Source organism: Epinephelus fuscoguttatus, linkage group LG17 (genome assembly GCF_011397635.1).
Source record: "Epinephelus fuscoguttatus linkage group LG17, E.fuscoguttatus.final_Chr_v1".
In the NCBI taxonomy this organism is placed as follows: domain Eukaryota; kingdom Metazoa; phylum Chordata; class Actinopteri; order Perciformes; family Serranidae; genus Epinephelus; species Epinephelus fuscoguttatus.
The window spans coordinates 39566253-39618364 of record NC_064768.1 but is presented as its reverse complement, the minus strand read 5'-3'; the positions used below and the strand labels follow the sequence as shown (position 1 = coordinate 39618364).

Here is a 52112-nt window from a genome sequence, read left to right as displayed (position 1 = left end):
GGCATGGTGGTGTGGTGGCTAGCATCGTCGCCTCACAGCAAGAGGGTTCCTGGTTCAAACCCAGAGTTGGGGGTTCAAACCTTGAGGTGGAGGAGCCCCTCTGTGCGGAGTTTGCATGTTCTCCCTGTGTCAGCGTGGGTTTCCTCCAGGTGCTCCAGCTTCCTCCCACAGTCCAAAGACATGCAGGTTAATTGGTGACTCTAAATTGTCCGTAGGTGTGAATGTGAGTGTGAATGGTTGTCTGTCTCTATAGCCCTTTTTAAACAGGAGTTGTGCAAATTTGCAGGAAAGCCCAATCAGTCTTTTTTCAGCATTGGCAGTATAAAAACAAAATCAAGGAGTGCAGCAAAATGCCGCCTACCTACTTTTGTTTATACAGAATGTGCCTTTTTCGGGGCAATGGGGGGCGTGAGCAAGTAACAAAACGTGTAGCTCAGCGTGTGACGTAAACAGTGACGTGGGAGGGAAGCCGCGGCTGGTCAGTCCTTCGGCGATTCTCTCATAAGTCGGCCCGTTCTTCACCGTCCCCGTCATCTGACGGTTAATGGCCTCTTCGTTTGCGAGGACAAGGAGGGCGCACAATTCCTTGTTACTTGTTCCTTGCTACTAGCTGCTCGCTAATTCCTGCTGTTTCCTGTTTATCCACCGCCAGTGGATCGCACGTGTGGTGTCATCAACAGCCCCTCCCATGACGTCGTTCTTTTTACACCAGAAAGGTTCCACCAATATGTCTACCCTACACGGCAGAAAACTGGGCGCCTCGGATCAACTTGCCAATCCGGCTCTGTGTGTCTAAATGCTCGCAGCTTGCCGGCAAAACGGCCCAACGTTCACCGAAAATCTGGCAGTGTAAAAGGGGCTAATGTGTCAGGCCTGTGATAGTCTGGTGATCTGTCCAGGGTGAACCCTGCTTCTCAAACAGTGTCAGCTGGGATAGGCTCCAGCAAACTGTGACCCCCCAACAACGACAGTACAGTAACTTGCAGTGTGCGCAGAAGCAGCGCAGGGAGGAGGGGCCAAGTTTTAATGTTGTGTTTACAAACAGTAAGTGTAAATTCCTGCGTGGTTTACCTTTGATAAAACGCTGAAATGCATCTGTTGACCTTGTTTTGCATGTCACAGTGATGGAGTGATGTGTAATCAGGGATTTATGGTGATGTGGGTGTTGTTCAGCTGGTGATTACAACAAGTGTGAAGAGGACTCAAGTGTTGCTCTTGGCTTTAATTCAGCCTAATGCAGCAGTGGGTGTTTGCTCACCTGGGAGAGACGAGCCTTAGAACACATTAGAGGTCAGTTCAGGCTTTAAACCCTGACATGCAGTCCTGGAACACTTTCAGTCACTAATGGCGCCGTAAGAGGGGCGTGCACGGACACAAACACACATGGATATGCATACGTTTATCACGAGTCAGGGACAGAGAGGGAAAAAGGATTAAGGCCTGTGAAAGCTGCAGCATCATACGCGAGGGAACAGAGTGTGTATCAGAGACAGAAATAAAATCACACAGGACGACGAGCTCCGTCTCCGAGTGGAGTGGGAAGACAGCTGCCTGAGAACTGTTATATTCGGAGGGTGCATGTGCACACATGGACAGAAACACACACAGGCTTTGCACAATAACACTATCACACAGAGCCAACATCCATAACCAGAGATTTACCAGCGGATTTTAAAAGGGCGAGCAGTTGTGTGTGTGTGTGTGTGTGTGTGTGTGTGTGTGTGTGTGTGCAGAGCTGAGTGGGCTTTGGTTTAATCCAAACATGAAACACAAGATTCCCCCCAACACACACACACACACACACACACACACACACACACACACCACCCCTCCCCTCTGTCACTGTCTCTGCCTCTAAGTGTGTGTGTGTGTGTGTGTGTGTGAATTTGCCTCCCTCAGTCTCTTTTAGCGTTGCGTAACAGCCTGATTATATAATCCCAAACATATATGCATGTTCACGAGGCTGAGCGCTGGAGTGCATGAAGCATGCAGAGCATCCAACTGAAGCAGGGGATGAGGAGGAGGAGGAGGAGGAGGAAGAAGGAAAAGAAAAGACAGAGGTGAGGAAGGGACAACATCACAGCGCTGCGATGCTGTGGCGACATTTCTTGCCCGGATTAGAGCTCCAGTGACATCACACATTTCCTCCTGTGAATCCATTCATGTCGATGTAAGCTCATCTACAGGTGAGCAGAGCAGGCAGCATGATTCATATTATGCCTTTCTGTAAATAGTGCAAAGTGGCATAAAGGATGATGTAATAAATGTCAGATGATGTAATAAATTAGACGGCCAGTGTCCCTTACACTGGGTTGAAAACACAACTCAGGCTTTGAATGGATAAAATGCTAAATAATAAGTTATAAACTGATATAAACAAAGTCACACTGTTTACACTATGGGGTGCCGTTTGTAAAGTGTCTCACGCTGAAAATAACATCAACATTTTGCCACATTTAGCTTCAAACAATGTTTAAAAAAGTATTGTGATTTTTTTAACGTCACCTTTTACCACATTTACAGCAATATTTGTTAACTTAGAAATATATTAAATAGTTAAATCTAAATATTAAATGTGGCACCTAAATGTTAAATGTTAAATCTAAATATTAAATCTTAATCTAAATGCTAAATCTAAATCTAAATCTAAATGTTAAATCTAAATATTAAATCTAAATCTAAATGCTAAATCTAAATCTAAATATTAAATCTAAATCTAAATCTAAATGTTAAATCTAAATGCTAAATATAAATATAAATATAAATGTTAAATCTAAATATTAAATCTAAATCTAAATCTAAATGTTAAATCTAAATGTTTTGGGTGAAACTAAATATTTAGCTAATATGCAAATTCACACTGCCGGTCACCGGAAGTACCAAAATAAAAGCTCGAGATGGTCAGACTGTTTATAGAATCAAATAACGAATTAAAACCAACTTATCGGGGGAAATGGACACTTGAACATACATTAGCGTGATAATAACTACCTAAAATAACAAGAAACGTGTTTGGAGAAATTTTATTGGACGTGTACTTTGAGTTGTTAGTGTCCCTTCGAGGGATTAACAACCTAAGCTAAGCTAACAACCGTCAGTTCTTAGCCCGTTAGCAGTGTCTGTAATGACTCATTAACTCTTAAACGGTCCGTGAAAAAAATATTTTTTCCAGCGGATGTCTTAGTTACAACATGATTGAGCTAGCAAAGCAGTTTTGTGTTGCGATGTGTGGTATTTATTCAGTTTTGGGAAATCACGATGTCTAGAAAGCACCAGTGGCCGCAGCAGCAGCAAAGCTATCAGGACGTCATCTGTTAAATGTCTCCCGTTGTCGGATACGACATTAAACTACTCCAGTTAGCTCAATCATGTTGTAACTAAGACATCCGCTGGAAAAAATATTTTCTTCACGGACCGTTTAGAGTTAGTGAGTCATTACAGACACCGCTAACGGGGCTAACAGCTAACAGTTAGCCCGCTAATCTACGAAACCATGTTATTAATTTCTGACGGTGTTAGTAATGTTTGTTCAGTAATAGTTTTTATATGATTTACAAACATCGGATTAGTCTACACGGTGATACAGTGATGTGAAAAACGTGATATGTGCATATATATATTTAGCTAAAAGCTCTGCTGGTTTTCTACCTGGAAGTATTTGTAAACAACAAGGTGATTCCCTCAGAAGGGACACTAACAACTCAAAGTACACGTCAAATAAAATTTCTCCAAACACGTTTCTTGTTATTTTAGGTAGTTATTATCACGCTAATGTATGTTCAAGTGTCCATTTCCCCCGATAAGTTGGTTTTAATTCGTTATTTGATTCTATAAACAGTCTGACCATCTCGAGCTTTTATTTTGGTACTTCCGGTGACCGGCAGTGTGAATTTGCATATTAGCTAAATATTTAGTTTCACCCAAAACATTTAGATTTAACATTTATATTTATATTTATATTTAGCATTTAGATTTAACATTTAGATTTAGATTTAGATTTAATATTTAGATTTAGATTTAATATTTAGATTTAGATTTAGCATTTAGATTTAGATTTAATATTTAGATTTAACATTTAACATTTAGGTGCCACATTTAATATTTAGATTTAACTATTTAATATATTTCTAAGTTAACAAATATTGCTGTAAATGTGGTAAAAGGTGACGTTAAAAAAATCACAATACTTTTTTAAACATTGTTTGAAGCTAAATGTGGCAAAATGTTGATGTTATTTTCAGCGTGAGACACTTTACAAACGGCACCCCATATTTACACAACATCACATTTTATCAGCCAATTAAATGACCAATATTTAAAGGGACACTGTGTAACATTTTCAGTTGTTTATTGGCAAAAATTGATGTCTGCATTCATAAATATGTCATCACTGGTGTACTATTACCTCCACCAATAATCTGACTTATTCTTGTAAAGTCGTCTGTGGGGTTCCATTACGTTTCGCCATCTTGAGAATACACCCGCCAGCAAGGGACATACAGCACTGCCTTCGGCGTTTTCGTTGAGAGCCAGGCAGCACTGCGTGACTGAGGAGCCGAAGGAGAGGAGCAAGAGGCGCTTCGCTACTACCCTGGCAAATCTGAAACAAACTCCCACTCTTTGAGCATAATGCAGGATCATGCATATGCAGCATCACGGGAGACGGAATCCTTGTCGCCAAGAAAGCGCAAAAGGGAATAGAAAAGGCAGCGTGACCGGCGAATTAAAAAAAACGAAGGCCCACATTGGGGTAGCCTTTCCCAGGTAGAGAGAGCTGCTGAGGGAGAATGGTAATGCAATCACAGGCCAGCGCCGCTGTTGGCTGTTAGCCGCTGTTAGCGGCCAGTCGCTAACAGCCTCATCCCTCTCCTCGCATCACTGCGCCACTGTTAGCTGTTAGCCGCTGTTAGCGGCCAGTCGCGGTGCAGTAATGCGAGGAGAGGGATGAGGTGTGTGAGGTTGAGCCACTCGTCAGTTGTCAAAGGACAAGACGTGATTGGTTTGTTTCGATTTACACCCGCCCCAACAGTCCTACGTTGTAAACACAGCCAGCATGGTGAGGAGGGGGTTTGTCAACTCGCGTCGCGTGTGTCTGTGTAGCAGCCTGAATGAATACTCCATGTAGTATCGGATGACATGGTTTCATCAATATTATCATAGCTTTTTGGTCCACAGCGGCTACAGTTGTTGCAATACGTGTTTGAAACAGTGAGGCGCTAGAGTGCACCATCTGTTTGAACTCAATATATGATTTCAGCGTTAGATGGGAGAAATTCCTACACACTGTGGCTTTAAAGAACATTTAAAGATGGCGCCGCCCTAGTGGCAGCTTGTTACAGCAGCTCCACTCAAACTGCCTATTTATTATATCTTGTTTTAATTATTTTCTGCCTACAATCATCACTCAGGTGCAAAATCAGTATATGATAAACTCTGCAATATCTGTACTCCCATCAGTCAATAATGTGAAATCAGCCATTCAGCCTGTATATTTATCATAATTTGCTTTTTGCTGCTTATTCATTATATTGTTTTGTGTGTTTTTACACTGTTTTCTTATTATATTGATCTTTGTTTTGTACAGTTGACTACTGTGACCGATACGTACTTATATATTGCTTTGTGTTTTTGTTTTTTTTACTGATGCTTCCTGTTTGCATTTTCCCTCTGCTACTGTTTCCCCACTGTTGGATTAATAAAAGATTATCGTATCTTAACACTGGTTGTGTAGTTTGTATATATAACATTAGCTTTTCACATCTGGTGATTGCATTTACGATTCAAAACTCGTGAAAGTGGCGTTCAGTTGTGAAGATTATCTTGACGATCACAACCTGTAAGTATCATAAACTTTTGTTAGTTTAGTAGTCGATGGGTTGGCCTACATCCCTGCTGCACTCTGTTGAGGATGTACTATACGTAGTGCTCATCATGTGCCACCAGAGGTCAATCTCTACTGGCTGAACAGGCAGCTGTGCTGAGAAAGATGACTCACAGCTGCAAGCGGTAGGGATAACGTTATAGGACTGTATACTGTTGGCCAGCAACAGCAGAAAGAGACTGAGGGAGGAGACAGCATATTTTCACATCTAACTCAGAGAATTATGGTTGTTGTTTATGACCAAAGCAGAGGTGGGGACTGTTGGAACAGTGGCTACACTGATTACCTAAATGACAAACAAGACTAACCAAGATGTTTTTTGGTGAGTTTTATTTTCTTCAGGTTTGAATAAGTGTGTATTATGATGACTTAGGGTGCTGTCACACCTTCCCTGTTTGATTTGGTTCAATCAAACTCAAGTTGGTTTGCCCCCTCAGTGCGGTTCGTTTGTGCAGGTGTGAACACAGCAATCACACTCAGGTGTGCACCAAAACAACCGGACCGAGACCTTCTTGAAGAGGTGGTCTCAGTCCGGTTCCAAAGGAACTCTGGTGCGGCTGGTTTGTGGTGAGAAGGTGTTCTGACCTGGATGTGAAGCAACTGCAGTCACATGACACATTGTTTGGGTTAAACATGAGCATGTTACAGTCCTGGAGGATTATTAATGTGCACCTCCTCCTGTACTGCCTTAATATGCACATTCAGCACATCCAATGCATCAAAACATTGTTTTCTAGTTGGAGTCGCGTTTGCCTCGTTTTCAAACTGTATGCTTTGACTAAAATGAACAATGACAGCAATATAGTCCACGATGAGCAGCGCTAAAATCAACCTGCGTAGTTGTCCCTCCATTGTGACATTAGAAAGTGTCACATTTATCTTGCAAGTGTACTCTTCTTCAACGTTTGCTTTACTTCCTGGATTTTTCCCACATGGAAATTCTGACCAATCAAGAGCAGCTTTCTCACACAAGGCATTTGATCTGGTCCTCTTGTAAATGCTGCCGTGAGAACACCAACCAACTCTAGGCAATTACACAACTTTGGAACAACATGAGTCCCTGATTCAGACCAGAGGAGACCACTCTAGGGCTGACAGCAGCCTAAATACGGCAGTTAAGGTAGTCAGAAGGTGTGCGGTTGTATTTCTTTGTTTTATGGGGAAAACAGGTGTAAGAATGACATTTCTTGAGATTTTATGAGTTTGTTGTCAATTTATTAGATCACAGAGGCTATGAGAGCTTGTGGAACGTAGCGAACTCTGTGGTTAGCTTACCTGGTAATTTACCAGGAACTAATACTTTTAGGTTTCAATAATACTTCATACTCTGATACAGTTTCTTTGAAGTCTTGAAAAACAACTCAATCTACCAAATATTCATGAAAAGATGAAAAGAACAATGGTGCTCCAATGAAAAATGGTGAATTGCGGGAGAACTAAAAGCAGAGACTTAAACTGAGATGACAGTTTGAGAACACTTTGGAGTCTGAGCTTTGGGAGGCCGTGAGTGCTCTGAGAGAGCTCTTCCAGGGAGAAAGATAATCAAAATGAAAAGAGGAAGTGAGTGGTGTAAAATAGAGCTGAAGACAAGGACTGGATGGAAATTTAAATAGAAAGTAAAGGACAGGATGAGACGACAGTGTGAGAGAGGATGAAGGAGAAAGAAGACATAAAGTTAATGTATGTGTCCCTGTGCGGAGCTGATGTCATTACTGGAGTTAGCAGGCTGGCTGAGACGCAGGAGGCATCACTCACACTGACAAACCGGCACACACACTTTAACCACACAAAGACGGGCTTAGCTGAAGTATACACACATATTCACGCGCAGGCTTAACTCAAACACACACTCCTACGCACACAGACAGGCCGATGACTCAGTAACAACTTTTGCCTCGTCTCCGAACCTTTCTCTATCCGTCCAATTCAATTTATCCCCCCGCCTCTGTTACCCTCCATTCACTCATCTCTCCAAGGCTTTTATCATTTTCAGCTCCTTCCATTTTCATGTGCCATCCTCGACTCAGCTCCAAAAAACACTGAGCATTTTTCTCTCTTTGTTCATCCTTGACTGACTCCACAAGCAGCTCCCCTCTCTGCTATGGCACAACCTTCACTCTGAAATATCTCCTCAAACATTTTTTAAAAATCCCAAACTCTTTTTTTCCTCCGTCTCGCTGTTGTTGTTCAGTCTATCCATCCCCTCCCTCAGTCACTTTGCTCACTAATCAACTGTTTAGCCTTTCATTTCCATCTGTCTCTGTCATATTAGTGATTAGTCATGAAGGGTGGAAATCGGCCACGTTTGGTCAAAATGTCTATTAACTTCTTTTGGAAACAGCATATGAAGCAGGGGAAAAAAGAAACAGGGCTTCCTCTTCCTCTCGCCCCAGACGTGTCCCCTTCTCCCCCTGCAAACAGCGCTGGCACCGGCACATCCACAGGCTGAGGGAACTGACATGACAGCAGCTCTCCTGCACGGTAACACCCACTGCCGTGCACTTCAGAGGCCGCAGATCAGATTTAAATAAAAAACGAAGGGATCAGGGGACAACAGAGGACAAAGATGAAGAGGAGGAGTGAGGAGGGAGTTGGGAGAAGAACATGAAGAGGAGAGCGGAGGAGTGCAGGATGCTCTCTGTGGTCCCTCTGTTCCCTCCCGTCACCAGAGAGAGGTGAGGGGGCTGGTGGTTGTCATGGCGGCTGTTGTCATGGCAGCTGGACTGGGTAATAAACAGGAGGAGAGATGTCTGTCCATCCGTCCATCCAGAGCGCTGAGGCTGCCGTGGCAACCGCTGACAAGATGCAGCAAATATGCTGCTGACATGGGAAGTTAAACTTTGTGCTTCGTATGTTGACCATCACTCAGGGAGTCTGCAGGTGGCAGATTTCAGGATTTTAAGACCTCCTCATAATGATTTTAATCAAGACTGATTTTTGGATAAATCAATAATTCTTACTCAAGCATAGAAGCTTAGTATAAAGGTCAGTAGTGTATATGTGGTCCTGTGCAGAGGCTGGTTTTATGTAGAAATATCGTTATCAAAGTGAGTTTGATTAATCGACATTTTACCAACCGCCAAGTGCAACCAGGAAGATAAAGTATTACATTCAGAGACAAGTTAAAAGATTTGCAGCATCAGAAATGTCGACTTAAAAGCAGAAGAGCTTGACTTGAAAGCATTTGGAAAAAAATTAAAGATGGATAAATGAAATTAGTAAAACATTTGTGACAATTAAGGCGGAATTCATACTTCCATGCTGAATCGACGCCATGGCTACCTTGTTTGGAAAACGTGTTTAGTATAAGACAGTTGTTGTGTCAGTGAACCTTGTGAGCTGTAATGGAGCCAAATTTTGTGCTGTTACTTTTGTTAAATGTTGCTGTTGTCCCTGGCTTCATATCAGCAGAGGAAAAGTCTGCTAGCTGCTAGGCTCATTTATACAATGTAAAATGCCATAGGCTTGTGCTAATAACGTTAGCATGTTGTATTTGTGGGGAAATGTGTCCAGATAAAGACAAGTGTTTGTCTGTGAATGCTGCGAGTTATAGTGAAGCTGATTTGTGTTTGAAACTGTCTCTATTAAGCCATGTTTACTGTGTGTTTAATGTGTGTTTTGAATCAACTAAACTTTACAGCACTTCACAGAAACCTCTGCCGCCAACTAGTGTTTTGGAGGTGTAACTGCAGAGTGACACAGACACACCACCGCACAAGTATAAATGCTCACAACAGCGTAGGCTACAAGTATAAATGCCGCTTAAGACCTCACAAATTCAGACCTTAAGGTCCAGTGTGTAGGATTTAGGGGGACACACTGGCAGAAATACAATATAATATTCATAACTTTGTTTTCATTAGTGGTGCAGGACGCTGTAGGAAGTCCTTCCTGCCAGCTGCTATTAGACTGTTTAATGTACAAAGATAAACTGTGTTGATATTAGGGTGGAAATCACCAGAGGATCCATGACACTTAAGTCATGATACAAAATTATTGTGATTTTAAAGATGTAAATATGTTACCGGTTTTCAACTGTAAATTTTGTCCCTAAAGGAAAACTAAAGAGAAAAGCAGGGACTTGACCTGACTTGATTCTCACCACTGTCACTTGCAACTTGCTCGAAACTTTAAGGTTGAGACTTGAGACTTGCACAGGTGAGACTTACTTCCACCTCCGGGTGAAACTTTATTAAAAATGTCTGTTAAACAAAACCTTGCAGCACCTTCACCCCGTCCCAGGAAGCTGCAGTACCAACCTTATTCACTGTTTCAGGGGTTCATCCTCTATTTCACTCCTCACAGCCTTTTAACTATGTCTGAAATCTGCAGAAGCAATAAACCCCCTTTTCAAGTGTACTTTTAAGGATGAGCATAAAGTCAAATCATGTGAACAGATACAGTTAACCTTTAACGCTTTAATCAGCTCCATATTTCTGCTAAATTACAGGTGTAGAAAATGAGATGGCAGTTAATATAAACCTCTGAACACGAGCAACGGAAAGAAAATTGATGCCACTTGGTCAGTGGGGTAAGTTTGGTAAAATATATATATTTAAAAAAAAACAACAGTTCAATAAAATAAGACGCCATTTAACTACAAAGCCGACTCCTGGAGGGGCTCCAACAATTAAAAATCCCAGTGGAGTCCATCTGTGGGAGGGAACCCTGCTGCAGTGGCAGTGTGGTGACCAGAGACACCCGTAGAGGCACATCACCTTCCTGACCACATGACGCGGTCTTTGACCTGGTCAGCAGCTCAGAGTTTTACCAAGCCTTCAGTCAGTCCTCCTGTCTCTCTCCGTCCCCTCTACACTCACAGCTACTCGTCCTCTGGCTGCTTCTTTGGCTCTGATGATCTGCTTTCATCACCGTTCTCAAAGTCCAGCTCTGCCTCGTTTTCCGCTGCTCCCTCCTCCCTTACCGCTTCATCCTCTACCTCTTCCTTTTCTCCATCTCTCCCTTTCTGCCCGAGGCCCTGCTTGTCTCTGAAGACCTCCACGCCTAACATTCGGAGGTAATGGAACCTCTCGTTGCGGGGGACGAAGGCTCGGATGGACGTCTTTCCCCTCCAGCCACACAGCTGGATGGGACACTGAGGCTCCGCTGGGTTACTGAGGAACAGAGGGTTATGGTGAGAGTCAGAGATGACCAAAAACTAGGACATCACTGCAAAAAGATAATGAGAAAATATATTTTAAAAAAATCAGCTTACTCTGGGTTGGGAATATACTTCAGCACAATGCTCCCCATGACTGTGGAGAGAAAATAGATTCAGAACTGGAATCATGCTCGCCATGTACGCTTTCTTACACTAATATCTGAGCGTAACTACAGTTTTCTTTTGCTGGAACTACTCAGCTCCTCTTATGAGTGTGTTTTTGGGTCAGTGCCTTGCTCAAGGGCAGCTCAAAAGCAGTTGCTGAGGAGGACCGAGCATTACTCATTCACTTTTCATTTTATGCCAGCCAAGCCAAAAACCTTGGGGTCATTAATCCACTACTCTGACCTCCAGGCTGCTGCGGCTGCTTCCCAAATCCTTGTTGATATGTTGTTCAGTATCAGAAACAAACCTGTGGTTGTGAAATCTGTTGTGATATTAACTATAGCGCTTTACTGCTCTATTTAAGTCGGAGCATGTCTTATATATTTAGGACTGAGACTCTCTTGCCGTGCGTACCCATTTTCTTGGCCTGAGCGTGAGCATCATCCTCCAGCTTGCTGAGGAAAGGGTTCTCCTGGGTCAGCAGCACTTTGATGTCCTCCACACTCACTCTGATTATCCTGGAGCGAATATACGGCTGCAGAGTGTAGATGCCCTTGTAGGACAGAGAGGAGACGTGGATGACCCTTTAGAGTTACACAGTGCATATAAAGTGAATTCATTATAAGTTTATTTAGAGTGGTGTGAACTCAGGCGTCTGACTCCGTTGTTATTCAGCTGTGTTGTGGAGGATACACTGATGACAGATAAAGTAACTAACATGAACATAAAGACGCTGCTTTTACTATGAAATAAAGCATAAAATTAAAGAATATGTAGTGTTGAAGTCCTAGAAATATAAACATCACCATGTATCACCGTGATTATAACTTCAAATGATGAGGTTGGTGTGCATACAAAAAGAGGATTATGGGAATTGTGTGAAAATGTGTCGCTAAGGTGTGAAGAGTGTGAGTGGATGTTTTCATAATGACATAACTTTCAATTAATAAAACGCTGCTCAACAAAAAAGCAAATTAGTTTACAGGTAATTACTTAACTCTCTGTGTGTGTGTGTGTGTGTGTGTGTGTGTGTGTGTGTGTGTGTGTGTGTGTTACCTCCTGAGCCAGTCTGAAGGCACAGCCAAACTCTTCCCCGTCACTGTTGCGAGACCACACCTTCACTCCCGTGTTAATGACCTGAGAGAAAAAGAGAATTAGCACCTCGTGGTCGTTTGCCTCCGCCAACCAGTCAAGTAACAGCCTACATCCAAGTCTCTCAAGACTCATACTACAAAGTGTGTAGCGGAGACTTTAAAGGAATTTAACAGAAGGTATTGTGTGTATATTTTGGCAAAATAAGGATGCTTCACACACATTTTTAGCCCCGCTGCACGAAGCAGCAACTTCTGGGGTTGGAAAATGAAGCCAAAACTTAAGTGCCAAAAACTGCAGTTCCTCTAATGACCACTTGAGGCTGACTCCAAGAGTAAATCAGTCCGCATAGACCGCCGTGTTAAAAGTTCAGCATTTGGTTGTTCTAAAGGAGCATCTACGAAACTGGATGTTCAGATTTCCAGTCAGTGCATTATGTTTTAATGGTTTCTAGCCTGTTTTTCGCTAGTGGAAATTAGCATTAGCAATATCACAGTTATCCGTAGCTGCAATTACACCAAGCTAACTGTCTAAGCTAGCAGCTAGCATTAGGGTTATCTCCACCCTCTCTTCCACATATGGTCTCTTCTGGCTCCAAAATGGTGACAGCCAAAGTGCCAAACTAAAGCCTTCAAAACAGAAGTCCATAAAGCAATGGGTGATGTCACGATGGCTATGTCCATAATTTTAAACAGTCTACGGTCAGCACATTAGATCCATACAGTCACCACAGACTCAAGATGGACAGCAAAGATTACTGTCACCAATTCAGCACCCGACCAAATGTGTCCCCTTCTGTTACTGAGCTATGGGATTCAATAATGGACAGTAGACTTTGTTACAGTGCTGCTGACCTCTGACCAGACAAAATTCTAATCAGTTGAATCTCCACTCGAAGTGAACGTTGGTACATAATTTGAAGAAATTCCCTGAAGCTGTTCTCAAGATACTGCACTCACGAGAATGAGATGGATGCAAGGTCACAGCGACCTTGACCTTTGACCACCAAAATCTAATCAGTTCATCTTCTACTCCAAGTGAGTGGACATTTGTGCCAAATTTAAAGAAACTCCCTCGAGGCGTTCTCGAGATATCGTGCTCACTAAGATGGGACGGACAGATAGACGGACAGTCTGAAAATGCTGCCATGGCTATTGCCAGCGTAAAGGCATAAAAATAGGATAAGGTCACGGTGAAGACCTGAGCAAAAGTTATATTTACAGAACCTTCACTCTCTGAACAACAGCCTCGTCCTGAATTAGAAAAGTATGCAGTCAAAATAAAGAGCCGACAGAACAACAGCCGAGCATCAGGAAGAAGAGAACACTGAATTTGTCTTAAAGAAGCAAACTAAAATACATAATACAGAAAAACATATGAAAAGGAAAACTTCTCTCTGATGCAATATTCACAGGAAATAATCTGCTCAAAATTTATCCAAATGGCTCGTTTTGTGCAGACCTCAAGTTACTGCTTTCATAGTTTGGGTTAATTGCACCATTCATCAGCTGTTCTGTACTGTTACTTAGTGCTGTCAAGAGATTAAAAAAATGGAGAGATTAATTAATTATGATCTGTCATTAATTGATCTAATTAATCTATTTTTTAATCTCATCTCAAAATTGCAGAGAAAAGCCCTCAACTTGAGGTATTTTCATTTAAATTCTTTACATTATTGTGGCAGACGATCAAAAGATTGATATATATTACAAAAAGTGGTTTTATAAAGTCATAATTATTGTTTTCAACAATAACACACTTGAACACAGATGCAGTACAATTCAGGACTGTCCCGAATTTTTCGTCACGGTCCCAAAATCCAAGCAGTTGTCCTGAATCCTGAATCCTGCCCTGATTGTCCCGAAAATTACACGGAGGTTGCCGGGGAGGTCAGATACTTGCGTGCTAGGGCAGACAGCTTTTCATAGGCTCCTGAGTGAGCAGACCACCACTGCAGGGGACAGTCATCAGTGCTGATGCTGGGCTCTGCTCTGTAGCGCTGCAGCTCTCCCAAAACCCAAGCACAAAGAAGTCCAATTATACGCCTACAGACGGGTTTTATAAAAGGCAACTCAGTGGCATACAGAAACAGTAAAGTTAGAGATTAAAAATGAGATTAACGCATTCAAAAAACATAGCGCATTACATATGGCTGTAATTAATTATTCGCAATTAATGCGATAATTTGACACCCCTACTGTTACTGTTATTGTTATGCATTGAATTTGAAATATCGATAAAATATGTCACTCAATTATTGAAAATGGGTCCCTATAGGAAAAAGATTGGGAACCACTGCTTTATTCCATGTGGATGTTTGTGCTAAATGGGAGTGGGACGGACGGACAACCTGACATCATAACACCTTCGGCCAGCGCGGAGGCACAAACAGCACGTTGACATATTGCTCCGTCTTTGTTGTACAACTTTTGCTGAGTTAAACGGCACTAATTATCTCGTCTGAAACATGACTGAGAGTAATAATTCAAATTAAAATAAAGAATTTATGTTGCGTGTGCTCTTGTATTATTACTGATAATGTGTTTTGTTCTGATGTTCACCAAACTACCTCGCTCAAGGCGTCTACTGCACGAGAGATTACAGAAGTTTGGGTAAACACAGCACGAATGGGAGGAAACTGTCAGTGAGTAAAACTCAACAACACATAAATATGCACACTGAATTCTTCACCAACCTGAGGGAAGATAAGCAAGAGCAATAAACTTCCCATTATAATTTTAATGAGAATAATAACTCTGAAGAAACTGGGATTAAATTCTCTTAACTATTAGCGTTTTAAAAACGCCTGATTTCATCTATACTCTCTGTGAAACTCAGCTATTATAAAGAGGACGTGTGAACACACACACACAACTCACTGTGGTTTAGAAAGTGACTAAAGAGTGAAAAGCATCAAACACAGGGAGGAGAACAAAGAGACTGACTGACTGACACACACACACACACACACACACACACACACACACACACACACACACACACACAGCCACCTGTGCAGGTGCTACAGGGTGGAGGACCAGAGGGAGTTGGGATAGGATAGGGTCCCATCTGTTAGGCTGCTTCATGTTCTCTCTCTCTCTCTCACACACACACACACACACACACACACACACACACACACACACACACACACACACACACAATGCCTGACTCCAAACACTGATATAATAAACATGATGCAGTTTGTATAGTGTGATCAATACCAGCTGTACTGCCTCCAGGAAAGAATTGATTATTGATTTTTCATATATACAATGTTTCCCCTGAGGTGGGGGCGGGGCTAATCCCCATGGGAACTCTGTTTTTTTGTGTGCCTGTGTCCCTGAACCATTCTGTGTCATCTTTATAAATTCTAACGTTTTTGCGGGTCAGTGAACACAGCACAGGCTGAACTCTTCTTTCCTTCAGCAGCTGTTTGTGGAGGTGTGAGTCATAGGTGTGTGACTGATCAGTTGATCCGATCAGAGCTGATCAGACCAGCTCAATGGATAAGGGGAGCAGCTGTTTGTGAGTGACAGCAAACTTTAGACCCAGCTCACTGAGGGTCAAGTTTCACTTTGACTGCACCTGCTGCTCTGTCTGTAGAGCACATAATAACTGAAGAGTATATATAAACACTCACCTACAACCGCTCCAAAAATAGAAAACCAAAATGTGGATGTGAAAGTGTGGGAAACCCTCATCTATTGTTACTGTATTTCGATAAAGGAAGTGCGTCATCATCATCTAACGTGACTGATATTCCACTATTACTCCTGTTTACATGCAGCTGTGCGTTCTCAAACTAACGTGCCCTAACATGTCGTTTATGGTGTCAAAATAATAATATTGTGTATAAATCTGAAAATGCAAAATAGGGAAAAAACCCTGCTGGTTAAAGGACCAACATCAAATTAAGAATATTGTCATGTTCAGACTAATTATTACTGTGCATGTAAATGTAGTCATTGTGAGTGATGATCTAAACGCTGTTCCAGAACAAACACACACACCTTCATGCGCTCGCTGTTATTCAGCAGCACGTTGCGCAGCTCCTTGGACACCATGTACAGGTGTCTCTTCTTGCCCTCGTGGGTCCTGGTCAGAACGTTGAGTTTGGGGAAGTCTGGAGACAGGTCGTAGAAAGATCTGGAGAAAACAGGAAGAGAAATGTTTAGCTACAACAAAGTGCTGAAGACGATAATTTCCATGTCTAACACACACAGAGACACACACTTACTGTATGGTGTTAAACACAGGGTCGTCTTCAGTGAGGAACACAAAGGGATCTTCTTTATAACTAAACAGCCTCATCTTCTTAGAGGCCGGAGGGCTGAGGGACACAGAAGAGACACACATTCATTTATCACTCTAATTTACTCATGCTTACTACACAGTACAGTAGATACAGTTGTGATTCGGGATGTCAGCTTCAGTTAATGTTGCTTGCGATAGCCTGACGCCTATTTACCGCTAACTGGTTATTTTTTATTAAAAACACACTAAATGACCTAAAATACGAGATGCCTTTGCTCTTAGTCCGGCGCTCCACTGACTCAGTGAGCTTTAGCGCCACATTTCAAAGTGCTGTCCATGTAGAGGTGGTGAAATTTTCATGTTTGTGATGTCAGTGTTTTTATTTTATTGTAGTTTCTGTTGGTTTTGCTGACAGACAGCTAGCCGTGTTAAACATGCAGAAACATGGCGCCCACTGCCCACCCTCTGTTCTCCACTAGTTAGCTAACATTAGCCTTAGCTGCTCTGCACCGCCCACCACCTGGATCAAGTGGAAGCTAACTTGTGGTGTCACTCATTCAGTGATTACTACAGGTAACGCCGTCCCAGAGGCGGGACATCTTTTCTGTTGGCAGCTCTGATGAGTAAGTGGCTTTAAGATTTTTTTTAGGGCATTTTGCCTTTAATGGACAGCCAAGTGTGAAAGAGGGAGAGAGAGAGGGAGAGGGAGTGACATGCAGCAAAGGGCCACAGGCTGGACTCGAACACAGGCCACTGTGGCAACAGCCTTGTACATGGGGCGCCTGCTCTATCCACTAAGCCACCGACGCCCCAGGAGTGGCTTTAGTATGAGTGGCAAAACCTCTTTAGTTGTTAAGTATGTCAGCACCACTAGATGTGTTGACACTGCTAGCGGTGACAACATAGTCAACAATGCCAAAGGGCGGTTTGCGGTTCAAAACTGAGCCGCTTACTCACCGGGTGACCTTAGGGGAGACCAGAGGGTGGGCACAACGTGTCCACAGCAACCCTGTTGGGTCGGGGTGGCGTTACTAGCGGTAATTGCGAGTGGCGCCGCTAGCTAGCTCCCACCAGACTCAGGTGGCTAGCAGGGCAGTAACCAGAAGAGCAGCAAATTAATTAGATAGACCAGCAATCCTTAAATGGTGACCTGTGGGCCACATCCGGCCCACCAAAGCTTTCTCTCTTGCTCACAGATTAAATGAATTCAAAACATGTGAGGAGGAGGTAAAACAAACGCATTAAGGTGTTTCAGTAATCTCCTCATTTTTTCCTTCTGTATTGAAGCATTTAACAATTCCAAATATGTGCATTTGACCCGCAGGTACTAAAGACGTTATAAATCCATCTGTCAGCTCATTATCAGCAGCAGGGATGCGACAGGTTCGGTAAGTTAACTAGAGAAATATCAAATGTCAAGAAGTGTCAAAGCAGCATCCTGACTGAGTTATTAATAATGTACAGACACACTGTAAGCAGTGATTCACCTTCTCCTCCTCTCTCTGTGTCACTCTCGCTCTCACACACACACACACACACACACGTTCAGTCTGTGTCTCTGTCTTCAGTCGTGACAACTGTGCTACTATAATGCAGAAAGTTTGCAGTTTGCAGGTCGGGTTGAGTTTGGCTGGCTGACTGAAACACATCTTACTGTCTGGGCGGTGCAGACTGAGTGAAGCTGAAATGAATTCTTGTCTTTTATAAACAGGAAGCTGCTTGGGTCCTATGTTCATGCCAGAGTGAGGACAAACTCACAGCTTTGATTTAATATTCTGTTTTTTTTGTTTTATCCTAAATGCTCGTATTTAACATATCCTTTTTTCCACATTATATAATGTCTGTATTTTTTCAGGACTAGTGATGGTTGTTAATCTGAGGAGTAATTTCTCAGTCACAGCAGCGTCATCTTTTTATTATAACGGCAGTTTTCCTTTGTTCGCTCACCACACCATCATGACTCACCCACACACTCCATCTTGTTTAGCAGAGGTCTCCTGAGCCAGGGGAGCTCCTTTGGGTGCCTCCTCGTCCACTTTGCCCTCCAGGCCTCCCCCCTCCGCCTCCTCCACAGCACTATCTGGGAGGCGGGGAGTGTCTGCGGGGGTCGAGGGTGCCGGGGAGGCTTCAGTCTCGACTGCTGAGCTGGACGAGACGTCCTTCCTCAGCTGGAGACGACGGGGAGGGAGACGAGCAGACAAAGGAGGAAGAAAGGAGACGTCCCAGCTGTGGTTAGTAACAGGTGAGTGATGCAGAGGTGGGGGGTGGGTGGAGGGGGGTGGGGGGGTGCTGCTTCAACAGACATACCCTGTACCCCACATGGGGGAATTCTGCTCCATTTGCCTCCTCAAGTGAGACTGACAATGTAATCATCCGTTAAGTGTGTGTGTTTGTGACAAAGTACCTTGGGATATCTTTTGTTCCACGGCATCGGGGCTTTCTTCACCAGCACAGCCACAAAGAAGCCTCCAGTGTTCTGGTGATGTGGCAGAATCCTCATACTGACATTAAAACACACACACGCACACAAATATAAATCAAGGCTTTGGGTTTTATGGTGCCACCTACTGTGAAGACAGACAAGGGTTTTTTTGCAGCATACATAAGAGTGCTTGGTTATCGTGTGACAGCAGCTCCCTCTGCTGGGCTGCATCGAGCTGGCCTGAGCATTAAACTAAGAGCTGCAGAGGAGAAATGACATCATCCCCCATTAAGTGAGAGTGCAGGTGTGGACATGTATGTGCATCCATGTAGAGGGTGTGTATGAGTGTGTGTGCAGCGCTGTGCCAAGAAAATAAATCAAACACATTACTCAGCTAATGAATTTGGCATCAACGAAAACAGAGAAGACGGCGTGTTTGTGTTCGTCTGCTTTCATCAGGACAAAATTCTCTCAGGAGGATAAAGATGAGAAAAATGAGTTAAATTAGGAGAAGGGTTTGGGAGCTCTTCCTTTTCGATACACTAAAAATTCCACCTAAGGGGGAAATTTATTAGAGGGGTATTTTTTATAATCACCTCCTTGTTCCTGAACTTAGCAAAAGAAAACGCTCTGATTATTTTGGCACTCAGAGGGGTGTCAAACAAGACTTCCTGCTCCTATTTGCTTTGGCTGTGGAGCCTTTAGCCGAGGCTATTAGAGCTGAGCCATACATGGACTGAAAGGTTTGTGGGTCAGAGTTATGGGAAAGGACTCAGGAACTGAGGAGTCATAAACAGAGTCCTTCACGTTGTATCATAGCACAGATCTTTGATGGCTGAGTGTGTACATACCATCTCTCCAGATGCATGCTGGCGAGTTTCTCTGGGTCTTTAGGTGGGAACATGGTGGGGCGGATCTGCGTGTGACGACTGCTCGGCACCTCGGACCAGTCCGAGAACCACTGGCCCTCTTTGGTCATCAGCTGCAGAGACGACAACTGCTTTTAGTGTGCGAGCCAATCAAAGTAATCCAGAGTCAGAATCCTGTCTGACTCTGAAGCACTTCCACGACCTAAACACTGTTTTCCTTTATGGTTTGTTGTTACGGTTGGTTTGTTGTAATGGCCACCAAGGCTTAAATGTTCCAGTACCTTCCAGGAAGTGACCCCAGGCATCCACTTCAGCCCTGGCAGATCAGCCGAGCTGTCGGCCAGCTCCAACGCTCCTGGCAGCGGGGAAGGGAAAGACATTACTTGGCAGAAAAAGACTGGTTAAATTTAGATATATTTTTCATACAGTATATGAGGATCCATTTAGCAGCTCAAAACCGAATTAAATTGTGCTGTTGGCTCTGCAGCCACTGGCCTCATGTGCTCCGGCTCCTCTGTTTTGGATTATCTGACCAGTTTTACAACATAAAATACAGTTAAAGAGCGGCACAGCAGTACGTCCTCACCAGTATGATATCAACATGACAGAAATGCTCTGTGTGGGCATTCAAACATGAGCTAACACAATGTGTTGCAGATGAACAAATACAGTCGCAGAGGAGACTAATTTGGTTTTAGTTGCATTATCACACAGCACAGGAGAACAGATCTGATGTGGACGCACCTGACAGAATGAGGTGATCAGACCAAACGTCTCTCACACTAGTTTTAGTAAAAAGCTTCCGCTCTCAATCAGATGCTCCCACAACGACATTTTTAAAGACAAATCTTAAAGACATCTGGCAGTCATTTATTTCCTTTGTAGGAGGTACAGCAGCTACCAACAGCTCTATGAAACCCAAATGTTTGTGTACTTGTCATATTATCATTAGTTATTTTATCTTATTCTCTGAATTTATTGCTATCTGCGTTTCACATTTCTCTATCTGCCATTTATGTTGTCAAGAAGCTGTCTGTTCCTCCTCACTCTACAGCAGGAAACTGAACATCAAAATAAAAGCTCTGTGCCAGAAATTCACTGTGCTTAAAAATAAAGTGTGTTTTTTTACAAACATTCAGAACGGACCTACGACCCACTTTCGGACCACGATCGACCAGTTGGAAACCACTGAGCTCGGCACCCATGCTCTTAAGGTTTTCACCACCAAAACATCAAGTTACTGCTACAACACAAAGCTTGTTCACAAAGCTAAGCTGCGGTGGATGTGGTGAAGTCAGTCACATAAACTCCTCATTAATGTGGACGTGGGTTCCCACCTCTGAGAAATTTACAACCCTAATTCCAAAATAGAGTAAGGACACTGAATAATGTGAACAGATTGCGAATCCTTTTGACCCATATTCAGTTGAATACAGCACAAAGAAAATATACTTAATGTTCAAACTGATACACTTTATTGTTTTTTGTAAATATATACACTGACTCTAAATTTGATGCAACACGTTCCAAAAAGTTGGGACAGGGGCAGCAAAAGACTGGAAAAGTTGTGGGATGCTCAAAAAAACACCACTGGTAACAGATGATGGTGTCATAACTGGGTATGAAAGGGGCGTCCTCGAAAGGCTCACAAGTGACGACGGCCCAAGGTTCACCACTCTGTGAAAAACTGTGTGGGCAATAGGGCTGCCACGATTAGCCGACTAATCGATGACTAATCGACTATTAAAATAATCGGTGACTATTTTAGTAGTCGACTAATCGGTTTGAGTTATTTTTCATAGAAAAGTACTATAAAAGTATCCCAAAATACTCTTACTGCAGCTTCTTACGTTCAGATATTGGCAGCTTTACACACTCTCCCGTGACAGTGAACTAAAACCCTTTGGCGTGAGCACAAAACAAGACATTAGATGACGTAATTTTGGGGTTTGGGCGAGACAGGCCGACATTTTTCAACATTTTAACACATTTTTCGATGAAATGATTAGTCGACTAATCGAGGAAATAACCGACAGATTAGTCGACGGTGAAAATAATCGTTAGTGGCAGCCCTAATGGGCAACCAGTCCAACAGTTGAAGGATAACATTTCCCAACGCATGATTGCAAAGAAATTAAGGATTTCACCATCTACGATGCAAAATATCATAAAAAGATTCAGAGATTCCGCAGAAATCTCTGCATGTAAGGGACATGACCTTTGACCCCTCAGGCTGCACTGCATTCAAAACCAACATGACTGTACAAAGGATATTACGACATGGGCTCAGGAACACTTTGGAAAAACCACTGTCAGTAAACACATCACCACATCTATGAATGACAGTCAAGACTCTACTGTGCAAAGTAAAGGCCAGATATCAACAACATCCAGAAACATCTGTGACGGTATGGAGGTGCATTAGTGCCCAAGGCATCATGGGTAACTTCACATCTGTAAAAGCTCCATTAATGCTGAAAGCTACATCTAGGTTTGTTTGTTTTTAAGACATTTTTTGGGGCCTTTTTAGCCTTTAATTGATGAGGACAGACAAGCGTGAAGGGGGAAGAGAGAGAGGGAGTGACATGCAGCAGAGGGCCACGGGCTGGAGTTGAACCCGGGCCGCTGTGGCAACAGCCTTGTACATGGGGCGCCTGCTCTACCACTAAGCCACCGACGCCCCGCTACGTCCCGTCTTATTCCAGCGAGACAATGAGACGCACTGTGCACGTGTTCCAACAGCGTGGCTCCATAGTGACAGAGTGCAGGTACCAGACTGACCTGTCTGCAGTCCACACCTGTCTCCCTCTGGACATGGGTGGGACATTATAAAAAAAACACAAAATGCAGCTGCGGAGACCCCGGACTGTTGAGACACTGAAGTCGCATATCAGGCAAAAACTGGAAATAATTTCACTTTTAAAACTTCAACAGTCAGTGTCCTCAGTTTCCAAACCCCTGCTGAGTGTTGTTACAATAAAAGGTGATGTCACACAGTGGTAAACATGCTCCTGTCCTGACTTTTTGGGACGTGTTGCATCAAGGTCAGAAAAAGTTTAACAGTTTGAATATCACATATCTTGTCATTGGACTGTATTCAAACCTATAGGTCAACAAGGGTTTGTTAATCATTGCATTCTGTTTTTATTTATGTTTTAGGCAGAGCCCCGACCTTTGTGGAATCAGGCTTGTATAAGGAGCGGCGTGAACCAATCAGGGCCGAGACCTTTGGCTAATGTTTACTATAGCCAGTAATAAGAACCAGAAGTTAAGAGACAAACTAGATATGGAACAAAAGCCTCATTAAGTTAACAGACTATTCATGAAGAAGCGTTTAGTATCAGGGAATAAAGTAAGAACTACAGTGCACCACACAAAAGTAAAACTTCGATTTGAAAAAACAAAACAAAAAACCAACACACATTATTTTAACTGTACAGATCTGTGTGTTTGCGTGTGTGTGTGTGTGTGTGTGTGTGTGTTACCTTCGCTCTTCTCCAGCAGTGCTGCGATGACAGCTTCGTCCTCTATAGGGTTGAGTGAACAGGTGGAGTAGACCATCCTCCCTCCCACAGCCAGCTGTTCGACCCCGCGCACTGCGATACGCAGCTGGAGCCTGGTGAACAAACACACACACACACACACACACACACACACACACACACACACACACACACACACACACAGACACAGACACACACTGTAATACTGCCAACTTTTTTAATTAGCAAGAAGAGAACACACTCTGTTCCCCCGTCCTTTAGTCAATTTGGTCGACCACACAGGCGCATGAATTCCTATGTTGTCACGAGAGCACACACACACACACACACACACACACACACACACACACACACTCTCACTCTCACTCTCACTCTCACCCGTGGAGGTGCAGGCTGTTGCTGGTCGTCCATTTCTTCCACACGTCTATGTTCTTCCTCATGGTGCCGTCCCCGCTGCACAACACAGAGCAGACAGCAGCACCAGTCAGACACATCCCCAGTTTGGCCCGAGGCGCAGAAACCACCAGAGATCCCCAGCGCTTCTCACAGGGCAAAAATGTCTGCCAAGCACAAAGTGTCTAAACGCCGGGCTTTAGCTGACTGTTCACATCACTGCCTGCCTCGCGCCGTCTTCATTACTGCCTTCCCTCCCCTCCCCTCCCTCTGTTGTGTTTGGCAGGGCCTCCTGGCTTCAGCACCACAGCTGGCCAAACTCGGACAGCATTTGCAAACAAACGCAGTTCTGTTTTGGCCATAAAATGAAGCTGAACTTCAAGAGAAGGAGGATGTTATACCACTGATCTCACACTGAAACACTCAGAACAAAACATTATTAACAGCTATTTATAAGGACCTGTAACGACCCTGCGTCTGACAGACAGGGCAAAGCCTCATTTCCATCTGTCACATGAAATCTCTGCTGCAGCCAAACACCCACACCCACCCACACAGCTGAGCTTATCAACCGTATTTCTGTCTTTATCCACTTCCTCCTCCTAACACATCTGAACCCCAACTCTCCTGCAGGACTGTGACACGTGTGTGACGCAGACATGAGTCCTGCAGCTCTCTGCTGACCTGCAGGGCACGTCACACAGGATGCGGTCGTAGAAGAGGATGTCCTTCGTGCCGTCTATGTCGATCTTGAGCGTGGGGATGCAGGAGGCGTCGTGGTTGACCACCATGATGCAGGGGCTGTTGAGACGCTTGGCTTGGTGCACGAGCAGGTAACAGCGCTTGTTGTCCACGTCGTTGGCGATGACGAAGCCCTCTGGAGAGCAGAAGAGCGGATCACAGTTATCTACTGTTAGAGAGGCAGTGACTGGGTTACAGTCGTTACTCTATATTTACAGATGTTCTGTGTTTGATACAGACAATAAACATGTGAACAGCTGATTGATCCTAAGCCCCTCCCTCTTAGTCTGTCACTAGGTTGGACAAGTTTGACAAAAGAAACATGGCAGCACTGGTTACGTTCAGTCAAGTGTGGCGGTGTTTACTAGGCAATATCTGGGCGACACACACACACACACACACACACACACACCTTAAACACGCAGACAGCAGATACTGCAGTATGAGATGGAGGGATATATCCATGATGTTAACTTTGATAAACAAAGTAAAACAACATTCTGGGTTTCCATGACAGTGGGAACTCTGTCTTTAACGTTACCACAGAACTAAGGAGAAATCAAACCTGGCTGACGTTTCTGATCAAACAACTGGCTAATGCAGGTTGAGATTTATTGCGAAGTGCTGCCCGCTTGCTTTTGGCGCCAATGTAAAGCGACTGGGCCGTTCAGACTGAACACAGGGCGGCGCCAAGCACCCAGGTCGGCTTGTGATCTGCAGCGACAGTTTTGGTATCTCGTCTAATTTTTCTGCGAGCGAATCTGGCGGGAACACACACTGAACATGTGCTGTAAATGATATAAAGTGAATAATAAATATGATATCAATGATTGGACTATGATAAATTATAGAATATGCATCTCATGCTGCATATAGTTGTCAGGTGTGTCTAAACAGAGTGTCCCCCAGGGACATCTTTTAACCTTCTTCACAATTTGTTTTTCTTTTCAACAGTTTTAACCAGCACGTTACCAAGTATGGCGGCACGTTGTTGCAGTGGTTAGCACTGTCGCATCACTGCAAGAGAGCTACGGGTTTGAACCTGCATGTTCCCCTTGTGTTAGCGTGGGTTTTCTCTGGGTTCTCCAGCTTCTTCCCACAGTCTAAATACATGCAGGTTAAGTTATTGGGTGACTCTAAGCCCTGTGATAATCTGGTGACTGGTCCCAGTGTCAACAGGGATTAGCTCCAGCCCCCCCGCAACCCTTAGCAGGGTAAGTAGTTACTGACACTGAATGAATGAATATCTAAGTGTAGCAGGAATTGGAGCACAGAGCGAAAACGGGCAGGATTTAGGAAGAAAAAAAAACCTTCATTGCATCATCTCTCCAGGTTTTAAACGCGTGCGTCTTACCTGGAAATGGCACGTCCATGTCAGAATGCAGCATCTCAATCAGCTGGGCTGTCTTGGACCCTGGAGCTGCACACATGTCCAGGATCTGCACACAAACACACGCACGTCAACACCTCAAAACAATATATTATTTTAGGAGACAGCTGTTTTCAAGCCTCAAGGAGAGTGTTTAAAATTGGAGACACAAGGGAGAAAAATAAAAACAGACGATGCATCAAACGCTGACAGACCCAGTGTCTGACCTTCACAGAGGGCAGAGCTCGTACCTTGTGGTGTGACTCAATCTTCAGGAGGAGAGGAGGGATCATACTGACAGCCTCCTGTCGGCTGATGTTACCCTGCAAGGACAGACACAAGAATGATGCTCGCCTCTTCATTCCTCTGACAACTTCTGACATTTTCTGCTCCTTATTTTTTCCAGTCTCCTGTCTGGGGTAAATTCATGGATGAATTACAGAATGGGCCTAACAGGCACAGGTCCAGGGGCCCAGAGTGTCAGGGGCCTTTACCTGAAAAACGTCACTCAAATTAACATGTACTGGCCAGGAGCAGACAAAAAAACACAACAATGACATGCAAAGAGACACAAATAACTACAAAATGGGCAAAACAAACACAATGAGATACAAAAAAACGAATAAAATTATGTCAGGGAGACTCAAAATGACTTTACAAGCGACACAAAATGACCAAATATGGACACAAAATTATGACAAAAGGACAAAATGACCTCAAAAGGACAAAAAAATGCCAAAAAAAGACACAAAATGATCTCAGAGAGACACAAAATGACCAAAAAAAGATATAAAATGACCTCAAAGGGACACAAAATGACTACAAAAAGGACCAAAAAATGACCAAAAGGACACAAAACAACCTCAAAAGGACAAAAAATGCCAAAAAAAGACACAAAATGACCTCAAAGAGACACAAAATTACCACAAAAGATATAAAATGACCTCAAAGGGACACAAAATAACTACAAAAAGGACACAAAATGGCCAAAAACACACAAAATGACCTCAAAAGGACAAAAAATGACAGAAAAAGACAAAGTAATTACAAAAAGGCACACACAAAGAGGCACCAAATAATTAAAAAATGAGCATAACCACCATGAGACACAACATGATTACAAAGGACACAAAATGTCCAAAAATGTTTTTTTGTTTAAATAATATTGATGTATTTGTTGTATGCAATATTTTTTTTTGTATATTGTTTGGACCCAAATATTGTATCTATTTGTGTCAATAAAATAACTAGCTAACTAACTAAGAGAGGTGCTGGGGCCTTTTACGCGTCTGTGACCGGGGGCCGTTGTCTTATAATTCACCCATAGGTACATTTTATGGCCAATGTGATAACGAGGCCACGTGTGTTTGTGTTAAATCTTCTGTTTGGTTTGTGTCGACTCACCGACTCGGTCTCGCTGACCAGAAACTGGTGGAACTTCTCCAGCAGCGGAGACTTCCTGATGATCTTCCTGCTCATGTTGGTGTGCCAGGCCTGCTCATCAGGATACCTGGAGACGACAGACTCAGTGTGAACTCACTTTGAGTCTGTGTGTTAGTTTAGCCTTGGGTTAACCTTAAGATCTTACCAGCTGAGAGGCTGCGGAGCCTCGATTTTCTGGCCGTCGATCTCCACATCCAGAATATCCTTGAAGTATTTGTCCTTCAGACAGTGGAGGATTTCCTTGGCATGGCTGGAACAAGAAACAAGCACCTTTAAACTTATGGTGAATCTTAAAATGAGGATTTTATTGATGCTTATGTGACAGAGATGTTAGCAATATTTTCTGTTTCTGTCCTGAAAAATGTACAACACAAGCAACGTACAGCTCAGTTTCCAAAAGAGAAAAGGCTGCGTGGCTTTGAGCGTGATGCTTTCCACAGACAAGCCAAAGAGTCTGAATCCAGGTTATTATTTGACCAGCTCACCTCTTGTATCCAGTGATGCGGATGGTTACTGGCAGTGGTTCCCTCATTGCATCCATAAACTGTTCAAACTCTCCCCCAGGCACCAGGCCCTGCTCTTTGTAGTAGTGCTCAAACAGCTTATTCTCCTTCACTATGTCGGCGTAGCCAGCTCCCCAGCCCTGAACACATGGACGACGTGGTCATTAGTATGGGTCATATGCACTCAGTGTTTCATGACTGCTTTTGTGCATAGATTAAAAACACCTACACGGATCTTTCGTGGGAAATAAAGTGACATTAAAGGGATAGTATGGGTGTTTTTAAGTGGGGTTGTATGGGGTACTTATCCATAGTCAGTGTATTATATACAGTAGATGTCAGACACTGCTGTCAGACCTAGAGTGGTCTCCTCTGGTCTGAATCAGGGACTCATGTTGTTCCAAAGTTGTGTAATTGCCTAGAGTTGGTTGGTGTTCTCACGGCAGCATTTACAAGAGGACCAGATCAAATGCCTTGTGTGAGAAAGCTGCTCTTGATTGGTCAGAATTTCCATGTGGGAAAAATCCAGGAAGTAAAGCAAACGTTGAAGAAGAGTACACTTGCAAGATAAATGTGACACTTTCTAATGTCACAATGGAGGGACAACTACGCAGGTTGATTTTAGCGCTGCTCATCGTGGACTATATTGCTGTCATTGTTCATTTTAGTCAAAGCATACAGTTTGAAAACGAGGCAAACGCGGCTCCAACTAGAAAACAATGTTTTGATGCATTGGATGTGCTGAATGTGCATATTAAGGCAGTACAGGAGGAGGTGCACATTAATAATCCTCCAGGACTGTAACATGCTCATGTTTAACCCAAACAATGTGTCATGTGACTGCAGTTGCTTCACATCCAGGTCGCAACACCTTCTCACCACAAACCAACCGCACCAGAGTTCCTTTGGAACCGGACTGAGACCACCTCTTCAAGAAGGTCTCGGTCCGGTTGTTTTAGTGTGTTCACACCTGCAGCTCCTGAACTCACCATTGTTAAATCTCTGTTTTTCTCAATGGAGTCTGGCTTTGAAGGCAGCAATGTAACAGCTTCATTTTCCCAGTGGAAATCACTGACATTAAGGTGAAGCAGTAAAAATACTTACAATATAGCGAACGCTTAAACTGATATTGACTTTTTGTAGGTGGCTAAAATACATTTTGCTGCTGACCCCTCCACAGCCGTACATTGCTGAGCTTCCGTGTTGGACTCCAGCATCCCTCCCCAAAATGGGGTTCATGCCGACTGACGTCTACTGTGTGGAATACACAGACTGTGGTTAAGTACCTCTCATACGGACCCACACCAAAAAATCTGAACTATACCTTTAAATATCACTCAATCCATTGTTCCCAATACAACCCCACATCAAAAAATGTGACCTGTCCCTTTGAATGTCAGTCAAAATGTCAATTTTATGATTTCTTGCTTTTTTTTTTTAAAGGATAAATACCTAGTGAACCATGTTAACAGACTTGTTACATTATAGTATGGTCTAATGGTCAATTCGGCATTTAATAATCCACAAACTACTGACTACATACTTATTTAAATTACATTTTTGGGGGGTTTTCAACCCTGCTTTCTTCCTCCCTGCACGGTGCTCTCATTAAAGACTATGGGGCTATAATGCAGGCCTATATCACAACTATACCTGTGCACACAGACATTAAATACACACATTTCTAATAGAGCTCTGGCACATATATAGGCTAACGTGACAAAACATAGTCACACACTTTCACATCATATAGCCAAGTTACTGTTAGCTAACAGCAGTGTAGCCGTGGTGCTGCAGCTGTTAGCAGCTTTACAGCAGCATGACCGTCCATGTTTCACACAGATAACCTCTGTTAAATTAACTCCAGCTGCCTTCACATGTAGTAAAGACAGGTAACATGTGTCTGACTGACTTTACACGGAGCATTAGCAGCAGCATTAGCAGCAGCAGCAGCAGCATCAGTGTGTGTCTTACAGCCTTGTCTCTGTCGTCTCTTCCTCCACTCTGGTTCTTCTGCCGCTGCCTGCTTCTCTTCCCCATCTTGGACCAACACACCACTCTGGAGAAAAGTCTGCGGGACGACGTGATGGGTGGACGCAGACAAATGCGACTGGAACACGGTTAAAGTGCAAAGTCTGCAGAGAGTTAGAGGATGACTGAAGCGCTGTGTACCACTGAAACGTGTTGCCTGTGACGCACGTGAATCAGGACCCCGCGAGGTGGCCACGGAGTCTGCCTGATATAAAGTCAAAGATAATGGAGGCAGTTAGAAAGATTTTTCATTTATTATATATTATTAGTGTTGGGAGGGTTAGTTTTAAATATAATAAGCTACAGATTATTAGTTAGCCAATTGAAGATATAATAAGCAACGCAACTATTCTAATGACGTCATCACAGTAATGTAACTGTGATTACTTTTGTAATAAATGTTTTAAACTGTGAATCCACCAGGAATGAGTCCTGACAGTCAAAATAAAAACTAGATACATCTCTTTTCCAGTTCCACCTAAGGTTAAATAAGTTCACTTTAAAATAATAAATGAGATTTACACATGTAATGACTTCTTACACCAAAGGTTTAATTTGAATTTGAATATTTGTACTTTCTGTCACTCAGATATTTAAACATTAGAATATATTTAGTTGCAAAATATGATGAATTTGAATTATGAAAATACAAAGATTGGTATCCAACTGGAGGACAAGAAGGCAGAATTTGGGTTTAACAATAATAATAATTATATATATATATATATATATATATATTTTTTTTTTTTTTTTTTTTTTTTTTGAAGAGTAGCCCCAGCTGTCCTGCATTTTAAAATGAGATCATTCTATACTAAAAAAATTGGATTTATATTGTATTGTAATTGTGTTTTTTTTAAATGTACGCTCTGCAGTTTAGCTCAGTTATAACAATACTGTTACCTGTATTCAACATCATAAAAATAAAATAAATAAATAAATAAATACAATTCTTTTTTTAAAAAAAAGAGTCCTAAATCCCGCAGTTAGCATTTTCGCTAACTTAGCATTTTAGCTAACTTTGTATTTCAGCTAGCTTAGCATTTTAGCTAACTTTGTATTTTAGCTAGCTTAGCACTTTCGCTAACTTAGCATTTTAGCTAACTTTGTATTTCAGCTAAGTCAGTGTCAATGTTTTTAATGGGTTTCTGGTCAGATGCCCAAAATAAGGTCTGTCGTTAACACAAGCTTAAGAAACTTTAACGTTTTGTTCTTCCTAAATATGTTAGTAAAGACCAAACTCATGAAGTTTGAAGCTTTTATGTGTTTTTTAAAAAAGGCGGTTACTAGTAAGAGACTAAATGAGGTTACAAAACGTCATCACACCGAACACGGCTTTACAGTCTGTTATGGCAGTGACATTACGTTATGCGATTGTAGTGTAGTTCATTTATAGCCTAACGTTAGCTTTTCACTTCTGGTGATTACATTCAGGCTTCAGTAATCATAAAACTGTGCTCATTCATGGAGATTATCTTGCCAAACAACACATGTAAATATTATAAACGTTTATTGGCTGCAGAGCTTATTTTCGGCAATAATCAAGAATCCAATGCCGACAGAAAAATGTCATCCCCTTTGATATCACCAACATTTAATTAGTAACTGTAATTTAATTACCCATTTTTCTCAGTAACTGTAACTGATTACATTTAAATGTATTTTGCAATTTAATTACGTAATTAATAACTAGATACTTCCCAATACTGTTTATTATCACACCAAAATAAGACTTCTATTATACTTTATTTTATTTATTTATTTTTGCTCAATTCAAAACACACAGAATGACAAATAAATTAACAATACAGTGCAGGGAGAAGCACAAAACAGAATGGGCTTATTTGAAGCTTTATATTATATATTGAAAAGTGATCATTTAACACTGTGTGTGAAACAACAATACCAAACTTTTTTTTAAAAAAAACAAACAAACAAAAAACATAAAACTAATACAGATGATATTAACTGTACGGTCTTGCGCTTATTTAGAGTCTCCACCTAAAAAAATATTACAATATCATAATGTTATAGAAGCCACAATATTTAACATACAGAAAATTTAATGACAACATAAAAGTGAAAGGAAACTTATCCTAAATATATATACAACAACTACAGCAATAAATAAATAATAATAATATGCATTAATTTAATATAAAATGATTACACTTTCAAATAAAGTCACTAGAACAAGAGTCACGTATTTTGTTCATTTGATAAAATTATATTATATTATATTATATTATATTATATATTATATTAGATTAGATTATATTAGATTAGATTATAATTTAAACTGGAATGTGAAACGTGCATTTTTTAGAATTAATTTGTCACTGTATTTTTCAAAAAGAGATTCTATTTATTTTTATTTATCCATGTATTTATTTTATTGTTTTGCAGCAGGTGGTGTATGCAAATTAAGCTTTGAATATTTCTCAGTGACGTCAGACACCACACACAACGTTAAATAACTTGCAAAGCGAGCATTGTGATTGGCTGATAGGATCCAATGTCATATCTGTTCAGGGGCTGTGATTGGTCCTTGCTGTGGCCATGACTCAGTCGCGTGTAGTATTGCACTTTAGTATTAGCTGAGTTGAGGTGTGTGTGATGTTAGCTGTGACACAACACACCGTCAGGTAGTTTCTGATAAGACGTAATTACATCGTCATAGTTATTATTTTTTAGTTTGGTGACGTAATGGACGCTGTGCTGTCCCGGCTCTTCTCCTCGGAGGAAGAGGAGCTGTACATGTTGGACTGCATGGCTTACTTGATGGTGTTCATGGCAGCCTGCACCTTCCTCACCCTGCTCTTTGAAAACGTCCCGTACGGCCGCTACTCCAGCAGCAGGTACGGGTTCCCGGTGAACGCCCGGTTCGCCTGGTTCGTCCAGGAGCTGCCTGCCTTCCTCGTCCCTCTGTGTCTGCTGCTTTGGACATCCTCTGCAAAGAGCTCCCTGCTGCCCAACCAGCTGCTCATCGCCATGTACCTCTGCCACTATGTCCAGAGGTGAGTTAAATCATGATGTCACACCTGGAGACAGGTAAGTCTTGAATAACCAGTTTCACCGGCATGAATAGTTACTGTAAGAAGTGGCTCCACGGAGGACTCGTGCTGCTCCACTCAGATAATGTAATGAATATGAATAATTAATAACAGGAAGAGAAAAGTGCATTTATATTTTATACTGCACCAGCAATGTGTTGAAATAATGTCTGTGTTGAAGTCAGGCAACTTCAGACATCAGGTAAAGTGGGACAAACATGGTTTTTAAAGTGTGTCTCAGGCTTTATTACAATATTAGCAGAAAGTTACCAAACTCTCTTTATTGCATCGTTATTACAAATGTGTTTCACTTAACAGCAGGGGCGTAAATATAGACAGTGCAGGTAGTATGGTTGCTCTGGGGCCCCTAGGGTGGGGGGGCCCATAAATAAGCTGACCAAACGTCCTCTTTTGCCAGGACATGTCCACTTTTCACGTCCCGTCCGGGGCGTCCGGGGGGTTTTATAAACTGATGATAATGTCCGCTTTTCCGTGTGTGTGTGTGTGTGTTAGAGTGCGGCACGGGCCGCATATTTCTGTCCGAACTCGGACCGAGCCCGACATTATTTAATGACCAAAGCACTGAGTTTGTGTCACACAGTGGTTACAGGCTATTTAACAGGCCGGGCGTGCGCCGTGGGTGCTCAGCGGAGAGGGAGACCTCCGTGTTTTGAGACGGGAGCGGGCGGCGGGAGGTCCAACGCTTCCAGCGAGAGGAGAGGGAGAAATAAAACAAAATAAGATAAAACAGGAAAAACCTGTCTCCCTCTTTTATTTTATTTTCAGCGTTTAATCAAGGCAGAGGCGGGCGGCTGGAGGTCCGAGGCTTCCAGCGAGGGGAGAGGTAGAAACAAACAGCCAATGTGTGTGTGTGTGTTTTCTGTTCAGGTGTTGTCACGTAAATAACAGCGCCCAAGCAATAAACAGGACAGACAATAGGATTTTATTTATCTTTACACTACATTTTTACTGAAAGCTGACTGAATCCGACCCGAGCCCGAATACAATTTATAGCTACATTTTTGACCAAACCCGCCCGACCCGTCGGGTACCATCAGGCTCGGATCACCACACTCTAGTGTGTGTATGTGTCCCCTATAGGGGCCTATCTGAATTTCTGTCTTTGAGAGATATTATTTGTAATATAACTGAATTTTCTATCCATACATATAAATTTTAATATACCTCGGGGCCGCCCCAGGACACGCTGGAGGGACTACATAACCCGGCTGGCCTGGGAACGCCTCGGGGTTCCCGCGGAAGAGCTGACGGAAGTGGCTGGGGAGAGGACTGTCTGGGCTTCTTTGCTGAGGATGCTGCCCCCGCGACCCAGATGGATAAGCGGAGGACGACGAGTACGAGTATAAATTTTAAATATATTAAAATTATAAGGCATCTTTGAGTAAACTGCGAGTATCATTTAAGTAGGCTATGTCGTGACCGGCTGAGTGTCCTCTTTTTTGGAAATCAAAATATGGTCACCCTACCCATAAAAAGAGTGGGCTCTCCAACTAAAGCCCTTTTTAGACAGGAAGCCCAATCAGTCTTCTTTCAGCATTGGCAGTATAAAACAAAATCGGGGAGTGCAGCAAAATGCTACCTACTTTTGTTTATACAGAATGTGCCTTTTTCGGGGCAATGGGGGGCGTGAGCAAGTAACAAAACATGTAGCTCAGCGTGTGACGTAAACAGTGACGTGGGAGGGAAGCCGCAGCTGGTCAGTCCTTCGGTGATTCTCTCGTAAGTCGGCCCGTTCTTCACCGTCCCCGTCATCTGACGGTTAATGCTATTTGCCATATATGCCCTCAAAAAAAGGGAAACCCATCATTATCATGTTTTTTTATTTGTTTTTTTTTTTAAAAAATATTCAAATAACAAAATTATATTCTAAATAAGCTACAAAAAAACGATTAAAATTGCTAAATTAAATTAAGACTTTCTTATTTTCTTTGGTATTGTTTGTCACATACAGATATGCAGTGATGATTGTTGGGTAATGTGTGTGTTGATGTTATCAAATGTCACTTGAAAAGACAACATGTGCACAATAGCGTGCACTTAGGCCCGCTGTAAGCGTGCACTGGGGCTCGTCACAATTACCCAACGCCACTGCTTATCACAGTCATCTTTGTTAGTCTGAGATAACTTGGACGGGCAGAGCAAAGAGTCAGAGATATCACTGGTCCCAGGACAGCCATGTTGAGTTCCTCTTTTTGGTTTAGTTTAGTTTAAACTAAAAAACTAAACTTAATTTAGTTTATCTTGGAATGGACAGTGCAAATCAATAAATACACATGGTATAAACAATGGCAGAATTAGCCAAAAGCTACCTAAAAACACAACAAAGTACAAAAAAGCAAACCAAAAAAAACACAAAGAAAAAGAAAACCAGGCATATAATGTAAAAGACTTTGAACACATCAACAAGAAATGACTTTAACATGATTTTTAGTAACAAGTATGTAATGATCATGAAATTCGTGATTCAGCGCCAAAACTTGAGGCTAAATTGATGCAGTATAAAAGGACATACGATTTTTAAAAGGCAGTAGTGACATTTCCATATAGAACAACACTGCAACACCAGCAGGACACATTATTATTATTATTATTATTGTTATTATTATTATTATTATTGTTATCAGCAGAAAAGAGTTTAGTGCTTGCATGTGTATGTATTAATCATCCATCGTTAAAACAATAAGAACATCACAACAAAAATGGTTTCAGGATGTTTAATTTTAGTAAATGTTTGATTTATAAACAAAATATTTTTTACCGTACATTTTACATTTTATGGGAAATGGTTTTGAGTGATTACTTTGTACATTCAGGTAAAATGGGGACATTTTTCTGAAGTGAAACCAGGGTGTGTGTTTTTAGGCTGCCAGGTGCCATAACATCATAACATCATGCTAATGTGTGCATCCATGTCATTAAAGGTGTATTTAGTATTTCTGTCACCTAAAAAATATTAAAAGACGATGCTGTGACCTTGTGACTATGACCTATGGTCATGAGCCTTGGGTAAAGAATGCATTTTATTCATACAGCACCTTTCAAAACACAGTTACAAAGTGCTGTACAATAAAACTAAACACAATTATAATACAAGAAGAATAAAACAAATAACATGTCATAAAGTGTCATCTAGTAAAAGATAAAGTAAAGAAAACTAAAATCAAGATAATAAATGGAAAATAAAATGAATATGATGACAATAAAACAGACAGACAGCTCAGATGAAGTCAGGATTTGCTTTCAGACAGAAGTCGTTTTTAGCAGAGACTTAAATGAAGCCAGTGACTCAGAGAGCCTGATAACCTCAGACAGGTCGATCCAGAGCCTCAGGGCCCTGGTGGCAAAAGCTCTGTCCCCTTTGGTCTTCAGTCTGGACTCTGGGACAAGCAGATCTCTGCCCGAGGATCTCAAACTATGTAAAGGTTCATAAGGGACTAACAGGTCTGAAATGTAATCTGGAGCCATCAAGAGCCTTAAAAGTAATCAATAAGATTTTAAAGTCAGTCCTAAAACAAACAGGGAGTCGATGTAAAGAGGCTGAAACTGGTGTGATGTGGTCGAGCTTCTTGGTTTTGGTTAAAAGCCGTAGTGTGACAGAAAGAATGAGATCGCGGATACAAGAGGCTGAATGAGTTTCCTCTGTGGAATATCTGGGCTCAGCCTTAAGCCTGATTTATGGTCCTGCGACGTACCTACGTCATTGCCGTGACGCCGTCGTGAACCCTTCGAACTTCTTCGTCACTCCATGTCGTCGCGGTGCAATTCACCGCCAGAACGGTAGGAGGCTGCGTTCCTTTCCTGAATGGTTATCGTCGTCTCTAGTTGATTCTTTGTTTAGCTTCTGGCTTTTCCAGTCACAGAGAAATGAATGCGGAGCACGGACAGACGGCTCCGTCCATATCCGTATCCATATTGAACATTGAGCATAAACGGGCCTTAATACTGCAACATCTACATCGCAACAGAAGATGTTTAAAGATGGCGGGGATGGCGCAATCTGGAAATACGGAACCGGAAATGCGTTGCTACCAAGCAAACCAATCACAGCCCTCTCGGTCTGCGCTGGGTCTGCGTCGCCTCGACGTGTAGTTACATTGTTGGGGAGGTGCACGTCAGGCTACGCCGGGGGCTACGGCGAGCCTTCTGCGTAGCCACGTACCCTACGACGTAGCGACGCCATTGATTTAACGCAGGACCATAAATCAGGCTTTAGAGATAGGGGGAGGAGGTCAGACATCCGGAGGGAGTTCGGAGTAGAGCCGCTGCTCCTTTATGTTGAAAAGGGGTCAGTTGAGGTCGTCCATGTTGGCCACAGTAGTCCAGAATTAGCCAACATTGTCACACACACGCATGTTCATTGTCGACAATATGGCACCATTTTACCATTTTACCTCCACTCCATGCCATTGGGGTGAAGTGAGGGTTCTTGATGTGTTTGGAGGTTAAAAGTTTATAAAATATTTTACCAGGCAACTTAATTTCTTTATAGAAATAAAGCAGTAACAAGTTCTAAAAGTAAAATTCAAGGTACGCTTCAGAATATCAGGTGGTTGTCTTGGCAACCTAACAAAAATAGTGTCTCAAATTACCTGACCTCACCCACGTGTTAGTGATGTTTGTGTTCCTCCACAGATCCCTCATTTATCCATTTTTAATCCGAGGAGGTAAACCAACGCCGTTCGTCTCCTTCGCCCTGGCCATTGTTTTCTGCATCTATAATGGCTACATGCAGATCAGGTACCTGAGCCATTACGCTGAGTACCCTGCAGACTGGGTTACACATCCCTGCTTCATCACAGGTTGGTGCTCTGTGTTTGCTGCTTCACTTTGTACAAGAGGGAACATGGATTATTTAATTTGCACATTAGCTTCTGTTGGTGACACATTTGTTTATGTGTAAAATCGACCTCACATAAGTATGACGATGATGTGAGTTATATTTGCAGAGGAGAACTGAAGAAATGTTTCTGTTATATTGGCAGATGTTGACAGTAAAATAATTCAAACGGTGCACGAGGGTGCAGTGATGTGTAAACTATATAAGAATAATAAAAGTAAAACTTGATTGATATTGTTGAGTGTGTGCAGTTCAGTGTAAAATAACACAGAATAATGAATTATGGAGGAACAGACGCAGAGTCAGGATAAAAACAGGATCTCTACCTCTCTCCCAGTTCATCCCTTCCTCCCTCTCTCCTCTCTCACTCTTCTCTTTTTCCATCTTAAATTAAACAAAATGGCAGGACTTAACTTAAACACACAGCTCAGCTGTCGTTCAAACTCTTTTGTCCATCTTCCTCTTTTGGCTTGTGCTCCACTGCAGGTGCTCGCCACGCTCTCCAAACCTCAAAGTGCTCAGCAGTTTGTCTTGGCTGCCTTTTGCTTTTTAAACTAATGCAGGAAACTGTCAATTTAAAGTCTATGTTGTTTCACTGTAAACGTCACTCTGCTCCCTCACAACCCCGCTCAGACCTCGCATCTGCAGCTCATAAAGAAAACTGTACCAAAATATTAAAATACTGGGATGGTAAATTGACCTGGACTTGTGTAGTGCCTGTCTAGTCTCTGACCACTCAAAGCACTTTGAAGGCCCTGACACTCCGAGCTAATGGTTAGCTGCCGGTCATAGTTGGGCCGTTGATGAGCGTCTGCCGCCCTCGTAGGTGCGGTGTGTCCCACACAGTTGGCCCTCGTCAACATTGGTTGGCCTTTTGCTGAATTGGTGCCAACACAGTGGAGCCTGTCGGCGAATTAAATCACTCTGATTGTCAGTTCAGCTCAGCGCACAAGAAGAGAAACTGAAGTGAGGAAAGTAAACAAAGAGCTAAAGTCCAAAGGGAGTGAGACCAAAACAGACAAGTTATTTGAGGTCAGATTATTTTTCTTAATCCACTGAGCTCTTTTGCAGAAACGTTTCCTGGTGGTTTGTGTTATTGTTCACTGTCACATGGTAAATATGCTCTGTTCTCTCAACACTGGATTGTGTAGGTAATGTGCTAACTGGCTAACTAGCATCCAGACAGTCTTCTCGTTTCCATTTTTGAATGACGATTACAGATGACCACCATCTGCTGGTGTGGGGGCGGGGGTATGTCCTCTCAAGCAGGCACAGAACATACATGCTTGTTGGCCATCGGTGTGCTCATGTGCAAGTGAAGTTAAAGTCAAGTTAAATGTTCCATAAGTTGTAAACTACACAAAAAAGTAATGTAAAAAGTGTGTCTTAAAAGTAAAATAAGACTGTCACAAATTTATTTCCAACATTTTATTTCCTACCATGTACCAGACCAGGGGATGCACATGATGACATATGTATGTACAAAGAAACAACTCCTCGCCCAGTGTTCCAACATCTGCAAATGGCAACTGTTGTCGCAAAGTATAGAAATATATGTACATAATGATTCTTTTACCTGCCTAAATTTATGTCCCAATTTTCAGTAAATATTTCATAATGTTAGATTCAGGGTTTGAGTTCATGTGAGATGGAAACATTATCGGGTTGATTTAAGCCATGATTTCTTCTTAAATTTAAAACCAACAAAGCTGTTGCGCTGTCTGATCTCACCTGGTGCTGAGTTCCAATAGTTTGCAGCTCTGACAGTGACAGTAGATCTGTGCTGCACCGTCTCGTCTGGTCGCCCTAGACGTCCTCTCATTGTCTGAGTGCAGCTGTATGAACTCTTTTAAAGGTGGGGCAGCCAGATTGTTAATCACTTTGTACACTAGACTAGAATCAGCAAGACAAAGGTCAGTAGATGATGTTACAGTGGTGATAACATGATGAGGTCTTGTCCTGTGCCCTGAGTGTCTGTGTGTCAAGTATTTGCAAAGTAATCTGAAAGAGTTGTTTTGAATCCTGTAGAAAATCTGAGGTGTGGGTGGCAACCAGGCTGATATACAATATACAATAATTAATAAGAATTAAATCTCATCCGACCACTCAAAGTGCTTTTTACACTACGAGTCACATTCACACTCTGGTGGCCGATGCTGCCATACAAGATGCCACCTGCTGCTCACACACAGATGGAACAGCCATCGGCGCAATTTGGGGTTCAGTGTCTTGCTCGAGGATACTTCGACATGCAGACTGGAGGAGCTGGGGGTCGAACCACTGACCTTCTGATTGGTGGACGACCCGCTCTACCTCTGAGCCACATAGCATAGTATCGGGATATTTTGTGTGGAAATACTGTTTCGATACGTGGACGCCAAGAACCGATTTTTTTGTTAAATAAATTATTAATATTGCACATACATATTAAACATTTGGTAGCCATGGGCGTCAGTAGCGTAGTGGATAGTGCCAGCGCCCCAGATACAAAGGCAATGCCTCGCTGCAGCAGTCGCGGGTTTGACTCCGGCTTGCAACCCTATACTGCATGTCACTCCCCACCTCACTCTGTCCTATCCATTAAAAAAAGGGTGAAAAAGCCCCAAAAAATAATCTAAAAAAACAAAACTAGACACATTTTGCTGCGAGAAAAATGACTTAAGTGGGAAAGTTTATCTTTAAAACTTTATCTTATTAACAGATGTTAACAATTTTTTCTTTGGGGACACAATTGACGGTTGAAGAAAAATAATTAATAGGCATATATTGCAATACCGCAATAGTTCACAAAACATTTAAAATCATGTGTCATGATAATATCGTATTGCGCGGTTACTGGTGATTCCCATCCCTAATGTTTATACTGTTTGCTCATTATATTGCTCTTTGTTTTGTACAGTTTATTTATTACATCAATCTGTGTGTTTTACTGATACGTTCATGTATATTGTGTTGTGTCTTTGTCTCCTGATGCTTCCTGTTTGTCCCTCTGCTGTTGTCACGTTGTAAACTTCCCCGCTGTGGGACGAGTAAAGGATTATCTTCTGTTATTAACTGCTAAATTACATTTGTCATTGTCAAGGTGAATTTGAAAGTCTCTCATGATTTAGATTTCAGCTCAAAGATTTCCTTGAATCCGGAAAAAATACAAAGTGTTTACAAAGAGCTTACATCCCTGTATTCATGCAGTGATATTTAAAGCACCGCAGCTGCAGCAGCGATACTGACGAGTACTGTTTATACATGCTGTAACTTTTATAGAAACGTTCAACATTTGGCCAGTGTGCTCATTTGCTCTCTCTCTGAGAGAGTAAGATGAGAAAAGTGAGCTCGTGTCTGTGCATGAAGTGAGGAGCTGGAGCCGGGAGGCGATTAGCTGAGCTTAGTGCAAAGATTGGAACCAGCTCACTATGGCACAGATATGACAGAGGTATCGATCTGCTCATCTCACTCCTGGAAGAGAGCAAATAAAAGTGTTTCCCAAAATGTTTGATGTGTTTAGGATAAGATGATCTTTTATTGATCCCTAGAGGGGAATGTCAGGTGTTGCAGCAGCACAAAGAAGCACAGATAAATGTAGTGCAAATAAAATAAAACAGTGAATAAAATGAGAGGAATACACGACTCGTGTAAGAGTAAAGATTAAAAAAAAAGAAGTATAGAAGAGCAGTTAAAGAGAGTTGGCTGAAGGACTTTTGGTCACTTTGTGCTAAAGCAGCTGTTGGTTGGTGCGTCTCCAGGGTCGCTGCTGTGGTTGGTCGGTTGGCTGGTGAATATGCACTCTGACCACATCCTGAGGAACCTGAGGAAGCCTGGAGAGACCAGTTACAAGATTCCCACAGGTAAGGGCTTTAGTTATGAAAACACTGAGCCGAATTATTTCTCTCACCACAGTGAACAAGTCTCCTTCTCCTGTTACAGCACATCTGACTTTCAAAGAGGAAAACATGATGACAAATGTAAAATAATATATTTATTTATGTTTATGCTGCTTTTATACATACATATATATATATATTTATACTCTGTACTCTTACTCCACTATAATATACTTTACTCTGTTTTATTTACTGTATATGATGACTGTAGTTACTGGAGCCTACTTTGACTATATATAATTAAGAACATTTATATCTAACAGACTGAATGGCCCCGTTCTTCAGAGTGAGTATATTTAATTCTGAACACAGGACATTTACTGTTAAAGGCACATTTACTCCGTGATGCTGCGTCTCCTTAGGTTTAGAGTTTGAGTCCTTTTTCCGTACCGCTGCTGTGGGGTGACAACAAAGACAAGAAAGCAGTAATCACATGATGGCACAGAAGTCTGTGGTGCTCGTACGCAGCGCTAGATGCTAATTTTCCCGTGTGGTCGCATGATTATACAGGATCACAGTGTAAGCAGAATCACAGGTTGTCAATAGTTATCTTTTCCTCTCAGCCTTGCCCTCTGTGAACCCTTCCATTAGTGCTTAAAAAGGTTCCCACTGCCTTGACTGGTCCGGCTCAGCTGTGTGTCAGTGACTCACAGGACTCGGAGTGTTTGTGTGTGTCGTTTTGCTTTAGTCGACACAGAGAGAGAAATGCTCTGAACCGCACAGTGTTGATAGTAATCATGTTAGACAGCGGGCCAGCCCCGTACAGGAACATGCACATTAAACTGTATGTCTGCACCAGACTGATCCCAGATTCATGCTATATAAAGTGTCGCTTGTTTACTCAATACCACGCTCATGTTTGTAGAGTAAACATGAAGTTCCAGCCAGCAGCTGGTTATCTTAGCTTAGCATAAACACTAAAGACAGGGGGAAACAGCTAGCCTGGTTCTGTACGGCAACAAAGCGAACAACAACTCCACTAAGGCTCAATATTTAATGTGTCGTATCCTGTCTAACTAAAAAGCAAGGAATCTCCTTTACCTCAAGAAACGTTCATCTGATCTACTTCACACGTGGCAGTGTCAAACTTGGTGCGATTTGGACACGTAACAAATTCAGTAACTTTGATAACCTAGTGAACATTGCTCTGTGGCAATTATATCTACGAAGCAGAGCTGAATGGTAAACAAACATGGCAGCACACCGGTAAGGTAAGACAACACGTTTACATGTCGTTTTCTATATGTTCTCTGACATTTATCCTAACGATATGAGGCGGTCTTTGTGGAAAAAAAGCTTGTTTAGTGGACTAACTTTGCACTTGAAGGTTGCCCGTTCACTTACGTTTTAACAGGTCTGACGCTACTATGCGCCCCGGCTGTATCTAGGCTAACGGCTAACATGCTAACTATTATTTTTATGTCACTAGTCACTTGAAACAAATTTAGGACGATAGTAGAATGCTTTTTAAACTAAACTTCTGAACGCATTATGTGGTATCGGATTGGTCATAGTCTGTACTTGCCGATACCCGATACCGCATTTTAGGCAGTATCAGAGGTATTTCCGATACTGGTATCGGTATTGGTACAACTCTATATAAAAGTGGAGTAAATTACGTCTTTCAAGTCAGTTTTGCATGCTGTGGCTTCAGGGCACTTGGATTACAACGGACAACCCGTGAAATGCACTAGCGGAGGTGTGTTGCTCAGGAGACAAGGAAGTGCAGTCTTGAGTGTTAAGTTGTTTGTATAAGTCTAAGAAAGCTGCAAGTAGCATTACACAGGCAGAGCAATCAGCCCGCTGCAACAACATGTTTTGAACGGGCACTAGTTAATTTAATCCATACAAATCAAAGGGTAAAAACAGCAGAGCCGGGCCAGCTGTGTACTCCTGATTTCGGTCTTTATGCTAAGCTAAGCTAACTGGTTGCAGCCTCCAGCTTCATATTAAACAGGAAGATGTGAGTGGTATCAGTCTTCTCGTCCAGCTCTCAGTCAGAAAACGAGCAAGGATACTTCCCAAAATATGGAAGTGTTGCTGTGAAACGGGATGATGGGGCGTGTCACTCCACGTGTATCAACAAAATAAACATTTCTGAAAATTCCTACCAATGAAAACAAACCACTGACAAAACAGATGAGAGAATGCTTTGATGGTGCATTTTTTTTTTTTTTTTTACAGCGTATGACCTTTGCTGTGTGAAAATGGATGCACATTCAATGAGAAGTGACAAGTACAAGGGAGGGGTGGGTAAACAAGAATTTGAGCCATCTCCAAATTCCTTTTGACAAATAGCCTTGAGGGCGCTATCTATTGGAAAAGCAAAATAAAATCTACACTGCTGCTGTTTTAGATCACATGTTCAGATAGTAGGTTGGAGTTTTTGTCCTCTGCTAACTGAATCAGCAGGAATAACAGCTTCACAGAGAGGCTGGCTCCCCCGGCTACGACCATAGTCACAACAATAGCACCTTGAGCCTGAACTTGTGGTGAACCTGTTGAAACAATCCATCCCAGACCCTCAAGGAAAATAAAGTGAAAAGGGCGAGGTGGGAGGAAGCTGTGAGCCGTGCTCCAAATGAACTTCCAGGCACGTCTGGAATCCCCTCAGCCAAGAATGCTGCTTTCACACACACAGGGTAGCAACACTACACATGGCTGGGGTCAATGAGGGAGAGCTCAGCCGTCTATGGTTGGTGTGGACGTTGTTGTGGTGGACGCCCTTTGAGTTTTTAGCAGCGTGCAGACACGAAATTAAATTCAGGGATCGTTAAATGGACTGTTCCCTCCAAAATAAAAAACATGTATTTTTCCTATATTCTGTTGAGCTATTTATTTGTCTAGATAGTTTTGGTGTGAGTTGCAGTGATGCAGATATCAGCCATAGATATCTCTCCAGTATTACTGAAACATTACAGTAGTAATGAAACTAGATGACACTCAGCTTGTGGTGCTCAAAGCGCCAAAAAATACATTTATAAAACTCAACAACAATGTCCCTTTGCCGAAATCACGACCTGGTTACTCAAGATAATCCACAGTTCTTGTTGCGAACATTTTCATGTAGGAACTATTTTCTTTCTGCTTAACTACACCTGCCAACTGTATCACCGCGCAGATGGAAGCATGCATCTGTAACTGGTGGTATTAGAACCCAATTGCAGCACAAAGAAGATCAGGAACAGTTGGAAATAATGTTTACTGATACCATTCAGCAGGTACAGGGCAGGACTAGTGAAGCACACATAATACAGTTCAACACTCCAGCAAAGTCCTTGGCAGCTCGGCTGGTTTGGCAGGCCACACGGGGCACAAAGGTGAGTGAGTGAGTGAGTGGTGTTAGCCCAACAGTTAACACAGTTCAGCTCAATATCAAGTCAACAGTCCGCTGCAGGAACAGGACATAGTCATAGAGGCAAAATCTGGGACCAGGTAAGTACACAGTCCAAGCAGACAAACCAGTAAGGGATGGGCTGAAGGTAGGACGAGAAGCCAGCAGGGAAGTACTCACAGGACACGCACAAAAGTGTGGCAAGACAGTAAACATCTCTAGATTGCAGGAAACCACCACGGGTAAGCAGACTGGACGCCAAGCAGCAACAGGCAAAAAGGAACCAAGCACGCAGAACAGATCTCGTGGTTGGGGACAGAAGGCTGAGGTGTTCTCATGGAATCAGTTGAGGCAGGCAGGTCAGAGGCACCACAGTACTTATGATACCATAATGTTGGAGTACTGTAGTACTACGGTACCTCAGGTACCACTACTGTGGGATAAGTTCAAAGTCCAATCACAAGAGGGTGAGTGTCCAATGCGCCGTCCAACAACGGCACGCGCTGGCCACCTGGCACTCAATATGCTGCTGCAGTGGTTTGTTTTCCAGTGACATGTCAGGTATTAGCTGAGCTATTGAGTATCTTGTAGGTTAGATTTGTTTATATATGCTACAGTGATTTGTTTTCCACAGAGCTCTACGGTGCGAGCATTTTACTGCATTTGCGACTAAAAATAGTTTTGTGCAAGCAAAAGAAATCATTCAGGAGCACGCTGTGCGAGTACAGATTTCAACCAGCAGCAGAAACGAAAGGCGAATCCTGCTGGTTGTGGGTTGAACGGGGGTCACAGACAGGAATACGGCGGAGCGCTATGGCCACCGCAAGATAACGCGGTTTACCGGTGACCGAGAAGCCTGGCTCCAGGTCCAGTAATTTCCTCTTTGTTGGTGTCATGACTGCCCAGTAGTACCTGAACAGCCGAGCCGTGGCGGCACACAGGTATGTGACGTGTCAGAGGAGAAACGAGCCGTTCACATTTCTCTCTTTGTGGCAGGTAACGGCCCACAAACCTCACCGCACTTTAGGGACTGTTCTTTACTTGTCAGGGGAGGAGGGTGGCTGGTTGATTTTTATTTCATTTATTATTTTATTTTGATCCCCCCTATGTTAATCACTGATTGATGCTGTTTTTGAAGTATGAATAAGTCAGTAAGTAATTTATTCCATTGAAATATCATTGATGTATTATAGAAAAGTGATTTATCTTTTTATAAATGACAAAAGGCACATCTGCCTCATTTTTGTTGTGGTATCGTGATACTGCTAATAACCGTGATACTTTCACTGGTATCGTACCGTGGGTCCCAATTTGGGTACCGTGACAACACTAACTGACTGAGAGTTTGGTGACTGGGCATGCAGAAAAGAGCAGGTGACCAGGAATACAGAGCTGTGACAGCATCGACTCGTGGACAAGAGGCTCATGCTCATCACAGCGTGAGATGTGGACATTGATGGCGTCCTCCTCGGCTGAGCTGTAATGTTAGCTTGCAGTAGATGCACGCTTCCTTCTGCGCAGAGATACAGTTGGAGGGTGTAGTTCAGTAGAAAGAAAATAGTTCCTACATGAAACTGCTCACAAATCTTAAGTAACCGGGTCATGATTTCTGGAAAGAGTTATTGAGTTGTTGAGTTTTTCAAATGTATTTTTTGGTGCTTTGAGCACCACAAGCTGAGTGCCATCTAGTTTCATTATATTGAAGTAAAGGCAGACACCTCCACAGACGATTTCTCCCATCACTCGGCAATGCACACCAAAATAATTTCAATTTATTGCATCACTACAGGTAAGAAGACAAATATGACTTTTGGGTGAACTGTCCCTTTAAAATATCTACTCATTCAGTTAATTGTTGAATTGTAGTGAATAAGGATCCATCATATTTTATGTTTTTCTCCAGAGTAAAATATTTGGGGTTGTTTTGCCTCCAGTGAACGTATGAGAGGAGAAGCATACCTGTCCTAATTCCTGTGTCGTCCACCCACAGGCGGAATGTTTGATTATGTGTCTGGAGCCAACTTCTTAGGAGAGATAACAGAGTGGGCAGGCTTCGCTCTGGCTGGCCACTCTGTTCACAGTTCAGCCTTTGCCATCTTTACCACAGTGGTCCTCGCCAGCAGGGCTGTGGCCCACCACAAGTAAGAATAATACACACACACACACACACACACACACACACACACACACACAGTAAGCAGGTTTTCACGGTGTGTGTTGCGCACTTTAAAGCTTGTATTAATGGATGAAAATGTCTCTTTGCCTCTCTCTCTCTTGCTGCAGATGGTACCACGCCAAGTTCGAAGACTACCCAAAAACTAGGAAGGCACTGATTCCCTTTGTTTTGTAAAACCACCATGGGAGTCTGAGAAGGTACTGGTTCTTGGAATGGCTGAGGCGAGAGAACATCCCACAATATTTTTTTTTAGTTCAGGAAAGCTCTAATGTCAGAACAAACCTTGAAGATATTGTTTCACTGAAAACAAAATGAAGCCGGCTGCGTGCTTGCACACAATCTCATTCAAGCTGCAAGCAAGCAACAGTTAAAAACCATCGTGTTAAATAGATGTTTGTCATCACCTGTGCTTATTACATTGTTAATAATGTCCATAAAGCAAAATCACCTCAACTATGCACTGAATGTACTGGAATGGAAGTGCTGTGTTTGCTGGAGAGGCAACATTCAGCGCTCCTCGGGAGGAAATAAGAAAGCGGACGGAGCATACCTCAACAGTAATACAGTGGATTTATAACACTCTGCAGCAGCAATAAACACTTTTAAGACTCTCCGCTGATCTGCATATTCTCCCAGATGGAACATAAACTGAAAAAATGCAAAGCAGACACTTAAAGTTTTCATTCACTCTCAAGAGTCATCTGTTGCGAATGCATCTTTTTAACATCCATTGCAACTGAAAAGACGAACGAAGGAGGGCCTTGAATGAAGTCCCAGCACATTCTCCTGCTGTTTTACGCTGGGTGTCATCAGAAGGACTTTTCTACCTGCCTCATCATCTCAGACTCCTGGATAAAGAAGCCACGTTGGAACAAAAGGTGACCATCTCTGTCCTGTGAAGACTGTCCACAGCTTCTCGGCTGCAGGGAATCAAATGGAGGTCGAGCACGGCCCTCAATAACTCACCCATGCCTGAAATGAGAAGAGGAGAGCGTCGCCTCAACACATCACTCCTGTCAGGGCTTCTGAGAAGGACAGGAAGGAAGGATGAATGAGTGTGTGAAGGCATAAACACTGAATGGGTGAGGTTGTTTATGATTGAATGAGAAGAGGGAGCCTGGGAGGAAAGATAAGAAAACAAAACACTGGGATCAAAGTGAACATCTCTTCTATTCTATTAGTGTTTCATAATCACTGTTACCACAAGCCACACAATCTCATCAGTGAGAGTCAAGACCTTTTTGGAATTGTGCCTTATTTTATATAGATGCTAATAATGTGATCTGTCTCATTGTCAGTGTTTCTCAAAATAGATTTAGATAGGAAACAAGTGCACTTACGTCGTCACTTTGGTTACAGTTTTTCACAAGCTAAATTCATTTGCAAACTTGACTGCATTGAAACATTTTCTACTGTGTTCCTCTCTCAAAATGTGCCAGCTGCTTTTTCCTCTTGATCAGTCCCTGTGTTCCCAGTTGGGGACATTTCCCCAAACCAGTCACAGCAAAGGTCACGTCATTATGAATGTTATTAACGTGTTGTATTTGAATATATTCTGTCATCATTTTACACATGGTTTCATCAATAAATAATAAGACCTCTGTGTCTGAGTGTGATGAGAAATGAAGGCGGTGTGTCGCTGAAGGCTATGCAGAGTGGCATCCTTAATGTTCGAGGTCCCCGCTGTCTCTCTCTTTCTCTTTCAGGCTATTTCCTCCCTGTATCCTCTTTATCCACGCTTCTTGTGATTGCATCACTATATTACACGGCCCGTATTTACCGAGCTTGCCATCTGACTATAATGCAATTCATCTTCAGGCAGACACCATTTTTTTTCAATGAACTGGCTTTTAAAGGTCCAGCGTGTAGGATTGGCATCTAGCGGGGAGGCTGCAGATGGCCACCAAATGAAAATTCTCCGTTCTGGGCTACTGTAGAAACGACATGGCGAACTTCATTTGTAGATATAAATGACAAATATTTTTAGTTTCAGGTGATTCTACACTAATGAAAACACTGGTCCTGCTTTGACCTGGTATTAACATGCAAGTCTAAACGACCACCAGGATTGAGGTCATTGCTACGTCATTGGTGCAGGATGTGGTGGCTGTTTTGGTGGCAGTGCGCTGAAAGCTCTATAACTTAATCGTCTTACGTTGAGTTGGACAAAGTGTCGCATGACCTTCTCCTGTTTTGCCCTATGAAAGAAGACGTGTTGGATTCTGCTGACAGAGATATCTCTAGCTGTGCTGACACAGCCGCTAACGAGACTAGCAAGCATGCTACAGAGCAGCTAGCAAAAGTGTAGATGTAATAAGTGTGTGTGGGGCTGTGACAAAATCTGAACCCAGCTGGAGACTCATGATGGACACAGGTGTGAATGTCAGTACCTGGTCTAAACAGGGCCATAGTTATGAATATTATATTCCTTTCCTGCTACTTGTATTTCCCTAAATCCTACACACTGGACCGTTAACTCCCAAACATATTTACTCACGTATAGGCTGCAGGAGCTGCTCCGAAATATGATTTACTCATGCCAGCTAGTGCCACCTAAAGGAAAGAAAAGCAGCCGTAGCAGTAGTTAAGACCAAGCGGTGACCTCCGGGTCTGAAAATGAAGCTAATGCAGAAGTGCAAAAAACTGCAGTTCCTCAAATGTCCACTTGACGCTGGCTCCAAGCGTTAGTCAGTCCCCACAGACCTCCATGTCAAAATGTCCAACTTTACAGCAGAAATAAACATGTTTACAGCCTGGCACAACAAACAGTTTTGTCTCTATAGCTAGACAGTTCTTTTTGCCCTTTTCTTTTGGCTCCTGCAACACAGTTTGCTGGTTTAAAGGGATAACTGATTTTTTTTTTTAAGTATGGTTGTATAGGGTAATAATCCATAGTCAGTGTAATACATACAGTAGATGTCAGTTGGTGCGCCCAGTTTGCAGAAGCAGGCTGGAGTCCAATACAGAAGCTAAGCATCTACTGCTGTGGAGGGGTCAGCAACAAAACATCTTTTAGCACCTAAAAAAAAGTCCAACCTAAAAGAAAATAATATCAGTGTAAGTGTACGATTTATTGGGAGTATTTTTACTGCTTTATCTTCCATCACACAGCCTGTTCTGATGAGGGAGCCATTAACAGCTTGAGCTCCCAATTTTTGCGCTCGTCAAACCCACCAGACTTCATTGACAAAAACAGTCATTTTAGCTCACTGAACACTAAACCTGGTGATCTACCACTGCTTTGATCAGGTGGTTAGTTTGTGCTGTTGTGTGACTTTAGTGAATCCAAACTAACCGTCTAAAATGCCAAAGTCACACAGGAACACAAACAAACTATCTGATTGAGGCAGCAGTCGACCAGCGGCTCCTGCGTTCAGGAATGTTAAATCGCTGTTTTTCTAAATGGAGTCTGGCTATTTAACGGCCTTATTTTCCTGTTGGAAATCACTGTCTGACATTAAGGTAAAGCAGTGAAAATACTCTCAATATAGCGTAAACTTAAACTGGTAATCTTTTTTTTAAGTGGCTAAAATACATTTTGTTGCTGACCCCTCCACAGCTGAACATTGCTCAGCTTCCATGTTGGACTCCAGCCTGCTTCTCCAAACTGGGGTCATCCAAACTGACATCTACTGTATGTAATATACTGTCTTTGGATAAGCACCCCACACAACCCCACTTCAAATAATCTGAACTATCCCTTTAAAATGTGAAAAGAAGATATGTAAGAAGGCAAAACATATAAAAAGCAGTGCATTAACACAAACATCAAGCCTCATATGTTGCCTGATTGCTGTGTTTGTCTTGGCCTGTAGATGGCTCACATCAGCATGTCTGCATCTTCAGGTCCCACTGCTGTTTCTTTGATGTAGGCTGCACAGGTTGCAGGTCCAGGTTTATGTGTGAACCTGCAGGAGCTGCTGCTCTGTAGCTGGATGATACTCACTGGGCCCATTGTAACTGTGTCTTTGTTACGCTGTACAAAACCCCACAGTGCGGCTCACACACCACAGGCAATATGCTCATGTGTGGAGATGTGAAATAGCTGTTGATATAACAGTGTAAATGCAGCTTTCCACTAATGTGGGTTAAATATCTGGAACACGCTGCGGCCTCATTATCATTCAAGCCACATGCAGCCTCAGACTGCTCCCTGCTTCCTTAATATTATCTGCTATTACTGTTACGCCTGAGAGCATACTGTTGACTTCTGCAGCCCTGACTCTGTGTGTGTATATGTGTGTGTGTGTGTGTGTGTGTGTGTGTGTGTGTTAGGCATCTGTCAGCTATGGTCCAGTTGTCACCAATGTGGTAATCCCATAAAAGCTGACAATGAGGCAAACCAGCCTTGAAATCACACACACACACACACACACTGGCACACAGTGAGTGTTGGCGTTTGGCTTGAGCCGAGACTGTGACATGAGAGATGAGAGGAATAACCTATTCAATCTGGTGTTTCACTCAAACGCCTGTGTTTCACCCAGTGTAAGATAGAGGGAGATAGAAAGAGGAGCGTAGATTTCTCCAGGCGTACAGTGGGAGTGAGCAGCTGTGTGTGTGCCTGAGTGTGTTATACAGAGGGCTACATATCCTAGCTGGCACATACTTTGCTCTGGGGGGTTTTCCTTGACTCTGTCACATGCTGCACGTGAGTAGCAGGAGTTGGGGGCGGGCATTATGCAAGACGCACTCTCCCTCAATCTCCCTTTTACATGCATACACATCCCAGAAGGTGCTGGTTATGCCTTATCCTGGCTGCCTCCGCTCCATCATGGAGCTTAATGGGCTGGGAGATGGCTGTTACCGGGGCTGGGTGGCATACAGCGTCTGGGATGATCAACGCCACCTGCTGCGTATTGCCCCTTGAAAATGAGCATTTGGATTCACGGGCTGCATCTGAAATAATAAAGAGAAAAAGGAGGCTCTCTGGTGTTGCCCTGTGGAATGCAGAGCTTTCTGCTGTTTGTATGTATGTGAGCAGCATTTTAAGGGCCACAGGTTTTGATTATGGCCCCCAGCAGTATCTCAGATGCCAGCTGACAA

The 52112-nt window shown here is 42.6% G+C and overlaps 2 protein-coding genes across 2 annotated transcripts; one reads left to right on the top strand and one right to left on the bottom strand.

The window, feature by feature from the left end:
* Positions 1-10035: 10035 nt before the first annotated feature.
* Positions 10036-29940, bottom strand: nsun2 (NOP2/Sun RNA methyltransferase 2). The gene is made up of 19 exons (XM_049602022.1): positions 29714-29940; positions 27722-27879; positions 27382-27486; positions 27198-27303; positions 26045-26116; positions 25779-25863; positions 24368-24560; positions 23669-23743; positions 23273-23403; positions 20069-20142; positions 19770-19900; positions 18901-18997; positions 18462-18664; positions 16480-16572; positions 16253-16388; positions 12204-12284; positions 11562-11700; positions 11097-11136; positions 10036-10995 (listed from the first exon to the last, which is right to left on the bottom strand). The coding sequence occupies exons 1-19, from the start codon at positions 29777-29779 to the stop codon at positions 10704-10706; spliced, it is 2277 nt and encodes a 758-aa protein (XP_049457979.1). The 5' UTR covers positions 29780-29940; the 3' UTR covers positions 10036-10703.
* A 2394-nt stretch (positions 29941-32334) lies between these two features.
* srd5a1 (steroid-5-alpha-reductase, alpha polypeptide 1 (3-oxo-5 alpha-steroid delta 4-dehydrogenase alpha 1)) lies at positions 32335-48689 on the top strand. Its single transcript, XM_049602170.1, has 5 exons — positions 32335-32784; positions 37474-37640; positions 41419-41520; positions 46881-47031; positions 47174-48689. The coding sequence occupies exons 1-5, from the start codon at positions 32474-32476 to the stop codon at positions 47238-47240; spliced, it is 798 nt and encodes a 265-aa protein (XP_049458127.1). The 5' UTR covers positions 32335-32473; the 3' UTR covers positions 47241-48689.
* The last annotated feature ends 3423 nt before the right edge of the window (positions 48690-52112 follow it).

Bases quoted from the DNA above. Each gene is read 5' to 3' on its own strand.
- srd5a1 (XM_049602170.1), top strand. From the start codon at position 32,474: ATGGACGCTGTGCTGTCCCGGCTCTTCTCCTCGGAGGAAGAGGAGCTG. The intron at 37,641-41,418 runs GTTGGTGCTCTG...GTGCGTCTCCAG, and splicing joins ACATCCCTGCTTCATCACAG to GGTCGCTGCTGTGGTTGGTC. The intron at 41,521-46,880 runs GTAAGGGCTTTA...GTCCACCCACAG, and splicing joins CAGTTACAAGATTCCCACAG to GCGGAATGTTTGATTATGTG.
- nsun2 (XM_049602022.1), bottom strand. From the start codon at position 29,779: ATGGGGAAGAGAAGCAGGCAGCGGCAGAAGAACCAGAGTGGAGGAAGA. The intron at 27,304-27,381 runs GTAAGATCTTAA...TGTCGTCTCCAG, and splicing joins GCTCCGCAGCCTCTCAGCTG to GTATCCTGATGAGCAGGCCT. The intron at 16,573-18,461 runs GTGAGTCATGAT...TGTGTCCCTCAG, and splicing joins AAACAAGATGGAGTGTGTGG to CCCTCCGGCCTCTAAGAAGA.